General features: G+C 53.2%; 3 protein-coding genes across 7 annotated transcripts in view; 1 reads left to right on the top strand and 2 right to left on the bottom strand.

Annotated features, from left to right (window-relative positions):
- Positions 1 to 2,835: 2,835 nt before the first annotated feature.
- Positions 2,836 to 11,592, top strand: NEFH (neurofilament heavy chain). Its single transcript, XM_077835333.1, has 4 exons — positions 2,836 to 3,640; positions 7,524 to 7,723; positions 9,075 to 9,199; positions 9,930 to 11,592. Exons 1-4 carry the CDS (start codon positions 2,836 to 2,838, stop codon positions 11,590 to 11,592), a joined length of 2,793 nt encoding a protein of 930 aa, XP_077691459.1.
- Positions 11,593 to 24,769: 13,177 nt separating this feature from the next.
- THOC5 (THO complex subunit 5) lies at positions 24,770 to 49,944 on the bottom strand. Of its 4 annotated transcripts, none has more exons than XM_077835434.1 (20): positions 49,850 to 49,944; positions 48,148 to 48,258; positions 47,231 to 47,374; positions 45,907 to 46,020; positions 44,062 to 44,159; positions 43,231 to 43,377; positions 40,596 to 40,710; positions 39,811 to 39,943; positions 37,243 to 37,320; positions 36,732 to 36,772; positions 34,286 to 34,385; positions 32,681 to 32,789; positions 30,725 to 30,826; positions 30,121 to 30,217; positions 29,463 to 29,577; positions 28,498 to 28,601; positions 28,238 to 28,325; positions 27,404 to 27,519; positions 26,788 to 26,978; positions 24,770 to 25,030 (listed from the first exon to the last, which is right to left on the bottom strand). In XM_077835434.1, the coding sequence occupies exons 2-20, from the start codon at positions 48,241 to 48,243 to the stop codon at positions 24,967 to 24,969; spliced, it is 2,052 nt and encodes a 683-aa protein (XP_077691560.1). In that variant the 5' UTR covers positions 48,244 to 48,258; positions 49,850 to 49,944; the 3' UTR covers positions 24,770 to 24,966. The 4 variants fall into 4 exon arrangements, with proteins under 4 accessions (XP_077691560.1, XP_077691562.1, XP_077691563.1 ...); XM_077835436.1 differs by lacking the exon at positions 49,850 to 49,944 and adding an exon at positions 49,159 to 49,549; XM_077835437.1 differs by lacking the exons at positions 45,907 to 46,020; positions 49,850 to 49,944 and having other exon boundaries at positions 48,148 to 49,549.
- A 10,350-nt stretch (positions 49,945 to 60,294) lies between these two features.
- The window catches only part of NIPSNAP1 (nipsnap homolog 1), an 18,097-nt gene continuing 17,443 nt past the window's right edge, over positions 60,295 to 60,948 (bottom strand). For both annotated transcript variants that reach the window (XM_077834898.1, XM_077834897.1), the window contains exon 10: positions 60,295 to 60,948. This exon is cut by the window's right edge and continues 358 nt beyond it. The gene's annotated coding sequence lies outside the window, so the exon portion shown is untranslated.

Here is a 60,948-nt window from a genome sequence, read left to right as displayed (position 1 = left end):
CTTCTAGCCTGTCACTTGGAAGCAGTCCTTTTGATGATGGCATGTCTACCTGGACTGCTGCAGCAGTTCAGCATCAAATGGTGATGTGAGCGGGGGTCACTCCTGCTCTGAGCTGCTGGTTGCTGGGGGAAAAGATGCTTGACTCTTGGGGAGAAGAGGAAGAAAACCAGGTTGCCCACGAGAGCAGCAAGATCCCTTCATGCTGTGATTTCCTCAGCTCTCACCAATGAAGCAGGTTCTAGCCAGGTGAGTAGTTTGAGAGGAGACCTCTTGGAATCCTGGCTGTGAGGGAAGTTGTACTTTGGGATTTGGTGCTCTTCTTTCTGTATCAGTAATAAATCAGTGTCCCAGGCAGGTGAGAGAGAAAACCAAGCGCCTGCCCATTTGTGATCTGCAAATAGTCCAGGGCCCTTTTTTGCAAGAGTCTGGGTGCTAACTCCAGCATCTTGGCCAAGTAATTTAATTCTGCCTCCCCCTTGTGGCTTCGCTCGGGCATTACATACGTTTGCGGTATATGTTGAATGGGTTATTAAATTGCTGTCTCACTTGCCAAGGAGCTGCAGGTCAGTGGCGGAGAAGGCAGAGTGCCTTTAAAAGTGGTGGGCAAACTCCTTTTGACTAGGAAATGTCAAATTGGCAACACCATACCAACAATGGAGTTGCTAGGTAAATGTAAAATTCCTAGGGCAAATTCTCCTGCAGCACCATTGAAATCAAATGTGTTTGCTCCTTGCCTCTGACAATCAGGCCACTTATTTAGCCACCTACATTAGATTGTAGCACCTGACTTTAGCAATCCAGGTTTGAAAATGTTGGCTTCAACCTTTCTGTGCCTCAGTTCCTTCATCTGTGAAATGAGGCTAATACGGAAGAGTAAAGCAAGTTCAGCTCAGCTCCATCTGGATAGTGGAAGGGTGAATTAGTGTTTGTTAGGTCATTGAAAAACAAACAGCTCAGCAACGTAGGGGTCTGAAGGGCTCAGAGAGGTGGTAAAGGAAGATTGGCACTTGTAGGCCCCTAGTCCAAGTGGGTAGAGATTGAAAGACGCCACCATCCAATGGAAATGAGCTGTAGACAATGTCCCCTGTTGCTGGCTATCTCGGCAGCAAGGCCTGGTTCTGGCAGCTAAGATCCACTCTTTTCCCCCCTGGGCCAGGGTTGAGGCACATTTGTGACTAGCAGGGGTATACGTGTTCCATAGACAGAGGTCTCCCCACCCCATGTCAAACCAGCTCAGCAGGGACATTCTTAGAAGTAAAATCCCACTCCCAGCTCCCCTCTTATTTAAAGAAAGTCCCTCTGCATGCAGCACAAGGGAAAGGAACCAACCCCCCCCAGCTCACCCTCAGTTGCTTTCCTCAGGGCTCCTCCTCTCCCAGTGTGCCAATGATGTTGCCCTGGGGACTCGCCTGTGGTCACAGCCTGGCTGTGAGAGCTCACAAGCATCATGCAAGAGTCCCCCCACCCAAGCAGTGAGCTCTCCCTCCTAGCATGGGAACAAGACTGGAGGGACCCAGCCGCAGCCCTTCAACCCCCCCCAGTTTCAGCACAGGCTGAAAGAGGGATGTTGTCTGTATGTGTAGCCTGGTGCTGCGGGCGGGCTGGGTGGATGGGTTAGAAATGCAGACAGAGATGGGGTGTAAGGCGATAGATGGCTCTGGGTGCCCACCCAGGGGCTTCGCCCTCCCAAACTCTCCTGAGGAGGCTGCCCTTCCCCCAGAAGAGGGCATGCCGGCAGGCACACACCTGCACAGATAGGCCCGGCAGCACCGGTGAAACGGGAGAGAAATAACCCGTTTCAGGCCTTGCCTGTGTCATTCTCGAGACCTGGCGCGTCCTCTGAGCGTCTTTCTGCTGTTTCTGCAGCAGCCGCTCCTTCCCCCGGCGGGGCCGGGCTGCGGCAGCTCCAGGTGGCTCATGGGTGATTCGAGTTTGCAAGTCATCAGCCTGCGCGGTTCCCTTGCCTAGAGGGAAACGGGCCCCGCGCAGCAGGGATGGCCCCTGCTCGCCTTCAGGAAAGTGACTCGCCTGTCCCCACTCTCTCCCCGCAAGGCTCTAGCTCGGTGGGGCTCCCGGGTTTCTTTCCAAGCGTTTGCCGGTGAGGTGGAGGCCGGAGCTTAGCTGGCTAGCGAGCCAGCCACAGAGAAGAGCGCGGGCCTGGGAAGAGCTCCCAGCAGAGCTTCAGCTCCCTGCCCCTGCTGGGGATGGGAAATTGACCAGCCTCTCCTCTAGCCAACCGCAGCAAAACCCAGCGGGGTGACTCCCCGCAGCGCGCCGGGGCGGGAGCGGAGAGCGGCCGAGCCGGGGGACCTGCCGCCCTCCCATCACCTGGTCCCTTCGAGCTGTCGCCTCTCCAAGTCCCCGCCCTGCCCCGCTCACCCCAGCGCACAGGGAGTCTCGCTGGCGGCGGGGTCAGGAGCGGGGCCGTGTTCTTGGGGGGTTGCCCGCCTCATCACGCCAGCGAGGAAAGGGAGGTGTGCGGGGGGTCTTTCTAACTCCTGATCTTCTCTTCTCCTGGGGTTCGCCTGCTCCTTTGGGGCCACGGGGCGGAATCCCCCTGGTGGGAAGGGGTCAGGGGATCTTCTAATTCCTGATCCTTTCGGGGCTCTCGCCTTCCCCCCCCCGCCCCGCCCATACACCTGGCCCTTGGCTCCTGCCTTTGCGCCCCCCCCCGCACTGAACGGGCGGCGCAGCCGGCGAGGGGGGGCGAGGGAGGAGGAGAGGCCCCCTCCCTCCCCGGCTCGGTGTCTGTGAGGAGGCTCCGGGCGCCGGGAGCCCTATATAAGCGGCAGCTCCCCTCGCCTGCCGCAGTGCCCGGCCCGCCTCGCCCGCACCATGCTGAGCTACAGCCTGGACGCGCTCTTCGGGGCCAGCTCGCCCCGCAAGGAGAGCGCCCGCGGCGGCGCCCGCTCGCTGGCCTCCAGCGGCTTCCACTCGCAGCCGTGGTCCCGCGGCTCCACCGCCGCCTCCCCGCTCCGGCGCGGCGCGGGCGGCTACAGCCAGCTGGGCTCGTCGGCCGAGAGCCTGGAGTCGCTGAACGGCGAGCTGCGCGCCCGCTCGGAGAAGGAGCTGCTGCAGGCGCTCAACGAGCGCTTCGCCGGCTACATCGACAAGGTGCGGCAGCTGGAGGGGCGCAACCGGCAGCTGCAGGGCGAGGCGGCGGCGCTGCGGCAGCAGCAGGCCGGGCGCTCGGCGCTGGCCGAGCTGGGCGAGCGGGAGATCGGCGAGATGCGGGGCGCCGTGGCGCGGCTGGGCAGCGAGAAGGGGCAGCTGCAGCTGGAGCTGGAGCGGCTGGAGGAGGACATCCAGCACCTCCGGCAGCGGCTGGACGAGGAGGCCCGGCAGCGGGAGGAGGCCGAGGCGGCCGCCCGCGCCCTGGGCCGCTACGCGGAGGAGTCGAGCCTGGCTAGGGGCGAGCTGGAGAAGAAGGCGCAGGCGCTGCAGGACGAGGCGCTCTTCCTCCGCCGCGCCCACGAGGAGGAGGTGAGCGACCTGCTGCTGCAGATCCAGGGCAGCCAGGCCTCGCTCGAGCTCCGCGACGCCGCCAAGCCCGACGTCACCTCGGCCCTCAAGGAGATCCGGGCCCAGCTGGAGGGGCACGCGGTGCAGAACGCGCTGCAGTCCGAGGAGTGGTTCCGCGGTGAGCGCCGGGAGGGGCTCGCCCCCGTGCAGGGGGCTGGGGAGACCCGGGGCGGGGCGGGGCGGGGCGGGGCGGGGGTCACGGCATCGGAGGAGGAGGCTGGGGAGACCCCTTGGCGCCGCGGGGCGGGGCGGGGGTCTCGGTACCTCCAGCCCCCATAGCTCTCCAAGAAGGAGGAATGTGGGGCCCAGGCACCCCCTTTGCACGGCCTGGGGGGAGAGGGAGGGGGGTTTGGGGCCAGGCAGCTAGTGGGGAGCGGCATCCCCATTGCTCTGGAGGGGAGGGGCGTTGGGGAACTCGCCCCGATAGTTCGCAGGAGGCTGGGGCGCCCCACTCCCTGCAGCAGGGCGGGGGTGGGGGGTGTCGGCCCCGGAGGGATGTGCACGAGGTGGGAGCAGCGGGCGCCGCAGTCTGGGCTGAGTCAGGACTGTTCCGCCGCAAGCTCAGCGCAAGGCCAGAGCCGCCCGGAACTCCCTGGCCTGCCAGGCACTCCCGGGGGGTGCTGCAGGGGGCGGAGGCTCCTGGGGGTCAGGCCAGGACAACCCGAACTCCTACAAGGTGAGTCAAGCTCCGTAAGGCATAACCCAGCACGGCACCCACCGCCTCGGGAAGGGCTGGGCTGGAGCTGCGCAATCGGCCTCCTCGCACTGGCCATGCGGACCCGGGACGCCGCCGCTGCTCTCCTGCCCCCGGATTAACCGCCACAGAGCAGCCCGGGGCGCCCGCCTAGTTCCCAGCGCTCCCAACGCCCAGGCTGGCTCTGCGCTGGGGAGAGGGGTCAGCGCGCCCGTGTCGCTCCCCGGGCGGAGCGCTTCTCCGGGGGGCAAGGCAGGAACCGGCCCTGGAGACCAGCGGCGGCGGGCGGGGTTCCAAGGCTCCTGTACGCCCTGTGTCGGGGCGCGCTGCCGGGGGCCGGGGGGGCATCAAGGTGGCGTTGTGCCCTTGGGGGCTCCCAAAGCCAGGCCCTGGTTTGCGAGGTTGCTAGCTCCCTGCCCCCGGGGCTGCCTGCGTGGGGACGCGCCCCGCTGGTTGGATCGCCCCCCCACCCCCACCCCAGGGTCTGGGGTCGCCGGAGCTCTGCCGGCTGCGGAGCCGAGCTGCGCCTCTGGCCTTCCTGGAGGGAGCTGTCCCGTCCCCCTTGCAAAGCGCCCCTGGGCGGGCACGGCGCGGGATCAGCACCCGGGACAGCGCCTTCGCGCTGCGGTGCGCCTGCCGGCGACCCCGGTGCCCCGGCCCGGGTGTGCGCCCCAGTCCCTGTCTGGGCTGCGGGGCCGCGCTGCGGGAGACCAGGCATCTTGGGGAGCCTCTGCCCCGGGGCTTCCCCGCCGCCATCCTCACAGCTCCGGCCGGGGCTGGGCGGGGCAGCCCGGACGCTGCCCACGGGCCGAGGAACGCAGCGCTGCCCGCCCGGGGAGAGGAGCAGCGGCAGGGCACCGGCGAGCAGCCGCTTCCCCCCTTGCAGTCCGGCTCCGCCCCCTGCCCGGGAACGCCCGCAGCCTGCTTGGGCTCAGGAGCTAGCGGCAGACTGGCCCGACTCTCGGTGCCAACGCCCAGACTCTCCTGGCCCTTCTGCAGGCCTGGCACCACCTCGCCCTCTGGAGGGGATGCGAGCCGAGGCAGAAGGCGCTGCAGCCCCGGACCCGGGCTCCCGAGACGGGCCCTCCAGGCTCCGCCGCAGTCAGTAAAAATCACAGCCCTTAGCAGCTGCCTCGCACTGTGCAAACCCCGGCGAGGCCCAGGCGGGGCTTGGTTACCTACAGCCTGGTCCGGAGGGTGCGCAGGGCGTTACAGCCCCGGGGCCTGCCGTCTGAGCCGCCAAAGCCAGGCGAGGGGCGGTGGGCCCGAGCAGCCCAGCGCCGCTGTCTGGCTGCCGGGATCCGCCGGCCGCAGCAACCCCGCCCATGGAAGGGGTTGCCCCAGGCCCCTTCACATCGGCCTGCCTGCTTCTGCAGTGCTCTCCCGATGGCAGAGCCCTGTTACCCTGGCTCCAGCCGGCTGCCAGGGCAGGACAGGAGCCTCGCTGTGCCCTCCCAGCTCTGGGCATGGCCGTGTACCTGGGGAGAGGGGGTGTTCATGGGGGTGTGGGATTCTGTATTTTCCCCGCTACCCCTCTCTGGAGCCCCTGTATCACGATCATCATCCCACCAGATGTGGGCTGGGTGCAGCTTCCTTCAGACCCCTGCCACTTCTGGATGCCAGGAGATTGCAACAGACTAACCTGACCTCCCCCAACCCTCTTACCCAGAGTAGGAGGAGCCTTCTGCAGCCCTCCTAGCCTTTGCCAGGCAGGAGTGCCGCGGAGCAAGGGTCTCAGACTCAGGTGCCCTGTCCTGGCTGCCCATCGCCCCACTATTCAGCCTGCTAGCTCACACTGGTGGGGGTTGAACCTGCCAGTCGGAGTGCAAATCCTTTATTTTCTGATGCTATTAGGGGGGGATTGAATCTGGGCAATCTGCTAGTACAGTGACTGCCCCACTCCATTAACAAGCTTCTTGGAGGGGCCTTGTAATGAAGACGACCCGCCAGCTGCCTGGAACCGCAGCAAACTGCCCCCGAAAGCATGCTGTGTCATTGCAGCACGTCTTCTGGCCAGCCTGGCATTGCGTGTCAGCTGAGGGTGACGCGTGCTGGCTTTCCTCACCTGCTTTGCAAAATTGTGATGCTGGGTAAGATGGAAAAGTTTCCAAGAAGAATGTTAATCAGGCTACTCCAGTTCTGAGCTCTTCAGCCCTTTGATTCCTCTCAGGAAGGTTCTCCATGGCCTTTTGGTTAATTTCAAGTACAATAGCCATTTAATGTGTGAAGGAGAAGGACTGTAACTTGTGCTTTCAGGGAGATGGATTTTCTGATCAAACTGGTCTCTTCCATCTTCTGTGGCAGCTTTCTAAAGCAGTCAGCTTTGTGACAATGTTGCAAGAGAAAGGAGTGGATTGAATGTAAGGCTTACATTGGTAGGGTGACACCCCTGGGCTGGCCTGAGGGCTCCCCCATACCCTGCTGTGTGCAGGGCTGGCCCAAGCCCTCCCTGCCTCCCACTGGCATGGGGCCAGGCTGAGGTCCCCCTCCCCCTGGGGGCCCCCCCACCGCACCCCTGCATGTGGGGCTGCACAAGCCCTTCCTGCCTCCAGCCCACGGGGGACCAGCCTGAGGTCTCCCTCCTCACTGGTGCCTGGGGCTGACCTGAGCCCCCCTGCTGCCTACCTGAGACCCCCCCTTCCCTCTGCATGGGGGCTGGTCCTCTGAACCTGCCCCCTATGTGGGGGGCTGGTGGTCCAAGCCGCCCCCTCCCACCACCTGCCTCTGCATGGGGCCACCCGAGGCCTCTCTCATCCCCCTGCATGTGGGGTGGGCTGGCTGGCATGAGCTGCTCCTCCTAGCCCTCCCTCCAGCACAGAGCTGGCATTGCCACTTGTCCCCCTGCATGATGATCAGTTGGGAAAAGCAAACCAGACAAATGCCCAGTTTTGTCAAAATGTTAGGACGGGTGGAACAGGGCATAAAAAGAGACTGTCCTGGCCAAAATGGGGTGTATGGCCACCCGATGCACTGGAGAATTTCCTTCCATCATAGGTAAATGATTGCAGCAGATTGTCGTCTTCTGACAACCTTAGCTTCTCCTAGCCTTTCAGGGACGAGGATACAGCTCTTTGCAATTAAAAGAAGCAGTGCTGGGTATGTGAACAAATGCAGAGCTGCAGGAGGTTTTTGCAGGATACCTCCTCCCTCTGAGAACCTCCGCTGGGAGGGAGGTGGGACTGAATGGCTGGCACTCTGACACTACAGTGAAGGGTGCCGTAGAACAACATAGGATTTATCTAATGAAGGAAGAGAGTCTCTCTCTTCTTTCCTCTCTCCAGTTCTCTCTTTCCATCCACCACTGCAGTGAGGCTGGACAAGTTGTCAGAAGCTGCCAAGGTGAACACAGATGCAATCCGCTCTGCTCAGGAGGAGATTTCAGAATACCGCCGGCAGCTCCAGTCCAAGGTCACCGAATTTGAAGCCCTCAAGGGGAGCAAGGAATCCTTAGAGAGGCAGAGAGCGGACATAGAAGACCGTCATCATGCTAATGTCTTGTCCTGTCAGGTAACATACAGCGGAGGACATCACCCAGCCGCCAGTGTCCCATGCCAGACAAGGCCTGTATAACCCTCTTCCCAGAAATGCAGGGGGCGGGAAGTGGCATGGCAGCCTAGCTGTAGGAAGGTGGAATTACTTCCAGGCTTTGAGCAGAGTACACACGCACTGGGTAGAATCCAAGCCCACCCCGTTCCTGGGACTCGGCTTTGTTGGTACTTCAGACACCACTAAACTGTAAACTTCAGCCTAAGCTTTCTCCCCAGGCTTGGCTGTTTCTAGGGTTGTCCCTGCAGAACATCATCTGTTCCAGTCTCTGCCTCAGAGAGACACTCCAGACCCTCTTAGGTTTTGACCAGTCTGAACTATCCCCACAGTGACTCATCAAACTATCCCTCTGCATCCCTATACAGGGTTTAAGCACCTGGTGGTGGAATGGCTCAAGGGAGGAGCCCTGAATCACCAGCTGTGTCCTAGAATATGCCCTGCCAGTTCCCTCACTAAGAATGAGAACAGGCTTGCTTTTGTGGCTTGGGGAATTTAGCACCATGCTGTGATCTGCTAGGGACAGTTGCACCGCAAGTTATCACCAAAGGGGAACTGCTGCTCTTTGAGAGGTGGGGAGACTCAGTGGGATGGGATATGACTCCTGATGTTTTCCTTAGACTATCACAAGCCAAATCCAATACAGCAGCTCCTCACCACATGGGGGAGACGGGGTGGATAGTTCTTTCTAAGTTGTGGGGCCACACAGCAGCCGCAGAGGCCGAGAGAGGAGAGAGGTAGGGGGTGGGAGGGGAGCAATTTGGGGCATGTAGGGCTGCCACAGGGAGAGGCACCTCTCCCCCAGAGCTGCTGCCTGTGGGGCGAGAGGGCTGAGGGGAGTCCTTTTTTCCTGCCGCAAACCCCAAGCCCCTCATCCCTGGCCCCGCCCCAGAGCCTGCACCCCCAGCCAGAGCTCTCACCCCCACACAACCCTCTGCCCTACCCTGAGCCCCCTCCCACACTTTGAACCCTTTGACCCCACTCCTGCCACACATCACCTCCTTATTGGTGCACATAAGACAATTCATTCTGCATATAGATGTAAAAAATTAGAGGGAACAGTCCCTGGCGAATCTGGAGATAACTTGGCCCTAGCAAAGAGGTGATGATCTGAGTGCAGAATGAGCCCAGTGAATTGCGCATCCACTTGAAGCTAGCATTGCAGGATCTAACGGCAGTGATAGATGAGCACTGGACGCCATGGTGTCCCAAGGTACACAGTGGCAGCTCAGTCTCTGCTTTGCTTGTGGAAAGTGGAAATCTGGAACAGGGGCAGTGCAGCCTGGAAACAGCCCTAATTGTGTTTCTGCCCCAGGAAACCATCCAGCAGCTGGACAACGAGCTGAGGAACACCAAGTGGGAGATGGCAGCCCAGCTCCGCGAGTACCAGGACCTGCTGAATGTCAAGATGGCCCTGGATATAGAAATTGCTGCTTACAGGTACAGAGCCACAAGCAGGGGTAGAGGTGAGCTCATGGAGGCAGCTCTCAGCAAGTTCTTTAGAACTATCCAATGCTAAGCGTACAAAATAGACACCAGCACAGGGGACTTTTCACTAAACAATATCATCACCCCCACTGCCTTCCTTTCAGAGTCCCTAAATCATTTAACAGCCTCTCCTGGACAGTTCTGCCAAGTCACCACCCTCATCTCGCTGAGCAGAGCTAGTATATATGATGTTTATCCGAGCTGGGAATTACACCTCCCAGCCGCAGTGCAGACAGAGACTTGGGTATGCAGATGGCCCTACCCAAGGACAGGAGGGAACCAATATCTTAAGCATCAAGCTGCTCCGGCCCCCAGGTTTTGCATGGCTCCTTGGCTTATCCCCAGCTAAAGCATGCACGTGGAGGCAAGGGGATGAAATCTTACAGCAGGCTTGTATGGACAGCAAGCTGATCTCCCCAGCCCCATTGGGGAAAATACTGTGAACAGCAAAATACACCCCCCTCCAAGGAGCCTGAAGGGTGAATGTCAAAGAGAAACCAGGACCCCAAGGGAGTCCTTAGGGCCTGATATAAAGCCCATTGTGCTTAACTGAAAGACTCCCATTGAGTTCAGTGGGCTTGGGTCAGACTCAAGTGTTCACAAAAGCAAAGTTAAGATTTACTAGTAACATTTTCAGAACTGCAAAGTGGACTCTGACTTCCTTTCTCTGTCTCTCTCACAGAAAGCTGTTGGAAGGAGAGGAATGCCGCATCGGGTTTGGACTCGGACCTTTCCCCTTCCCTGAGACACCCCCTAAACCCCCCAGCATTTCCACCCACATAAAGGTGAAACGTGAGGAGAAAGTCAAAGTGATGGAGAAGTCTGATAAGGAAACCGTGATTGTGGAGAAGCAGACAGAGGAAATCCAGGTGACTGAAGAGGTAACGGAGGAAGAGGAGGCCGAGAAGAAAGAGGAAGCTGGAGAGGAGGGTGAGGAAGAAGCTGAGGCAAAGGAGGAAGAGAAGGAAGAACCTGAGGAAGTAGCGGAAGGTGAAGAAGAAAAGGCCAAGTCCCCAGAAAAGGAGGAGGCAAAGTCTCCAAAGAAGGCCAGGTCCCCAATGAAGGAGGAAGCTAAATCCCCAGAAGCCAAGTCTCCAGAGAAGCCGGCATCCCCCACCAAGGAGGAAGCCAAGTCTCCAGAGAAGCCGGCATCCCCCACCAAGGAGGAAGCCAAGTCTCCAGAGAAGCCGGCATCCCCCACCAAGGAGGAAGCCAAGTCTCCAGAGAAGCCGGCATCCCCCACCAAGGAGGAAGCCAAGTCTCCGGAGAAGCCGGCATCCCCCACCAAGGAGGAAGCCAAGTCTCCGGAGAAGCCGGCATCCCCCACCAAGGAGGAAGCCAAATCTCCGGAGAAGCCGGCATCTCCTACCAAGGAGGAAGCCAAGTCTCCGGAGAAGCCGGCATCTCCTACCAAGGAGGAAGCCAAGTCTCCGGAGAAGCCGGCATCTCCTACCAAGGAGGAAGCCAAGTCTCCGGAGAAGCCTGCATCTCCCACCAAAGGGGAAGCCAAGTCCCCAGAAGCCAAGTCTCCAGAGAAGGCCAAGCCTCCTGTGAAGGGTGAGGCCAAGCCTCCAGAGAAAGAAATAACCCCCCAAAAGGAATTGATCAGATCACCCCAGAAAGAACCCAAGGTGCCCATAAAAGAGGAGATGCCAAAAAAGAGAGAGGAGAAAGCCCCAGCCAAACCGGAAGTGGAGGAGAAGGAAGACAGCAAGAAAGAGGAGGGGCCAAAAAAGGAAATCCCAGCCAAGGAGACTCACAAACCTGAGCCTAAGGTAGAAGAGAAGAAAGAAGAGGAGAAGCCCAAAGAAGATGACAAGGAAAAAGCTGCCAAGCCAAAGCTCCCTGCCCCCGAGGAGAAGAAAAAGGAAGTTGTAAAGCCTGAAGAGAAAGAGGTGAAGGAGAAGGAGCCGGCCAAACCAGCACCAAAACCCAAAGAAGAGAAGATGGAGGAGAAAGCTGCTAAGCAGAAGCCTGAACCTAAACCTCAGGAAAAGGAAGCCAAGGCCAAGGAGCCCAGCAAACCAGCAGAGAAGGAGCCTGAGAAACAGAAGTCTGAAGAAAAGAAGGAAGAACCTAAAAAGGAGAAGGCTGAGCCCAAAATGGACCAAGAGGAGAAACCCAAAGCTGAAGCTAAACCCAAAGAAGAGTCAATGGCTGCCAAGACAGAACCCAGCAAAGACACCAAGGAGACCCCCAAGGTGGAGACACCCAAAGATGCGCCAAAAGCTAGCAAGCCCAAGGCAGAGAAAGTGGAGAAGTCCTCCAGCACAGACCCAAAAGAGGGCAAACCCACAGAGAAAGCTACTGCTGCTGACAACAAAGCCGAGAAGAGCGAGAAGTGAAGAGCAGAGGCTGGGACGTGCGAGGAGATGGACCACCAAAGAGAACTCGGAGGCTCTCCCTGCCAGGTGGTCAGTTATATTTTTGTTTTCACAAGAGGAGCCTTTACTTAGATGGTGGGTGCCCTCCCACCTCTGAGCTGGAGCTCACGTTAGCAATATGTTTATGTGAAAGAAATCAAAACCCAGTACCTGAGCCTCCACCAATGATGTTATGTTATGATAGCTTCAATAGCAGAATGTGATACATGCAGAATGCCACATTTAAACACTTGAATTATAAAAGAAACCTGCCCCTTTTCCAAATAAGTGCATTTATTTAAGATATGTGCAATAGATGGACAAATGCAATAAAGAATGTACACAGTTAGAGCTCTGTTATACCGCGGAGAAGTACAGTAAGGTAGGAAACTCAGAGTTGTAAATGCCTTTTCATTTTACAAAAGGAAATTATTGAAATCCTCCTTTGTACACTACACCGTCTGTGGTTGACTTAAAGGGAAGCAGGTTAGACACTAGTTGCAGAAACACACAAAGAAATAAGAAGTGCACTATACAAGTCCACTTTCAATTGCTTCTGTGCAATAAGAAATAAAATGCTTACAGACTAACTACTCTCTGTCTCCTATCTGCCAGTTCCTTCCAGAGGAGAACAGGACCACAGTTCATCACTGTTGAAAGGCCACTGAGCAATGGAGGGCAGGGCTCTATGCGAATGTGTGGATTGGGAGGATTTGATACAAACAGCTGGAGTTCCCATTCAATCACCCTTAGACATTGGTCCTTGTGACAGGACTTGGGCCCAGGTGCTCAAAGGAATGTAGGCTCCTAACTTCCATTGGAATCAATGGGAATTGGGCACCCAACTACCTGGGAGAATCTAGGCCTTGGTCTCTAAAGAAGGAAGTTCAGCTGTTGAATTAACAGATGGGCTAGATCTAGGCCCTTCCACAGTGCAGTCCAGCGCTCTTAAGCATTCACCAGTCGTATTAGCAATGGTTTCATTGCTCTGCAATGCTCCGGCAAGCCCTCCTTTAGAATTTGGGAAGCCCAACTTGCAAAGAACGTGGAGCGGGGCGAGGTAGGGGATTCAGTCTGTGCCCCAGGCCACTGGCACTGAAGGAGGTACCCCAGCAAGGAAGCCAGCTGTGCGAAGGGAGTGCCTGCAGGAGCCAACATGGCTCCACAAACCATGGGTTCGAGGCTGCCACCCGGAGAGAGGAAACTAGCGGAAGAGGTTCAGATGAACAAACGGACAAGGCAGAACCACTGCTTGTGGGAAGGGGCAGCCCATGTGCAGGACTCGGAGCTATGGCATGTGTGTGCATAACCACAGCATGGGCAGGGGCTGCTGTGGCAGCAGGAATGTGTTCCAGCAGCAAGGAGAGAGAGGGATTTTTAATAGTGAGAGTCCTAGGGGTCTCTGGGGACTGGTTTATTACAACAGTATCAGCGCCGTCCCACACTGCAATGCAGACTGGCTGCTTGGCCTGTGTTCTTCCCTGCCCAGAGGAGACATGGGAGAGCAGAACCGAGAGAGGGACCAGCAAAGGCCAGGCACGAGAGGATGTAGGACAAGCTCCGGAAATGCCCTAGTTTCCAGGCTGTGTGTGCGGGTGGGGGGGGGGGGGAAGCCTGTGCCATCTGCCTCACGCTGCACAGGCCAGCATGGAGCTGATCATTAGAGAAGCTGGTGCTGCTGCTCTTGCAGAGGAGGCATCAGAGAACTGGGGGCCTGGAGCGCTATGCATTATGGGGTGAAATGGAGGAGCTAGGTCCCACAGAGACACTGGGAACTCGTTGACCATCTGCAGGTCACCAGCCTCTCAGCAAGAGGGGAGTGAGTCCCCGAGGGATTAATAAGACCCTCCTTACAGGCAACCCACAGGGAGGGCCATTATCTTCTCCCCCCCCCAGGCCTGGTGGGGCCCCCTGCACAGAGCAACACTGCACATTAGCATGATCTCAAAGCACTTTCCAAAGGTTGGTCAGCACCATTAAACCCTCTTCCTCCGCGTGTTTTACACATGGGGAAACCAAGGCACAGAACCATAAAATCGCTTGCCCAAGTTCCCACGTGGCAGTGTGAGGAACAGAACCCAGGACTCCTGACTCCCAGTACTGCCACCGTCTGTGCATCTCACAGCAGGAGTCCTTGCATGTCTCACAAACCAGCAATGAACCCCCCCCCCCCCTTGCGTACAATGGCAGCAGCACAAGTGCTTTGTCATTAAATGAACGGGAGCAGGGCAGCACGGAGAGTGAGCTGGGATAACTAGAGAGGGCGGAATCCCGGAGCCATGACCTCAGCTTTCAAGGTGGCCGGCCAGCCTGGAGCGACAGCTCCACCCACCCAGACTTGGTGATGAAAACCAATTTTCATTGGAGGTGCTGGTGCTAGATGGCAGGGATCGGTGCCCGAGGTAGTCTGGTCCCTGTAGCCTCGCTTCTCTTCCCAGGGCAGCACCGTGGCCAGGGGGTGAGTGTTTCCGCACCTGCTTTTAGCAGTGGACTGAGGTGGTGCCAAGCCTTGGCAGCTCTTGATGGGTTCAGGCCACTGATCTGGAAAATTGGCGGCTTTCCTGAACCCATTCCCAAGGTTTCTAAGAGACTGTGCAAGGCTGGGGCTGGGCTTGCAGAGGAATCTCTCCCCCCCAGGCTTAATTTGTAACGAGAGAGGTGCCAGGGCTCACGCAATTTTTCACATTCATAACTGATGCACCAAGCCCAGGGGTGCTGGGGCTCCGCCCTGGCAAGCCCCACACAAATTAAGCACTGCCAAAGGGGTGACATCGCCTGCTGAGCTCCCGGGGAGCAGTCAGTCATCCAGGCTCTGAGCTGCAACCATGCTGCGCTGTAGCTCAGAAGCCCAGGAGACAGCCCCGTAGCAGACAGCTACCCCATCCCTGCCCACCAGGCTCCTCCTGCCCCCATTCTCTCGGAGGGACCCCTCTTTTCATTGTATAACCTCACTGTCTCCCAGGCCTTGCTCCTGTTCCCATGGGTACCTCCTTCAGCTCCAGGACAGGCCACCTCTCTCATCCTCACGTAGGGCTGGAGTGCCCCCTCCTGCAGGGACACCCAGGGGAGAGCACTTGCAGGGAGGAAATCTTCATGGGGTCCTCTCAGCGGGGAGGGCTGTGGCTGGGAAGGCTGTGATCATCAGGCCAGCTCCCCCAAGCCCATGGATCCCATAGACTCAGACCCTCCACACAGAGCATCCCCAGTGCTGCAGTGTCTAGCCACCGTGGGCTGGAGGGAAGAGCAATGTGTGGCTGAAGGGGCAGCGAACAGCAGGGTGTGGAGAGGTCAGGTACCACACCTAGGCTCATAGAAATGGGCTGACTCCAAGCCGGGGCCTCTTGTTTCCTCCTCCCTGGTGTAGTCTGCTCATTTCCAGCCCCTGTGCCCTAAGGGGTGAAGGAATGTTCTGACAGACACAGTAAATTTTCTTCTGCCCAGTCCCCCTGGCCATTCACCCACCTTTAGCTCGTGGACAGTGGCAGGACAGGCCAAAGAAGCTTTTGTTTTGCCCCCTGGCACTCACTGTTAAGAACAGCCCTCGTGCTGGGTGATGTCTGGGACTGGCATTGTCACATCACCATGCCAACAAGATGACGTCCTCCTGTGACCACAGCATCACAACCAGAGGGGCTGTTAGCGCCCAGCATCCCAGGTAGCCCCGCCCTCAGCAGATCAGCTCCTGGCTGTCCTACATTTGCCCAAGGGCGACACTTCCCTGCCGGATCAGCCCAACCTCCTGGCCAGGGCCCCGGGCTGAGAACCAGGGCTCTGGAAGCGCTGAGCACTGGCAAGTCCCATTGACTTTCCCTGCAGTCCTGGCTAATCAACAGCTCTGAGAATCAGGCTCAGGGCTCTTTCCTCCCCGACACTGCAAGGCCAGTTCAGATCTGCCTGTGCAAGAACATCAGTTGGCATCAGCTCAGGACACGTGGCCCTGGGCAGGGCTGTACCACCAAGGAGAGAAGCACAAGACCTCCCTTTTCTCCTTCCCTCCAGCATCTAGTATTAGACACTTCCTGAGATCCCTGAGAGTCGGCACCTGGGGGACAGACAAGACAGCTCCACCATGGCAACCAGAAAAGCTTCTAACAGTATGTTGGTTTTCCCCTACACCATCTAATCACTATAGTACGGGAGTGCCTCCCACACATGAATGCATTTATCCTCACTGCCCACCTCTGAGGTAGGTCAGGACTGTTATCCTCACGGATGGGAAACTGAGGCACGGAGGGGTCAAGGTCACACAGTCTGTAGCACAGCAGGGAACTGAAGCTAGATCTTCTGTGGCCCAGTCCCTTCCTACTGTTGTTTATATTTGTATTCCAGTAGCAGCTAGAGGCTCCATTGTGCTGGGCACTGCACAGAGACATGCTAAGAGCTGACAGGCTAAAGAGACCAGACAGACAAAAATAAATATTTTCCACCCCCCATTTTACAGAGGGGGAACTGAGCCACAGAGAGATGAAGAGTACACTGCAATCGGAGGTGTAACTGCAGCTTATGTGGACATAATCTAGCTAGGTAGGTCCCGGCCCTTCAAAGCTGGAGGATTCCTCAGGCCCACGCTGTGGCGTTGCTGATCTGGCACTCATGCTCGCTAGACTAGTCTGCTTGAGCCCTGCCCCCATGATCCCTCTATAGGTAGCCTTGGGCCAAGGCCACATGGGGCGTCTGTGGCAACATTTGGAACTGAATCCAAATTTTGGCAGTTTTTAACGATGTGCGTAATTAACAACTGGAACAACTTATCAAGGGTCGTGGTGGATTCTCCATCACTGACAATTTGTAAATGAAGACTGGGTGTTTTTCTAAAAGCCGTGCTCTAGGAGTTATTGTGGGGCTGGTCTCTGGGCTGGGTGATGCAGGTCAGACTAGATGATCACAGTGGTCCCCTCTGACCTTGGAATCTGTGAGTCCAGATCTCCTGAGTCCCAGGCCAGTGCATTCACCCCACAGCCCTCCTTCCTCTTCCACCCCATGAGCAACCAGGCACTTTGGGGCTGCGCTGACTTTTCATACTAAGTACAAAGAGCAAGAAAGAGCAAAAGTCTTTGCCGGAGAGCAAAGGGTGTGTGATGCTACTGACCCAGACTCAGAGCTCGAGGCAGCTGCCTCTGCAGACAGGCAGGGCGCTCAGCAAGTTAAACAGCAATGCACAGAAAAGCAAAGCATTTCTGTGTCTACAGCTACCCATGCCACACTCCGAGGCTGGTGTTCTCCCATGCTGAGGAGAAGGGCCGTGGGATCTCACGGCCACACAGAGCAAAAAAGGAACCGGATTTTGAATATTCATCCCTTGTAATGCAATTCATCTGCTGTGAAGGGCTGACTCAGTGCTGCTGGGGTCAGGAATGGGCAGTTCCAGGAAGTCTAGACACTTCAGACCTGATGGTTATGGGATTAAATCATCCCCTTGGGCCATTTGGAATTGAAGTTGAGGCCCATTTCCCATTACTGAGCTGGGATCTTACTGAGGTTTTTAATTAATCATTTTATAATAAAGTCACTTTCCTAGTCTCTCAAATGAAGTGGGAAGAATTCCAGGAAGCAAAGCTTTGATTGTCAGAATGGAGGGAAGATGTACTAATTATTTTTAATATTTCTTCACAACCTTCCGCCACCTAATAGAGCTTTAGCACATCCCAGCCATCTGCTGCAGGCTGGCCTGGCCTGTCACTGAGCTGTCCCCATGGATCTCACAGTCACACTTGCTGAGCTCCTAAATTTGCTTCAAAAACACATCAGTTGCTTTAGAGCAGGGAAATGTGCCGGTTCTACCTAACGCAGGCTCTGCGGTTCCCTGGGAAGAGGGTCATTCAGGAGAATCACCACCATCACATCAAAGATGAAACAAAGCAGCAATTTCATGATGGAGATCCAGGACTAATTAAAGGTACATGATTGTTTAACTATTAATTGGTGAGCTGGCTAATTCTCTCCACACTGGTAGACAAATTAAGTTGCAGGCAGCTGAACCGTGTAGGATTGGCTCAGACAAGGAATGAAGTGAGGAAGGCTGGGAGTGCGGACGGGGATTCAGGAGTAGTGGGCTCAATTCCTGACTCTGCCCTAGACTTCCTGTGTGATCTTGACCAAGTCACTTAAACTCTGCGCCTCAGTTTCCCCATATGTAAAAATAGGGATAATGGTATTTCCCTTGTCTGTCTTGCCTATTTATATTGCAAGCTCTTTGGGGCAGAGATTGTCTTTTACTACATGAAAGTACAGCAATGAGCAAAATGGGGCACAGATCTCAGCTGGCTCCTAATCCCTAGCCTAATAAAGGTGGTGTTCAAACAGAGCTTTGACACTACAGCTGCCATGCTGCTTTCTTCCCTAAGGCTCAGAGATTGCCCAGTTTCCTTCCCAAATATTTTACTGCCCCCATCCTTACCCAGTCATGCAACATCCTACTCATGGGGTAGGCCTAGGAGCGGCTGAATCACTGTGGGGTTGGGCCCTAGCCACAGTGGAATAGATCTTTCTTGGCTCCCCACTTCAGCAGTCCCATTGCCTGTGGTGGGGGTTACATGCAAGAGGCAGACTAAGAGGGCAGCATGGCTCAGTTTGTAAAGCCCGTTGGGACCGTGGGAGAGTCACGGCTCTCTGGGAATACAAGCTAAGAGGGCAGGTGAGGATATGAGCGCTCACTGCAGCAGCGCCCCTCGGTGGCTGCAGGGCACGGTACCATTCAGCACACGGTACTTGCAGTAGCTGATCTCTCTCTGACGGTACTTACAGATCTTAGTGGGGCTCCTCGAGGCGGTCCATGGAACACTTGCTTGTGATCCAGAGGGAACCGGCTCCCCTCCTCCTTTCAAGCTGCAGGCTCCTGGTTGCAAAGCAGAACCTGATCCCAGGTGGATCGACCCCACCTCCACTGCGAAGGCCACTGTGGATACTTTGGTGGCTCGCCGGCCAGTCGAGAGTGGACAGAGCCAGGCGGAGGAAATCTTGGACGAGGATGTGCAGGGGGAGGGGGACCCAGAGCCAGAAGACAACTCGGAGGTCAGAGATGCATGCAGCCAGGAGCTCTTCTCTATCCCAGAGGAGCTGTAGCTAGTCACAGCTGTCGGATCTTGGCGAAGTGCAAACAGGAGAAGAGGCCCCTGGTAAGTGGCTTTGATTTTTGGAATTACTGAAGTGAGTTGTTGGGGGCAGGAGGATTGGAGAAAGCAGGCTTGTGTCTGTATGATGTGGGTACCACCACATGCCTAGTCTGAGCGGCAGAGCAAGGTATTGATTGACTCCCTCACTTTACGGGAATCTGCCTCAAAGATCTCCAGGAAACTCTCATGGAGATGCTGGGCAATCTGCTGCCGCAGGTTCTTTGGCAGAGCTGCTTTGTTTCTTGCCCCATTAAGGGTAACTTTCCTGCGCCATTCTGCCGTCATGGGGGGTGGGGACCATGGCTGCGCACAGGTGAGCCGCATAAGGGCCTGGGTGGAATCCACAGTCTTGGTTCTGTGCTCACCCTCAGCAACGAGATCTTCCATAATGAACACAGCCTGTGGAAAATGTGGGGACCATAATGATTAGAAGGCCCCCCTACAATGCCAGCTTTCCCCAAGAGCCACATGCCCAGTGTACAGCAGGGTCCAGGAACAGTGATTTCCCCTGCCCCTGTGGCTACTCACCATTTTGGGGGTCTTGTGACTCATGTGTGCTTGCCTGGGGTCAGCCACTTAGTGACAGGTATGTGAATAGTGGCTATTTTAAATCACTGAATCAGCGGTCTGTGTGTTGCAAACAATGCGGCTTCTGTAAAATGTTGCACTTTGGCTTAACAGATATGACCTTGGGAGCCCAGCCTCCCTCTTCGTTATCACCAGCTGAAAAGCTGCACAGAATTAGAAAGCGGCCACGAAGAACTAAAGAGGACTTTCTGCGTGATGTCATGATGCACTCTGCGGCCGAAAAACAAGAACTGAAGTAGTGGCGGGACAGCGAGAAGAGGGACCGAAAGGAGAACACGGCGCACCAGAACGAAGCCATGGAGCAGCTATTGAATGTTATGGCGTGCCAAGCAGACACACTCCAGGTGCTACTAGCACTGCAAACCAATCAGCTGCACGCCCGCCTTCCCCTGCAGCCGCTGTCGCAAAACTCTTTCCCATGCACCCCCCAGACACCACCAACACACTCTTATCAACCTCCTGGCTCCAGTCTGTACCTGCAGCATTCCACTCCTGCCCCATCACAGTCCAGCCCTGCAGACACCCACTACCCACTGCACTCAACACCCGTCCCGCTGCAGTTTTGCCCTGCTGAAGTACAGTACTCGCTGCACTGTACTCCAAAGGAGAAGGATGGATATGAGCCCTGGACATACACAAATTTTTAACCATCCCGGAACCCCTCCTCCTCTTGAGGCCTTCCCTTCTACCATCCCCCTCAGTGCTGAGGTGTTCTTTTGTTTCTCTCCCCTCCGGTTGTTGTTTTTTAATAAAAGAATTGTGTTGCTTTGAAAGCAATCTTAATTCTATTAATTGAAAGCAAACAGAGCCCTGCAAAGCAACAGATAATTTTCTTAAACCTTCATAGTGCATCATCTGCACCAATCACAATCACCTCCTAGCATTACAAGCACTGCATTCCCGAGCACAGCAACAAATATTAGTGGCTTTCAGCTTCAAATTGCTGTCTCAAGGGACCCCTGATCCTTATGGCCCTGCACTGTGCCCCTCTAATAGCCCTGGTCTCCGGCTGTTCAAATTCAGCCTCCAGGCGCTGAGCCTCAGCGGTCCAGCCTTGAGTGAAGCTTTCACCGTTCCTTTCACAAATATTATGGAGAGTACAGCATGCGGCTATAAGCATAGGAATATTGTCATTGGCCAGGTCCATCTTCCCATATAGGCAGCGCCAGCAGGCCTTTAAATGGTCAAAAGCACACTCCACAGTCATTCTGCCCTTGCTCAGCCTGTTGTTGAACCGCTCCTTGCTGCTGTCAACGTGCCTCGTATATGGCTTCATAAGCCACGGCATTAAGGGGTAGGCAGGGTCTTCCAGGATCACAATTGGCATTTCAACTTCCCCTACGGTGATCTCTTGGTCCTGGAAGAAAGTCCCAGCTTGCAGCTTCCTGAACAGGCCAGTGTTCCAAAAGATGCGTGCGTCATGCACCTTTCTGGACCAGCCTGCGTTAATGTCCGTGAAATGCCCATGGTGATCCACAAGTGCCTGGAGAACCACAGAGAAATACCCCTTGTGATTAATGTACTCGGTGGCTAGGTGGTCTGGTGCCAGAATTGGAATATACGTCCCATCTATCGCCCCTCCACAGTTAGGGAAACCCATTTGTGCAAAGCTATCCACAATGTCATGCACATTGCCCAGAGTCATAGTCTTTCGGAGCAGGATGTGATTAATGGCCCTGCACACTTCCATCAACATGAGTCCAATGGTCGACTTTCCCACTCCGAACTGGTTCGCGACCGATCGGTAGCAGTCTGGAGTAGCCAGCTTCCACAGTGCAATCGCCACGTTCTTCTCCAATGGCCGGGCAGCTCTCATTTGTGTGTCCTTGCACCGCAGGGCTCGGGCGAGCTCATCACACAGTCCCATGACAATGGCTTTCCTCATACGAAAGTTCTGCAGCCACTGCTCGTCATCCCAGACGTGCATCACGATGTGATCCCACCACTCAGTGCTCGTTTCCGGAGCCCGAAGTGGCGTTCCACTGTGGTCAGCACCTCTGTGAATGCCACAAACAATCTCCTGTCGTAGCTACTACGTGTGGCAAGATCAATGTCACACTCCTCTTGCCTTTGTAGTTTCAGGAGTAACTCCACTGCCACTCGTGACGTGTTAGTCAGAGCGAGCGGCATATTGGTCAACAGTGCGGGATCCATTCCTGCAGAGGCAGAGCGCGCAGTACACAAACCACTGAAAGATGGCTCCGAATGCAGATGGAAGCACAGGGATTGCTGGGATGCGAAGCCATGCATCACGGGGCTTTGGGACAGGGCCCAGGATGCCCCGCGACCCCTCCGTCTTCCCAGAAGTCTTAGCGGCAGAAGAGGAAGAGATGCTCTGTGGGACAGCTGCCCAGAGTGCACCGCTCCGAATACCGCTGCATTATTGCACAGGCAGCTGTCAGTGTGAACACACAACAGCGGTTGCCCTTCAGCGCTCTCTGAGCAGTGCTGTAACTCTGCCAGTGTAGACATGCCCTAAGGCAGGCAGCCTCTCCATTGGCCGCTGGCTGAATCGTGAGCTGAATGACAAATTACCCCAATTTTTTAATTTTGAGATTTCTGGAGGCTCAAACCACCTCTGGGATTCTCTCTCTGGGGCTGCAACACCACCAGATGCACCAGCTACACACGCAAGGACTTTAACTATGCTGGGAAAAAGCAGTACAAGGGCCCTAGACCGAGCACAGTTCTCCAGGGGACCACAGCTATTCCCAGACAGGAAGGGGACTGTGCCATACTGGGTTAAGAGGCCTGTCACGATTCCACCTCACCCCAAATCCCCTCTTGCAGCTGGGGGCAATAATGCCAGGGTTACCTCTCCCATTTCCCCTCTCAGATTCCCTAAAAATGCCACATCACCACTACCCTTACCTGGGGTGGCTTATTGTCCAGCCCAGTGCAAACTGGTCCTTGGATGCCCCAACGACAGCCCTTTGAGAGCTTCCCCCTCCCCGAATGCAGCTACAACTCAAAACACAATCCAGCCACTCAGCCCTTTGCAGCCTCCTGGCACTGGCTTTCTGGCTCAGAAAGGTCCAGCCTGGCCCCTCTTCCCTAACGAGGTTTAATCACCCTGTGCCCTGGAACAACTGCAGCCAAACTAGGGGCTGTACTGGTAATACCAGTATCCAACTCAGCCCCAAACTCATGTGGGCAGAGCAGGCCCAAGATCCAGGCAGGGGCTGGGGGTTTGCAGCTACATTCCCTGACTGCAGCAGAAACAATAACCTCCGTGCTGGCATCCAGGGGGAAATTCTGTCGAGTGGCCAGAACAATCTGTTAAGGTAGCAAAAGCCCCAACTGAGCCAAGTGCCTCAGATTTGCGTGGATGAAGTGTGTAAACCTGGCCTGTCTCAGCACATTTTGTCCCCTGGCAGACAGCTGGCAAGAGCAGCCCCGTCGCCTGCACTAGAGCTGAAGGCAAGTTGCGGTTGCCATCGCCTCGCTGCTCCAGAAGTTTCGATCCAGGCTTCCCCGCTTCAGATGCTGTCCTCAACCGCCCCTCCAGGGACAACGGCAGCCTCCATTCTGGGGCGGAGGCTCAGCAACCTCCCCTTGTTCCTGCACGGGGCTGAGATGGGTGTGCTGGGCCCCAGCCTCGGGGGCACGTACCTGCTTGCTCTGATTGGCACTCAGAAAACGCACCAGGCAGAGGAAGTAGCAGTGAGAATGAGGGGAGTGGCTGGAGGAACAGGGCCAGCTGCTGGGTGATCAGGACCCCCCCGAGTGCCACTTGGGAAAAGGGGGCAGAGGAGAGCTAAGGGGTGATTAACACTAATCACCTCTATGGCACTTTCCCTCCACAGCTCTCAAAGTGTGTAAAGTAGCATCATCTCCATTTGACAGATCGGGAAAACTGAGGTTAAGCAAGTCAGAGGCCGTCAGCAATAGAATGCAGGTCTCCTGCCTCCCAGTCCAGTGCTTTGTCCACTCTACCCTATTGCCTCCCTGGGACAGAGGAAGGCTGGGAGAGGTGCAGGAGGGCAGAGCTCTGCACATATGAAGTGGGAAGGCAGCCAGGACAGAGGGAAAGTCCCCTAAAGACTCCAGAGATGGAGTTAATGAGACACACACCCCCCCGCCCCTGCTCTGGCTACCAGGCCAAGTCAGCTGAACAGCTCCACATGGAATCCTAAAGCCTGAGACCAGGTTACCTGAGCTCCCAACCCCCCGTCACAAACTGTAAACTCACAGGAATTGCTTTGGCCCTGGACTGCTGCCTCCTGTGGGATGGACGGGCTCAGCCCCAAGACACAGAGCCAGAAGGGTGGGGAGAGGATGTACATCTGGCCAAGGACATAAGGGAAAGCCCTCCTGTAATAGGCAGCACCATGGGATTTCGAACATCTATGCAGTGCAGACGGGACCCGAGTGAGAACGTGGCAGAGGCCCTCAGCACAGCAAGCAGCATGGGACTCCATGGGCTGCTTTGGAGGAGAGCAGAGCTGAGCCTAGAGTGGGATTAGCCCAGCTGTGCAGAGTCCCGGTGCCTAGCTTTGCAGGTGATTAAATGGCAATGCCACCAGTGGCAGGCAAGAGCAAGTTCACCCTCCCTTCCCCAAATCCATTTCCTGCTCTGGGAGAAGTGCTTTTTCTGTCTAGTCAGCTGGCACGCTGCCAGCAAAGGAGGGTGAGAGTCCAGGCTGCAGTGCAGGTTCCATTAAGGGGCTATTTTTATCCTCTCTCTCCATCTTATTCAGCACAGTGGGGAGGGCAGCTGGGAAGAACAGAGCGAAACAAACAGAGCGGCAGGCGAGACAGGCTGGGGGGAATCAGTGGCATTTCAAGAGGGGGAGAACCGACAGAGCCAGGCAAGGGGCAGCGCATACCAGGAGCCCCCCTTCTGAGACAGCAGATTTGTTGCTAGGTTTCAGAGCAAACCCCGAGCTAGCTTATATATGCCACCTCCTCTGAGCCCAGCCACACTCCTGCAGCTGAGGGCTCACACATACACCCATTCCACTTGCCATTGCCAGGGGCTCACGGCAAAGGAGGGAAGTGGCTCTGGAGTCAAAGGAGCCGAAGGTCCTCCCACAGGAGCTGGGATAGGATTTTCCATCCCTGATTAAAAGAGCTTCCTCAAGGCCTGGAAGTGCTGGTGCAGGGGTGATCAAAGTCCTCTCTTGGGCCCAGCAGAAGGGCAGGACAGAGGGGCAAATGGGGGCGGGTGGCTGAAAAGGCCCGCATGGGCACAGAGAATGAGAAGGGAGTGACAGTCCAATGACAGCTCCTCCATCATCTCTGTGTCCCTAGCGCAGAAGCCTGGGAGCTGCCACTTTTCATGGGCTATTTGCTAAGCCACGCCCTTGGGACATCCACCTGGGACCCTTTAGAGAAGCTGTGAGCATAGCTCCCTAATAGGCATCGCTAGCAATGATCCAGCCACTCCCCTCAGCTGGGCTGCCACCAGACCCACCTACCAAGGTGCAGCTGGCATTCACACACATGGATCAGAGACGGACTTTTCTTCATCTACAATTTAATACTTTACAACACCCCTGGGAAGCAACGCTGGAATGAGAGCGCTGCATGGAGGGGCAGGGGAGGTTCCTGGAGGACGTGGTTGACCCCCAACCAGCTGAGAACAACGGTCACACAGAGATTCAAGTGCTGCGGGAGTTCAGTGGCTGGAGGCAGGACAATCCGGGTGATGGGGTCAGCGGTGACTGAAGAACCCCTGAGGATGGTTGTACTTGAACGGCTTCATGCGGTTGGGCCCCCTGCAAGAGGGGATGAGAGAGCGGGGAGGTTAGGCTGCAGCATGCACTAGACCAGGGGTTCCAACGTTTTCTGAGGCCCCCCAACATGCTATAAAAACTCCACAGCCCACCTGTACCACAACCACTGGTTATCTGCATATAAAAGCCAGGGCTGGCGTTAGGGGTTAGCAAGCAGGTCAATTGCCTGGGGCCCCATGCCACACGTTTTCCCCGTGAAGCTAAGTTACTCGGCTTTGGCTTCAGCCCCAGGTGGCAGGGCTCAGGGCTTCAGCCCCACACAGTGAGACTTCGGCTTTCTGCCCTGGGCCCAAGTCTAATGCTGGCCATGCTTAGAGGACCCTCTGAAACCTGCTTGCGGCCCCCCAGGGGGCCCTGGACTCATGGTTGAGAACCACTGCACTAGAAGGGGATTTTTATCCTATGTCTCAATCTTATTCAGCACAGTGGGGAGGGGAACTGGGAAGAACAGAGTGAAACAAACAGAGCGGCAGGCGAGACAGGCTGGGGGGAATCAGTGGCATTTCAAGAGAGGGAGAATCGACAGGGGATGAGGGGGCTCTCTCAAGTGTGGGTGCAGAGGAAACAAACCAGGAGCCTATGGGCTGAGCCTCATTCGGAGTCACTACTGCAGGGAGCTTCACAGTCTCATTCCAAGAGCCATTTGCCCCAGTGTAAAACTGCCAGGACAATTAGGCTCAGAGGCAGCAGCTGCTCAAGCTGGCCAGAGAGCTGCAGGGCAGGATCACGGCGCAGTGGGAGAGGGATTGGGAGGATGCTCAGACTGGAACAGCAATACTATCTGGGGGAAGCCTGCCCAGTGACTGTTCTTTGGCTGAGTGTGGACTGGGGCAACTGGTGAGCGTTAGTCCAGTGCTCGGAGAAAGGGATAAAAAGGCAAGAGGCACCTGCCAGAGCAGGAGAACCTGCTTGCTGGAATGAGGTGTGTGTGGTGGGTTCAGCAGGAGACACAGGGGGATGCTCCTGAGAAACCATTTCTTGGGGGTGGGGAAGAAGCTTCTACCTAGTGGCAGGACAGACCATGGGAATTCACAGTTTTAAGGTCCGTCACTCATGGTTAAGGGCCAGACCAGCAGGTGTGGATGAGCCCAGGACAGACTTCTTGGCAAGGAGCAGCTGCCATCTACGCTACACCATGGCAGAGAGCAAGGGGCAGCTACTAGAGAAACAAGCGGCTCAGCTCACAGGGCACCATCCTGAATGGCTCCACCCAGGATCTCCACTGCTCAGGTGCAGGATTCAATCAAGGGCCTGTGTGGGGCAGATCAGTCAAGGAGGTGGCAGGGAGGAGAGGTATCAGCCACAAAGACCAAGGCCTGGAAAACAGGGAGTAAATGGCATTGGCTGATCCTGGGTGGAACTGTTCTACATGCCAAGAGCAACAGGAAGAAGCTGGGGGCAGGAGGAACCGCATCTCATGGAGGTGGGGGAGAGATCTCTCTGCAGGCAGCGACCGAGATGCGCCGAGTGATGCTCAGCTGGTATCAAGTGTAAGGTGGGAGGAAGCGGTTTGCAGAGCTGCACACTCCAGGAAACAGTGCAGACAGTGAAGCTCTAGAAACTACCTCATTAGACGGCCTCTGATTCACTTCATATTAATCGTTTACCTCCCTGGCGTGTCCCCGACATGGAGTCTTGCTGGCCAGAGAGCTATGTACGGTCCCTGTGTGTCTGCCTTGGCTCCAGGGCAGCCCTCTGCCCGTTCCCCAGGGCCTCCTGGCAGTGGGCTGGGCCCTCACCTGACAAGACGCAGGCACATCTTCTCCTGGGGGAACTCCTTGGGCCCTTCCACGCTGGTGTCATGGGACTCTGTTTCCAGGTAGACGTCCAGCACGACGCACAAGCGCTGCAGCTGATTGGTCAGCAGCTGGTAGCCAGGCCTTGGCCCACACAGCTCCTTGTAGCACACGTTGACCTCGCTCTCCATTGCCTGCAAGAGCCAGGGGATGGAATCAGTCTCACAGGGAACTCTAGCTAGCTGATCACTAATTACTTTCCCTTCCTACGCTATGGACAGTGTCTCCTCCAGGGACCCCCGGTCTGCTGCAGGAACCTCGCTTTCTGGTGAAGGGGCTGGCTCGACACCCCCAGAAACCCAAGATCTCTCCGTCTTCCCCCATTCCCCTCCAGCAGGCCTGGCACAGTTGCTACCAAGATGCTTCAGCCAGGCTACCTCCAGAAGGCGAGAGGGGAGTTCAAACTCCACAGCCCATTCACCCCCTGGCCTCTGCCGTGCTTGCTGATCTACTCTTTCCAACAGGCCAGCAACTGGCATCACCCAACAGTGGCTCTGGCGCTTCCAAACCACATTAGATCTGACCCAGTGAGAGAAGACTCTTCTCCCCTCCAGTTTACCCGAATGTTGTCATCGTTGCTATTGGTTTTCTCCCCTTTCCAGTTCAGACACAGGTTAAAGATGGGTGGCATGGAGGAGTAGCCCGGATTCAGCACGACAGCTGCCTGGAGTTTGGCTGAGACGTGCAAGGGAAGAGATCTAGGATTACACACTACCCCTGAACCTCCTCCCCGCACCAGCTCCCTAACCCTCTCACCCAGTTTGGCTTGTTTCCAGCGCACTGGATCTGCTTTTCGGAATCTAGGTTGATGGCCTGGGAGGACTCTGTCTCCCCCAACCAGCCACTCACAGTGATGGAGCCAGAGCATTCTGGAGAGCGACACTGGTGCCCGTCAGGGAGGCAATGATGGAAAGAAAGCCAGCATAGCTTCCAGGCATGGTTATGCCTCCCAGGATTCCAGGGAGAACCCAGGGTGCGGGCTAAGTGAGGGAGGAGGGAAGACAGCTTTGCCTGGCCCCCCAGATGGCAGACTGGAGCTGTGCACTGGCCCAAGTCAAAGTCTAGAAGAGCCCACGCCAGTCACTTATTGGGGGAGGAACAGTGGCAGATTGCCACGGGGCCACTGTCTAGTGAAAGGGCCCAGTTGTCCACAAAGGTTGAGACCCACTGATCTAACTGTCCCAACAGCTTCTGCTGCTAACACCTGCTAGTGACGTCTCAGCCTTTCAAGGACAATCACCACGTGCCAGCCTCTCCTCAGGGCTTGAGGGCTGGTGAACAGATGGCATGAGGACACCACTGGCTGCTTCTGAGTGTAATGTCAGAGGGAACAAAGGAAGCCATACGCAGCACTCCCTGGAGCCTGAGACCAAAGGAGGGGAAACACACCCACCTGTCCCTCTCTCTACCAGAGCCATATAATAGAGGTGAGTGTCTTCAGCCAAGCCAGCCTCCACAACGTCTTTGGTGTAGGACAGCTCCTGCAGGGGGAGACGCCGGGGAATGGGGATAAACAAAGCTGTGTGCTCAGATCTGCAGCGTGGGCACCGAAGACGGGAAAGTGCAGGGTTATTGATCTGCTTCTGCCAGGGGAGTGGGAAGCTGAAGCTGGTCCCTTGCTCTGGCATTGCACCTAAGGCTATCTGCACCTACCAGGTAATCCTCGTAGGGGAGCGCAGCCCACTTCACCAAGCGTGACACGACCTTGGAAGGGAAGAGATGCTGGCACTCGCTGGAGACTGGCACGATGCCATGCTCTGAAAGCAATGACAGACCCAGTTGAGCTGAACTGAAAACCCACAGGCAGGATCAAGCCCCACTACCACTGTCTGGGACAACCAAGACAGAACGGGGGAGGGGGGAAGAAGCTCAGGTACAGTCAAATCTGGAGTCCATGGGCCTCTTTAGTTGCAGCTGATGTCTACAGACACTGAACAGAGGGGCATGCGAGAGCATCCGGCAGCTCACCAACCTGAGCCGTGATCCCTCCAGAGCCCACAGGCTGGGCAGGGTGGGGCAGGTCTGCACATGGATGGGAGAAACTTTGGCAAAGTGCAGGCTGTGAGGTGAGCAACTCATCTCTCTCCACATGCCGAACTGATTCCCAGTGTGGTGTTTGCAACCCAGTCCAGCTGCTGGGAGCGAGCGAGCTGAAGCAAAGCCTGCCTCACACTTTAACAGTAAAACCGCTAGCTACATGCTATCTGCAGAGCCTTCACAGCTGGTGACAGCACCAAAGGCAGAAAGAACAGCTGGACTTTCTGAAGCCAGGTGGAACTTGCAGCACTGGCCAGTTCGACCAACCTTCCACTGAGTATACGGGGAGTTCGATCTGGCCAGAGACACCCACGGGGACATTTGTACAGAGCCACTGTAAGCAGAGCTCCAACGAGGGGGGTCAGAGACCATCACTACAGGGACCAGAATCTCGCTTTTCTGCTCTGAAAGCAGGAGCTGCGTACCATGTCTGTCGGAAGGACGAGGGCCCTGGAATCCCTTCAAGGAAACACTATTGTCACCTCTTCTAAACAGGATTCAAATGGACAACCCTGCTCTGATGGCCAATGTCCTACGCTCAGGGGAGGAGGGAGACCACTGGGAGGGTGCAGTGTCCTTACCAAGTGAAGCAAACTGCTTGTGGAGAGCCAGGCGGGACTGCAGCCTCGTCCTGAGCAACTTCATAGTCATCTCCATGTGGCTGGCACTCAGCGAGTTATCTGCGGTCACTGTGTGCTGCGGACAGGAAGGACTGTGACCTAGAGCCTGGATTTCTTTCCTTACCCACTAGCAGGGGCCGACAGCTGGTTGTACTGGAATCCCTTAAGCACAGTATTCCACAGTGCACAGCACACTGGGAAAATACATTTTCCTCTGGTTACTCTCTGGAACATGCTCATCTTCCTCCATCTAATTAGCCTGAAGGAGACTAATGCCCACTTGGGAAGAGGAGCTAGATTTGGCTCCCAGCAAACTAACAAGGCTGGGCCATTGCCAAGCCAGACTGTGGCAACACCAGCCTGTCCTCGCCCCAGTTCAGCCCCTAAAGCTGCAGTTAGATTCCTGAGCTCAGGAGTGACTGCCTTTTGATACTGCAGGAGCCACCAAAGCTGGCTGCACCTGGCTTTGGAGCTTAAAAGAATGGCAACCGTGGGCTTGAGATCCCAAGTGTGAGAGTAGCCACTGGGTAGAGCAGAGGGGATGACAGCCTGGCAGGGCCTCAGGAAACACCTTCCGTCACTAGGGTTTTGCTTTCCGGAGGCTGTGCCTCAGACATACCTGAGGCTGATCTTTGGGGAAATGCAGGCCACCCAGCTTCTGCACCCACATGTAGGGGTGCCCCAGATCTGTCACATAATCACTCAGGGTCAGGATGCTTAGGAGACAAAAGGAAAATATCACAGTGCCACCTAAGACAGAGGGGGCGGTCTCCCCAGTGTGAGAGAGCCAGACCTGGAGTGCCGGAAGCAGCAGACAGACCCACCTCCCCGACACTTGCCAAGAGTATGACTCCAGCTCCTGATGCAGCCATGCACACACCAAACGGGCAGGCATGTGTGTCCCGAACTCCAGGTATCAGAGTTCTTTTCCCAGCTAAACAAGGCTTCCATTATAGACGAGCCACCATCTCACCCAGCTGTTCCAGAAGCAGCAGTCCAGCCCTGAGTGTAGGGTATTGCCATTTGGCCTGGCTGCCCCAGCTGTCCTGGGCTAGAAAGCTTCCCCACAGCACACACTGGCAGAAGAAGCCCTTTAGGTCTCACATCGCGATGGGAACAATGCAAGCACCCTAGTCTCCTGCTCAAGGCTGCCCTGCCTGACTGGCCTCCATGGATGATGCTGGACATGACTAAGGGCAGGGGCAGGTGTGCAGCTGACTCACCCGACTTTATCGAACTGGAACTGGTTGGCTGGATTTGGAGTTCTCCTCCCATGATCCCCAGGATACAGGCAGTTCAGCAGGGAGCCTGGAGACAGCAGATCTCTGGCGGAGAAGGAAGGCTAAAGTCAGCCACAGATTTTCCAGAATGACAGTGCTCTTTGGGATCATTAAGAGCAGAGTGCACTGGCAACGGACGAGGCGCATTTCAGGGCCCCACAGCCACGGATTTCACCCCTGGCCGTAGAACTGGAATCAGAGTATCCTTTTCCTGGAAGTTGTTTCCCCTGTCCAGCTGTAGCGATAACTGAAAACACGACCCGCGTGTAATCTGATGCACTGATGTGCCGAGTTTGTGGGAACCTGGAGGAGCAACTGAGGGGTGAGCTTCGCCAAGCCATCTAAATGGGTTGACGCTGAAACCTAAAGATGGCCAATCTGTGGCTGCTGAAAACAAACTGCAGAGCTGGTGTAAAAGAAATGGCTGCTAATCTCCCCGCAGACAAGAGGGGCAGCTGGCTGATCACACCATGCAACAGAAACCTTTGTTTGAAAGGTGTTCTGCACTTGCCACAGCATCAACACCACACCCCAAACCACGACAGAACACAGGGCCGGCTCGCTGCAAAGCACATGGGGCCCTGAGGAGGAGAGGCAAGTTGGTGAAGGGCAGCTGCAGGCGACAAAGGACCCAGCTGGGAGAGTCTGTAGGCAGCCTGCTGCCAACTACGACTCCAGCAGATGAAGGATTTGCTGCACAGGAACATCCCTCCTCCCTGCCCCTGACCAGCAAGGGGGCACTGCCATGGAGAAAGTGCTCCAAGCCGGGAGATCTGTCCACTGCCACGTGAAAGCTCATGCTACGAGATGCACAGACAAACAGCCCCCACTTCCCATCTCATCCCTGGAGCTCCTTCAGAACTGGGCATTTTCTACTGAATTAACGTCCAGGGCAGGTTTCTGCAGCTGCAGTTTCAGCCCAGTTCTCACACTAATCAAACTTGGATGGGTTCTCCAGCAGAAGGCATTATCCACGGCTCTTGAGACAAGGTGACCTGGAGAACAAGGAGGTGGAGGGAGAGTGCCAGACAGGCTTGGGGCAGGGAAGGAAACCATTCATCTGCAAGATGGTAATTAAATGTGACAAGCAGATGAGATGCCCCAGCTCCTCCTCTGCCTGTGCGCTAACCTATTAATCTGGGCCCGCTGGCCGTGGCAGCAGACACGCGGTACTCCAAGGGAAGCAGATTTATTTTCCCAATGATCAAAGCCACGTGACCGTCTCGTTTTACCCTGATCCCTCAGTCTCACTGCAAAGGATAAATCAGATTAGAGAAAGACTCTGTCTCTGTACCGACAACTCAGTCCCTCGCCTTCCGAACTGTAGCTGCGTGAGCAGCTGCATCACCCTGGCGGCTGGCCGACAAAGGGCTGCAGGACGGGTCCCCCTTGCTGAAGGGAAGGACGCTGCATGAGCAATGTGGCCCACTGCCTCGTTCGGGAGGGTTTTCAAGTCTCCAGCTCCCCTTGCTGGTGGGCGCTTCACGCTCTGCCTCATGCAGGGCAGGCTGTGATAAAGCCGCCAGGTCCCAGCTCCGCTGGGTTGCTCAAGCGGAGGCAGGAGAAATGCAGGCAGCATTTCAACAGAAAGTAGCTTGTAGCTTTTCAGCCAGGGAAGAGAGGAGCGAGGCACATCCTGACAACAGCTTTCACTTCGCAGCCCCGCGGCTGCTTCTTAGAGGCCAGGGTGAAGGAGTCCTGCTAAGCACTCTGCTGCGCTCAACCCCAGTCAAGCCTCTGTCACGCGGGGTGCTTGGTACGTCCCCCTAGGGTCACTTTGAACAGAGAATGCGGAGGACAGCAGCTCCTCTGCGGTGAGATCAAGGTCAGACAAATTCCATCCCCAGTGCAAGGACTGGGAACAGACTTGGCCTTGACACCTCCGTGGGCTTGGCTTACCCAGCACTGATGGGCGTGGTCATCTCCGTAGCCGTGGTCACCTTGGTTTTCACCGTCATGACATTGAGGTTTATCAGGTAGAAGAAGATCAGGTGGAGCACGCTGTCATCTGCGTGGTGACATTGGCGACGGCATGGGAAAGAAAAGCCATTTGTGGGGATGAAGGAGCAGGGCAGACAAGAAAGGAAGAAAACAGTCAAGAGGAGCAGAAACCCCATGCTGCTTTCACTGGTTCATGTGGCTGCTGACTCTGACTGGCCAGATGTGGACACGGACACCAAATCTGGGGAGGAAACTATGTACAATTCTAAGCTAGAAATCAGGGGAAGGAAACTTGAGATAAGGGAGTCAGTGATCCAGGTGAACTGAAAGTGCAGGGGCAGCATACAATATCCCAGCCTGGGATCTGGCCAGGCCACTGGAGTGAACACCCCTTCTCTAACGAGATGTGCTGAGGATCTTGAATGAGCATAGGTGGGAGGCCTGTGGTTCTAGGTCTCCTCTGAAAGGTAGTTTGATCCCCTAGCCGCAGGCCAGAGCCCTGGGGCAATGCTGACGCCAAGCAAAGCGTGCCCCTTGCTGAGCTGCCAGCACCGCTTTTCCTTGGAGCCTTCCCATCCAGGTACTGATCCGCCTGATCCTGCTTCGCTTGTGGAAGCCTGAGACTGGACAGCTGGAGACCCTACATACTGCTACCCTGGGAATCCCACGCATGTGAGACGAGTGCAACACATGGCCAAGGAACCCCTCTCTCCCTGGCCCCTCACGCCAACAGGACAAGCCCTGCCACATCTGGAAATGGCACAGAGGTGCCCTCTGAAATGCGTGCAGCAGCACGGCCCCTGTCCTGTGCTAGGCTGCACCAACGCCGGGCGAGGTTCCCCTCAGAGGTGGTCTCACAGGCTGTCAAGACTAACAGTGCTGCAGAAGCTCCTGAATCCTGGTGTCGCAGGGTGCCAAGCTCCATGCAGAGGAGTCTCTGCTGGAGGAGGCAGAGCCAAGCACTTCCCTGCAAACCCGGGAGAGCAGAGCTGCTGGTGCAGAGGCCAAAGGGCACGGCCAGAGGGCCCTCATTTTTGCACCAATGGCTTCATGGTCTCAGAACCAACAGATAAAACTCTGCTCCCTCTGTGCCTGAGAGCAGAGAGGCAAACAAAGAACAGCCTAGAGACTACTGAGGAACAAACACCCCGGCCCATCCAGAGGGCATGAGAATACCATACAGTAGAAAGCCAGACAAGTTTCTCTCCCCAGCACAGCTGCGCCAAGGCACTCTGGCAACTCCGCCATTACCACAGTTCGAGTTCACTTGCCCCTTTGTTAGAGAGGCCAGGGCAGTGGTCTCTCCCGTCTTTGTCCCCCCAGCCTACATGGAATGGTTTGGCTCACTCTGGGCCGACCTGCCGTGAAGATCATCGTTCATTCACGTAGGGGGGACTCTCGTGTGACTCACCCCCAGCTACCCAGAAAGGTGGATCTTTGAAACTCGACTCCTGGGGCCACACTCTGATCTCACAGGCACCGGTGTACATCCAATGGCTCGCTGAAGTCAATGGATTTACACTGAGATCAGAACCTGACTCTTGGAGTCTAACGCCCTTGTACCTTTGCACTTGAGGTCAATGGTAACAGACAGTGGGTGTCTCTTCAGCATCTCCTTGCGCTTGTCGTCCAGCTGCACGCCCAGCGTGGGGCGGCGACGCTTCTGCGGCAGGGGAGAGCAGAATCACAGCACCTGAAAACATGTCACATTCTTCCCACCCCACGGCTATGTGTTCACAGCAAATGGGGCAAGCTTCTCTGTCTTTTGCAGGCAAAACAATGCTTAGCACTTACACAGCAACCTAATTATAACTACTCCATGCAGCATCCTGGGTGCCAGGTAGAGAATTTACAGAGAGGGAAACTGAGGCACAGAGCTGTGACTTGTCAAGTCCACAAAGGGTAATCGGGGTCAGATCTCAGGAGTTGCTGAGTGCTCTCTCCAACAGCATCTGCACGTCTGACGGCCCATACTCGGAGTGGACCTTCTCTCAAAGCACTAAGAACCTGAACCCTGCCAGAGCCAGCTGTGAGCAATGCTTGGCATACACATACCCCAGTCATGCAAACCTCTGAGGAGGAGATTTCCAAAGGCACTTAGGGCAATTCAGTGCTCAACTCTCACTGCCTTTGAAAATGGATCCCCTGAAGGGCTCTGCAAACATTAATCCTCACATCCCCTTCTTGGGAAGTGTGACAAAGGGAGAATTTTGGTAATATTTTTATTAATCCTCTGTATGCCTCTGTTTCCCCCAAGCTTTGCATTGCTATGCACGGAGTATAAAGGGTTAAAAAGCTGTTCATGAGGCAGAGGAGTGGACAGGAGGCGTTGGGCCATGTAACTGCCTGGGATGGTATAAATGGGTGTGTCAGGACTGGCTGAAACTGACCCATATCAATGGGGGATCTGGAAAGGCAAAGGGAACCCCAATAGCCAGGACATTCACACCTAGAAACCCACAGCCAAGAGGAAGCAGATCCCCCCCTGCAGGGAGAAGCAAAGCAAAGGCCTGGAGCTGGAGAACAAAGGGGAAAGGAGCTATGAGCTAAGAGCTCGCCTTTGGAGGCAGACAGACACCAGGGACTCAGGAGAAAGGGACAGATGGCAGTGTTGGCCAGGTTGAATTCTACCCCAACCTTTGCCTCTCCACACCAGGGTTCAGAAAAATCAGTGAGGCATTTTTTGAAAAAAGAAAAAAAAAAATTAAATTAGATTTTATTTAAAATCAGATTCTTTTTGATGTTGTTATTCCAGTCATAGTAAGTTTTTCTTGTAAACCAGTTTAAAATGAATGAAAACGAGGAGGGAGGGAGGGTATGAAATCTACTAGTTTTGAAAGTCTGAAGGACAGCCCAAGTAACTTAGGAAATGGTATCCTTTTTATGAGACTTAGGTGAGTAGGAACTTAAGCTCCAGTCACTTTCCCATCGGCATATTTGAAAATTTTCCCAGGTTGACCTGAAATAATCAATTTAATTCACTGACTACAATTAATCCCTATTTAGTTGTAAATGGGAAACACGTTTTGGTAAGAGAAGTTTATGTATCCAAAACATTTAAAAGTTGGTTTGTATAATAAAAATAAATCTTATTATGCTGATTTGTGTGTTTAATTCAATTCCAGTTACCACCCTAACGCAGAATGACACAAATCAGGAGCAAAAAGTGAATTACCTAGTAAATAAGCAATATGTCATTCACCCTTTTCTAACTTACTGAACGTGTACAATTAATAAGAATTTGAAACTATTAAGCTATATAATTATTTAAATAAATTGATACAGTTACAGTTTATCCTCCAAGGTAACAAAAAAATGTATCAAATCTAGTGTACAGACTCTATTTACTTGTAAATCAACAAGTTTTCATGGTTAGATCAACCAATAAAGTTGCACTTTATGAAAAGGTGATTAAAATCAATGATATAAGTGAGGTTTTCCACTGGGTGATTTAAATCATGATTTACATTGCTGATTTAAATAAACCCTTCCTGCTAACCAAAGGACTTTCCGATTCTGGAGGCCAGGAGACTAAGAAATCGTTACCTTGGTTTGGAAAGGCTGCCTGGTGGTACTGCAGATACTTTAGGAGCACAATATAAGCCTCCTGCAGGAGTCTGGCTTGGCTGGATTTGCTGCAGGGAGTCAAGGAGAAACAGGAAATGCCCAGTTTTGGAGTCGTGGAGGCCACAGGCCTGCCCCTGTGGAATTGTGAGGGTCCTTGGGACCCAGTGCACTAAAGGGATCACTCCCAAGGGACTGGTTATAGGCTGGGCATGGACTAGACCCTGTGGATCTGTGACAGGAGGCATCATTGGTCCTATTTTACAGATGGGAACGTTGAGGCTCAAGGTCACACATCAGATCAGTGGCAGAGCAGGGAAGAGAAGCCCCAGCCCTGCCCCCCACTCTAAGCACTACCCAATGCTTCACTGGGAGAAACAGAAGTGGGTCCACCCATGCGAGGAGATCCCAGAATTTCAATATTGGGGCAGTGCTAGTCCCTTACCGTGGTCTGCTCCTCTTCAGCATCAGAATCACTCTCGTCATCTGCACATTCAAACGGAGGGATAAGCAAGAGCCAAGCGCAGGGATCCATTTGAGAGACTGTCCAAACAGTCATGCCCCAGGGACCCACTACCCCCGCACTGCAGTGTTATCCCTAGAAGACACTGGTGCCCACAAAGGGGCACTTAGCACAGCTGAGGCCCTCGATGTGTTACATGCCTTTTGGCCCCTTTACAGCCTCTACATGACCGAGATCCCCCATGTGCCACCGGGCAGTGCTGGAGGGACTCTTCCTAACACTCGGCCACCCGTCTCCCCAGGAGGGTGAGTCGGGTGTGAGGGAGGAGCCAAGGCTATTTAAGCAGCCACTGCACAGAGATAAGCTATAGAGCTATTGCAGCCCTGCCCAAGGAACAACATTGCTCCTCAGATCCTTCCCCCGCCACCCCCCGTATCAGCTTTCAGCCCCCAGGCTGGGCCAAGGCAGGCGGGGATGCCAAGTTATAACTTACCTTGGGAGTCCTCTGGTGGCTTGTAGAGGGCCTTGGCTTCTTCCACACTCCCTTCGATTGCCACAGCCAGCTTCTTATCTGTGGAGGGCAAAGCGTCATTCAGCATTTCTTGAGGGCCATGCAGTTAAAGGGAAGGTTGCTGCTGCCAGCCACCTAGAGAGGCATCAAGCTTGGAAGCAAAGATGCCAAAGAGTTTGTCAAGTTACTTTTGTAGCCTCTTCCCCACTAGCAACAGGCAGATTCAGGGCCTAGTGGGCAGCCAAGATGCAAGACATTTTGTTTGTAAGCATGCTCCAGAGCTGTGGTGAGATCACCTTCCCATCCAATGCTCTGTGCACCTCTCCAAAGGTGGAACAGCAGTAATGACACACAGACACACTAGTGACATTGTGGTGCGAGGGGGATCACAAATTTCCCACTCCGATTATTGTTTCATATTACCCTCCATCAATATGCCCCGTTCCCCAAATGCAAGGTATCCCCTACGTCAGGGGCAAAATGCCAGATGGGTTGTGATCCTGTCTTAAATGGCTTTTGTGCAATGCAGTACCCATCAAGGTATTTTTACCAGGCTCATCGCTGTAGCAGGTAACTGCATGTGGGCTGAGGAGCCTGAAATGAGACATCACAAGAAGAAAAAAGAACCAGAGATGAAAGCTGGTCAGCAGCATTTGGCATGCACATCTCTACATGTCAGCAACTGGAATGAGTGAGTAAAAAGAATAATTCAAAAACGATCAGAGGACATCCTTTTCCACACATTTAATTAAGACTATGGAACTCAGTTACACTGGAAGTTGCTGAGGCCAAGAATTTGGCAAGAGTCTAAAAAAGGATTGGTCATGCATATGGATAACAAGAATATCCAGTTATATTAATAATAGTTTTGGGTGCTCCAGGACATAACTATTAGAGATCAAGTTGAGACCTAATATGGGGGTCCATTATCCCACATTTGCTACTGCAGGTTTCTTACACCTTCCCCTGAAGCATCTGGTGCTGGCCACTCTTGGAGACAGGATGCTGGAGTAGACTGGCCCCTGGTCCAATCTAGGCTGGCAACCCCTAAGGAGTCTCAGCCTCAGGAGCTCACTGTGGGACCGGTTTCGGGTTTTCCAGGGTGCCCATCACCACAGTATCCAAGCACTGAACAGAGAATTAGAGAGGGCCACACACTGGGGCTCTACACTGTGCCCTGGCTGGTCCCTAGGAAGCTCTAAACCCAGGGGTGGGGATTTGGCTATTTTAAAAACAACCACCTTCTGCTACAAAGGGGGCTTCTGGCAGATTTCAGACGCGAGGAAAGAAAGGTACTCACCCTGCCTGAGGGGCTGGGAGAAGGGTTTCATGTTAGCTAATGGGGTGGGCTGGAAAAGGACAGGAAGGAAGGGAGGGAGGGAGAGAGGGGAAGAGTGAAGAAGAGAAGTGCTATCCCCTTGCTCTGTGTGTTGAGAAGCAGGTGACAGTTAAACAGGTCTCAGCGACAGGGAATTTGCCAGGCAAGGAAGGTGGCCCCTTGACTGGCAGATGAAGTTGCAGGAGTGCACTGAGCCACAGTAAGCACAGAGGGCATTAGTCTGGGCTCTCCTGGGAGCTGCCAACCCTTATGCTTTGACAGAGGACTTGAAGGGTTGGATCACCTCCTCACTGCACACGAGCCACATAAAGGATAGGAGCCATGTCAATTTCAAGGCTCTGCCCTGGACCACGTCTCCCTGACAAGTTATGGGCTTTGTCCCACTACAGGAAGCCATGCAGGAGCTGACACCCCCTCAGCACCGACCCAGCAAGCAGTAAGGCCTGGTCCAGGCTGTTACATCGTTCAGGGGTGTGAAAATCCCACCACTCCGAGTGCCGTAGCTATGATGACCTAAGCCATGGTGTAGACACAGCTAGATTGACAGAAGAACGCTTCCACTGCTTGGGGCACTGGAGTGCTGACACTGATGGAAAAACCCCTCCCATCATGGGGGTATGCCTGCATAGCTACGCCGCTGTTGTCCCAGCAGCACGGACATGGCCTTCGACAGCCCGTTCTGAATGGTCCCGGATCACGACAGCCCAACAGGCAGGAGCGCCGAATGCCAGCGCCATACCATGGGGGCTGTGGACGGAGCATACTTGAGCTAGGCTGCTGGCTTTAAAGCCATCACTGCTGCAGTGCACACAATCCCTTGAGTGGGGCACAGGTTTGAAAAGAGCTCTCAGAGCAACTCTTCCAGGAGAGGCGTGGGAGGGAGGGAGGGGCGAAGGGCTCAGCCGCAGCAGCCAAACGAACGAGGTTTTCATATGATGCTGCTTCATCAGGCCGGCTCCCAGGCTGTGGCTGCCCCCAAGCAGGCTCTGAGAGCAGCGGTGGAGGAGCTATGCAGAAGTGGCGGAGGCAGAGTGGATCGGATGCAGCAGAGTCATCTGCACGTCTCACAACAGCAGGATTTTCTGCAGGCAGCTGTGAAATTTGGCCCATGGGGGGACGGACTCCCTGCTCCACTCACATCACAGCTTTCAGTGACACAGATGAAGGCTGTCTCAACCACCTTACTCCCCTCCCCCGACATTGATACTCACCACAGGCCTGACCATAGGCGTTGGCTTGGACAAAGAGAACATAGAGAGGTGGTGGCAAGTGTCTAGCTGTCTCATACTGCTTGTGTGCCTGGTCGAAAGGCATGAAGAGATACTCCTGGACAGGAAGGGAGGCCTGGTGGGACACAAATCACACACACACGATTGGTACTGGAATTGTTTGCACACCAGCCCAGTCACCGAGCGGTTTGTGCTCGATGCGGCTGTGCAGGAGACCTGGAACCTGCGCCAGGAGCATACACAACCCTCTGGGCAGAGATGCCCCTTGGGATGTTCAGCAGCAGCCACCGGGAAGCTCAGCTCTCCTTAGGGGGAGGACTAATGGCTCTGCAGACGGGAGAGAACCTACTTCTTTCACCCGCTCTTCCCAGCCAAGTCTGACGCAAGGGGAGGAAGCTACAATTGCTCTCCATGGAAGGTCCCATCTAACGAGTCTTCTGCCAGCACCTCAGCAGGGGCCGCTGCACAATGAGATTGCACAGGAAATCCTCGCCCTGTGAGGATCTGGAAGCACAGGTAAAGGAGCAGTTCCAACACCTCCAAACAGCCTCGGTCCCCATGCTCCCAGTGCTCTGAACCTCCCTTACTGTGGATTTCGCCAGCCTGTCCCCACACCATCTACCTCCCAACAACTGAAGGTTAGAGGGCAGACAGGCAAGGGCCAGCACAAAGGGCTCTGATCCATCTAGCAGGAAACACAAAGACTCTCACTGCAAGCAGCCAGTCTCACAGGCAAAGAGGAGGGCTTTGTTAAGCTCAGGAAGTACCTGCATGATGCTGTTGAGCCGGGGCTGGAGGCTGCTCAGATATTCCTTCTTCACTTCTATCTCCTTCAGGATCTTCTCCTTGTTGGCCAGACACTCCTTATACTTCTCCGCCAGCCTGCACAAGAGAAGCTCATTTACAGCACCGCATTTACAAAGGAGACAGATGTCAGATCAGAATCTCTGCTCCCTATTGGTGCATTTCTAAACCTCAGGATCCAGGGCTCCTGATTCCACGGGCAGGGGCTCCCGAACTGAGATAGGTCACTCTATGCTTTGAAGTCAGCTTCAGAGCCTATTTTGATCAATATCTGACCTTGCTGTCACCTCTGAAGTGATGTGATAAATGAAGAGTTCATTAAAATCCAAGGGAAAGGGAAAACAAACCGCAAGAAACCTAGCAGAACTGGAAAACTGGGAAAATTGAAAAGAATTCTGAAGAGCGTTCAAGAGAGCGCGAAACTGTTAAGAGATAACTGTTGAGGTGGGATCTCCGCACGGATCTTCTCAGAGTTGGGTTGCCTGTGGAAGCATCCCAAAGCAGGTAGTAAACTCCATTCCAGACTAGCTGGTCCCTTCTGGCTTTGGAATCTATGAAAATAAAACTGAGGAGAAACTACTTGAGAAATCTGAAGAGTAAATGTGCCATTTAGTAAACACAGCAACATATTCCAAGCTCTCTTTTACTCTAAGAAATGAGGACATACGAACGGCCCCTCCTTACTCCCCTGATCTGCTCCCATATTCGCATCTCAACTGCTGACTTCAGCGACAAAGTACATTCTTCATGCTGCTTTATTGGGTCTGTTAGCCCTGCAGAGCTAAAATAGCTACAGGAGAGTCTTTTCCATCTTGTGCTGTCAACAGAAGCATTTTGGTTTTTTAATTTTTATTAACTGCCTATCAGTAATAGCTGTGCAAACCCCTGGAAGACAATGAGGTTTCACATAACACTGAAGGACTTATTTGATCTAAAGAATCTTTACTACTGGCTCTGATAAATGAGAGAGACCAGCTTAACTCTCAGAGCCCAAGAGGGGAAACCTCCCTCACTATTTTTAATTGTGAACTGAGGACAATTGCTGATCAGAAAATGGTTCTTTCTCCCTGTGATTTTTTTCATCAGAAAACAGAAAGCCTGAAAATCAAAATATTTTGATTTGGGAATGCCACCGCAGTGTCTGATGTTGTACTGTGGGTGCCTAATGCTTCCATTTTGCTCTATACAGGCTACTTAACTGGTCTACATCTCCCAGGATGTACCATGGTCTCCCCTCTTGAAGAGGGATGGCATGTATCATAGCAGTTTTGCATCATGGCAGATGAAGTCCAGCAGGGGAACCTGGCCCATAGAGAAGAATGGAAGCATGGGGCAGCCAAACCACAACTCCCATTACACGCTGCGGTGGCATTTCAAAATAAAAATATTTCAGCTTTTGAGCATTCAGTTTTTCACCCCAAACAAATGGAGTGGGTGAAACAGACAGGGAAAGCAGAGCCGTTTGTGAAAAATTCTGATTGTGGAAAACTCAATTTTCCATCAGAAAAACAGTTTAGACAGGAAAGCTAAGGCTGTCTGGAATGGACCTGCTGAGACAAACACAGAACCCAAAATGCCAGTTTTACACAGGCCCTCACTTAGAAGCACAGCTTTAGCTAAGAGGCATAGTCATAACTATCAGATGATGTTATGGGAGGGTGTGTGACTGGCTGGAGAAGGCAGAAATGGAAAAACCACAAAGCTTCCAGTCAGAAGAGTTCTCATAAATAAAACCTACTTTTAAGCTAGTACACCCCACAGATTAGAGCTGCCAAGTGAGGGGAAAGAGACCATGAACACTGTAGGCACTAGGGCTAGGATTTGCACAGATGACTAGTGATTTAACCACACACCTTCCACTCACTACTGTGGGGAAACCTCATCCTAGCTCTTCTTTGCTTTTTAAAGTCGGTTTCCAAGGTGCAGACATTTTTAGTGGGACATTAAAGCAATCCGTTGGCAGGACGCTCCTCCTGTGGTTACCGATGGATGATTTCGGATTGGTGATGGCCGAGCCCCTGTTAATGACGACTCTTTGGAATGGAGCAATGGACAAAGAATTGCATGCTCTCAGCTCCACTCTGTGGTGCGTATAATATGTGGGGGGAGGGATAGCTCAGTGGTTTGAGCATTGGCCTGCTAAACCCAGGGTTGTGAGTTCAATCCTTGAGGGGGCCATTTTAAATGCAGAATTACACCCTTCACAGCCCACTTCTGTCAAACAATGAGTGTTGTTCCTCTGGGAAGAGACCAGGGCATAGCTCTGGCTCCCTTTAATTAGCCACATAAGAGAAGACTCCCTGAACTGAAAAACAGGATCAAGACACTGTTCAGAATAAACAGTAAAAACAGATCTGAGAGACAGGCCCATCTGTGTGTTAAAAAGGGATCTGCCATTTGTCCTTTAGTAACTAGTTTAAACTGACTATGTAGCCTTTCTTTGCTGTTACTGTATTATTTGTTTCATTTAGTAATTGACAAGTGAAATACAAAAGGTTATTTTCAAAGTGCATGTCCCTGGGCTGTGAAATATACACCAACAAACGCTTGGTGCCAGGTGGAGACAGGACTGATCTGAATGGTGGCCTGTTGGCTTACCTTTTGCGCTGCTCCAGCTCCCAGTCGAGGCGGGCCAGGGTCTGTTGGTGCGGCTCATTGAGGGTAATGTCAGGTTTGCTTATTTCTGGAGGAGCCTCTTTGTAAAATTCATCCACACTCACTAGATCAATCTCCTCATGTTTTGACCTGCAGGGATGGAGAAGGGATGAGTCTGTGGGAGGCTGGGAATCCCAGTGCAGAGCTGCACCATTACCGGCAATCTCACAACCTCAGCATTCACTATTTGTTTCCCGATTATGAGACCCACCTTGAAACATGAATTACTACAGTTCCAGAAAGCAAAATTGCAACAGGCCCCGCTAAGCGCACAGTTCATATCTGAACAGGGCCATTCCTTTCCTGGGTGTTGCCAGTATGTGTTCCCTGTCTGGCTGTCTGTCCTCAGATTTATTCAGAAGTCAGCCAAGGGACAGTCGCACTTCGTAAGAGCTCAGAGATTTGACTGTGGAAGGTGCAGCCTTTGGAATAACTACACTGATGCAGTTCAGCTAAGCATTTTAAAAACTGATCCAAAGAAAACATTGTTGGACCAGCACAATTCCTATCAAAAACCTTCACAGTATTTATCCTGACTGTCCTGACTCTTCCCTATGCACCCGTCTCCTTCCACTTGCCCCAGGAACCTCCAGGATATTCAGACCACATGCCAGATTCTCAGCCCTGGTATGGCAGCATTCAGGATTCTTATGATCTTCCAGTGATGGGAGCTAGGCTCTCCTTGTGACTCTAGGCATTACACCCTCCCTAAGACCCTTTGTATCTGACACGTGCAACTCAAGTTACAGCCTCCTTCTCTCTTGCTGTACTCACTTAAACTCCAGGCATTTGGTGATCTCCTTCTGCAGATGCATCACCTCATACAATAGGTTCTGGAGTTGCAGGTGATAGGCGTCTACTTTCTGCTTTGCCTGAAAGAAGAATGTGATCAGGTAAGCGTAAAAATAACAGTGCAGATAAAACAGGAATTAATAGAGCAACATGCCCAACAGATGGCAAGGACCAAGGGCTGCCATTTGGAGATGGCAGATTTTATGGAATTGCCATGGTGAAACCCAGGAGGTATCATGGGCACTGGTTGGCACTCCACCACCAGCATGTACAAAATGGCCTTGAGTTCATTACTAGTGGGGAGATCAGGGCATGCAAGGTGAGAACCAAATCAAATTGGATGTTCTTCTAAAAGATCTGCTCTAGTTCAAAGAATAATTAATTCTCTGGCCTGTGTTAAATAGGAGGTCAGGGCAGATGATCACAGTGGTCCCTTCTGAATCTATAACCAAGGGAAACAAAAGCTGTCAGATCAGAAGAGAAGCTGGCTTTGTAACTCTATGTGCCTGCTATGAGGACACTGCTAAGGCTTTTCATTCCTGTGGGCACTACTCACTTCAAAAAAGTTTTGCAAAACTGAAAACCAGTGAGGTGGGTTAGAGCAAGCACGCAGGTATGTAGGGTTCCAGGAGCTAGTCAGTCTGGGAAGGTTCTAAGGCAGTGGTCCCCAAACTTTTTACCTCATGCCCTACTTTACCCCTGCCCGCATCTCCCCACACACACCGGGAGTGGGTCCGGAAGAGAAGCTGTGGCTCCAGGAGCGGGGAGGCCACAGACACGGGTAAGGGGGCAGAGGCTGGACTGGAAGCCAAGGCCAGCAGTGGAGCTGGGTGGCACTTCCTCCAAGGCCCCAGCCGCACCCCCCAGTTTGTGGACCCCTGTTCTAAGGAGTTCAGTAGTATCAACTCAGCTTACTTGGAGGTGTATGAGTAATTAATACAGGTTTATCCTAAACACAGTGTTTGGGATTTACCAGTTACTTCTACATTGATATACTATCAAGATGACAATTACTGGTGCTATGGTAATGGGTGAATTAGAAATACCTAGAGAGAGGATTTTGATCCCTGCAGAAATCTGGAATCTGAATAATCAACTTGATTCTCCACATTAAAAATAAAGACTGCATGGCTGAATCAAGGGACAGGCCATGCCACGTTCTGGGGAAGAGGCTGCAGCGATTAGCAACAACACAGCTTCTTAGCTCACTACGTGCATATTTACTTGATAAGAACATAAGTCAAGTTTTTTCAGGAACACCCATCACTGTGTCTTTACCTCCCTCACCGTGGACGGTCTGATTGTACCGACACGGATACTTCCAAACAGGATCTCCAGATAGAACAGGAGGGAGAAAATGCAGGGCAGCATGGACTGGTACTTGAGAGCCCTGGGGCCTATACCCAGCTCGGCTGGGTAACCTTGGGCCAGTCAATTCTCCTCCCCGTACAATGGCGAAAATGATACTCACACCTCCTTTGTAAAGTGCTTTGAGATCTAGGGATGCAAAGTTCTACACAAGAGCAAGGCACTATTTTCTTCTCAGCCCTGCTGTACATCAGATCAACAGCAGCTTCTTGACTGTTAAATCACGTCAGACATTAAGAGGGTGCTGCTGCTTCTTCATTCATTCTAGTCATTAGATTATCTGCTCCACTTCAGTGGAGTTTCCCTGTGAGCCTCCAACTCAGAGACCACTTGGACCTAATCCAGTGTGTACTAAGGTACCAGACAGTAACCCCCACTCCCACTCTGCCATTCTAGAAGATCCCTAATCCCTCTGCCATTCCAGGTAGCATCCCTTTCAATCTCTGGCCTCCGCTGTACCTCGTGGGTCTGATCTCTGCCCTTCTTTAGTCGAATATGAGCCAAACGGTTGAGTTTCTTCAGGGTCATGAAGTGCATGCAGCTCTGGATCCGACGCTCTTCCATGGCAGCAGCCTGGCAAGTAGGGAGGAGAGCTGGGGTAAGGCAGTTTACTCGCTAGTAACTGTCGCTTGTGCAGATTGCCACTGCAGAGACACTCTGTTACTGTGCCTGGGAGAAGTAACTAGAACAAGCAGGGATCTGCAGAGACTGGAAATAAGGCGTACATTTTTGGCAGTGAGGGTACCAAACCACGGGAACAATTTACCAAGGGTCAGGTGGATCACTGACCATTGGTAAATCAAGATTGGATGTTTTTCAAGAAGCTCTGCTCTAGGAATTATTTTGAGGCAGGTCTTCAGCCTGTGTTATACAGGAAGTCAGATGGGATGATCACAATGGTCCCTTCTGGCTTTGCAATCTATGAGACAATTCTCAAACGTGAAACACTGGTTAATATCTCTAGGACTTCCTAAGGTGCCACACATTTCCAGGTTCAGTGGAAATAGACATGCACAGACTCTTTCCTTAGTCCAGGAAGAGATCAGAATCACAAGATTCCCCATGGGCTCAGTACAGGGCTCTTTTTCGCTCAGGAGGCCAGTTTCATGACATCCTTCACTGGGATTTAAATCTTTCAGAGACCAAGTGTCTTTACCCTTTGGTAAAATCATCAAACAAGCCTGACTATTACCAGGTGGATCTACCCTATCCTGGAGGCACACAGACTTCAGTCAAAGACTCGCACCCCTGTTTCCATGGTCTTCGGTGTAGTGAGAGCTGCTAGCCTGACAGCCCTGGCTGAAGTTCTTCTCTCAGCCACAGAACAGGCAGCTGCAGTGCAAGCTTTCCTTAACAGTATGTCTCAACTCTGAGCTGATGTGGCCATCCCGTGCAGGCCAGAGGTGCATTCTATCTCCATGCTCTTCGTTCTTTAAACAACAGTCACTAGAGTCAGCTTGCTATGTGAACACCTCCCTAGCCGGAATTAGAACGAGACTCACCAACTTGCTTCACACAGGCCCCCAAACAGGCATCAGGCAGGGGTAATCAATAATTTGGGCGGGATTCTCTCGCTGGTAAAAGGCCTCCTGTCCCCACACCACTCTCCTGAGCTATTCAGTCCTCATATTTTATTTGGTTTTGCTGAGACTGTAATAAACGCCTTCCCCCTTTGTGCATCTTGCTAGGATGCCATGTGGACTTCAAACCCACGGCTTTCTTGGAGCAGCAGAAAGGTATTTAAAAATGCTCAGGGGAAAGAACTCTAGGGGCTTTTTCCTACACTGTCTTTGCTGCCTTTGCTCTTCAGATCCTGGATTTCTGCCATGAGCCTCTGAAGTTCCTGGCAGGTTTGCTTGTAGAGTTCATAGTCTTTGTTGGGATCTCGGAGTTCCACCTCTGCCTCTTCACTGTAATACTTCACATCCTGCAAAGAGCCAGAAATACAGAGTAGCACACAACACTACAACTCATCCCCCCGCCCTCCTCTGAAAAGGGCCCCGTGGGGTCTCTCAAATCAACTCCCTCCATTCCAAGTTTAAAGCAGCTTTACGCAACATCAGAAGATCTAACTAATTGCTGGTGCGGCAAACTACACTGGGGATCTCAAAGTCTAGTGAGCTCAGACTGTCTCTTACACTGTCACCAGACGCCAGTATCAGTTCCCACCCCATGTAATTTGACAATCAAGAGAAGAACAAGAGCAGTGAGTAAAGTTCTTTCAATTATCAGACAGGATGGAAGCCAGTTCGTTAGCACTAGGCTCCAGTTTAGTTGCCACCCTCACCCAATCCCCCCTCAATCTTTTCAGGGCTTCTTAAAACACCCCAAGATCTTTTCGGGGGCCAGTGCAAACTTGTGACACAGCAAGAAAATTGCTCAGAAAGCACAAGGCGCAAACTCTGGCTCCCAGAGTCATAAACCATCTTTTCTCAGGATGCTGGCGATTGCTACTTGCAATCGTTGCTAAAATTCCCATTTACTTCGGTTAAGAGTAGCGTAAGACCAACCCTGAGTGCTTTTGAAAAGCTCACCCTTATAACACAGTGTACATATGGGGGTGATATTTTTCTGATGTCAAGAGCTTTCAGAACAAACCACTGAGTTGAGCGACAGCCTCTTCTTCTGCATTCCAACCAGCCCTACAGGTGTCTAATCTGCATGCAGAATTGTCACAGGCTTACAATCACTCTACCCCACCTGGTCAGGGTCAACCCTGCTCCGCTTGCTCTCCTGTGGGGCCCCATCGGTGCGGATGACCTTGGGTTTCCTCTTCTTGCTTGAATCAGACGACATTTCTTATTTCACAGGCTGTGGAACAGGAGAGGAATACAAAAATCACTCATCTCCAAAGGGGAGTCCCTCAATTCCTTGGGAACAAACCGGAGCTACTGTCAGAGCACTAGCACTCCAGTGGGAGGGTAATCCAACCCCTCCCTTCCTATCCTAGTCACTATAACTCTTGTCCTAATCATCTCCCCTCTCAACTCCTCAAAGCAATGTCACCCGCCTCAGAGCATATCTGCTAAAATGAGACTCCTCATGTGATCTGCCCACATCACTGAATCCTTTCACTGCCTCCCCATTTCCGTGTCAAACCCCTCCTGCTCACCTTTGAGGCCCTCCAGCACTCTGCCTCATCTGCTTATCCCACCTAGCCTCATCACATCATATCCCCACCCCCAAGGATGTGTCAGTGCCTCATTTGTTTGTCTGCTTTACCCCACAGCCATCTCTATATTGTTTCCCACGCTATGTATGTCTTATGCATGATGGATCACTTGATGATGACCTGTTCTGTTCATTTCCTCTGGGGCACCTGGCATTGGCCACTGTCAGAAAACAGGATACTGGGCTAGATGGACCTTTGGTCTGATCCAGTAGGGCCATTCTTATGAACGCCCTCCCAGCTTTGCCTTGCCAAGCCATTCCCTGTCCTCATTCAAATCCCTCTGCCTCACTGCCCACAAGAAACAGCCCCAGATGTAACCAAACCCAAGCCAGCTGCTTGATCTAATTGCTGCAAGAACCTCATTCCCTCTCTGAGGTCTGTTCCCCCAGTGCTTGGGCACATCACAGCTAAAATCACACGGCTAGCTCTTGGGGGTAGGGTCCTTGTCTTTCTATCTGTCCCATGAAGAACTCAGCACACTTGCGGGCGCTGCAGATACAGTCACCATCAGTACAGGAAATGGGAATGAGAACCACAACCTCACTCCCATTCCTTGTCTCTGTTCCTGGGGATTCACTCAGCCAGCGCCCCCCCAGACCCAGACAGCCTCCTTCCACGGGCGGCGAGACCGAGCGCACAGGATCCCGGCGTCAGACCCACGGGTCCCACGGCGGGACCGCCTGGTGCCCAGCACCATGCACAGGCAGGGAGCGCGTCTCGCCCTGGGGAGCGCCGTGCCCGGGAACAGCTCTCCCCAGAGCAGGGCCCCAACAACGTCCTCGGGGGCCCGGGCCCCAACAACGTCCTCGGGGGCCCGGGCCCCAACAACGTCCTCGGGGGCCCGGGCCCCAACAACGTCCTCGGGGGCCCGGGCCCCAACAACGTCCTCGGGGGCCCGGGCCCAAGGCATCCAGCACCGCCGGCCACCTGGACAGAGAAGCCTCACCACACACAGCCCAGCCCCCGCCGGAGCGGCCTGGCCTCGCCCCCCCGCGCCCCCCGCCCCGGAGCGACCTCGCCCCCCACCCCGCACCCCCCCCCGGACCGAGCAGCCTCGCCCCTCCCCCACACCCGGACCGAGCGGCCTCGCCCCCCACCCCGCACCTCCCCCAGGACCGAGCAGCCCCCCCCCGCGGACCGGCCTCGCTCCGGACCGAGCAGCCCCGCCCCGCAGCCCCCCCCACCGGACCGCGGGGCCCCGCCGTGCTCCCCGCTGCCCCGGGCGCTCACCTGGCTCCCGCCCCGCCACCTCCGGTCTCCCAGCGGAAGTGCCGGGGCAGGAGGAGACGAGTCCGCGGTCAGCGAGGGCTAGAGCGTCCGCCGAGCTTCACCGCCCTCTGCTGGCCCTTGGAGGAGACAGATCCCTCCACCCGCAGGCCCCCCCCGCCCCATAGACTTGGGGGCGGGGCCCCATTCACCAGGGGCCCTGTCCCTTCGATCCCCTATTGGAGCCCAGAGATCCCTGAGTCGCTGCCCCTCATCCGCAGCACGTGGGGTGTCTCCCCTCGGCCGCTCCCGCCGATGGGGCACCTGGGGGCCAGGCAGGTAAATGCCCCCAGGGGGCTCTGCCCCACACAGAGGGGGTTCAGGGAGGAGACGGGGGTTAGCGGTGTGGGACATGGTACCGGGGCCCAGCTGGGCAGCACTTGGCAGGAGCAATCAGACTTGCTGAGGTCCCCGGGGCCGTGAGGGGGGGGTCTGGCTGGTTAGCCCCTGCCCCCCAGCACACACGGCCCACTCCCCATCAGGCTGGAGAGGGGTCTGCACCCGCACTGACAGCTGATGGGCTGCGAATAGCAGGGGTTAGAGCAGGGGTTCTCAACCTATGGATCATGGTGGGCTGCAAGCGTGGCCCACAACGTGTTACGTGGGGCACAAGTTGAAAACCTCAGCGCCACCTCCTGCTAAGCTCCCCACAGACCCCAGGCTATGCCCAGCGCCCCGCACCCAGAGGCCAGAGGTGCTGGAACTAGCCGGAAGGGGTTTCCATCATACACAGGGTTTACAGTTTGGTTCAATGGCTCTCGGCCCCCCCACTATAAAAATTGTTTCAGCCCCCCTCCACATCCCATGCCAGAGACCCCTCCACAGAGCGGGGCCAGGAGCGGAGCCCTGCGCCAGGCTGGGCAGCCAGGGCCCGAGCCACGCCACACTGGGCCAGGTAGCCAGGACCCGAGCCCTAGCCCTAGCAGAGCCCCGGGGCCAGGGTTGGCAACCAGGACCCCAGGCACAGGGCCAGGAGCGGAGTCTCATGTAAAACCTGGGGGTGCTGCACAGGGCTGGCCTTACCCTGAGGCGAACTGAGGCAGTTGCCTCAGGTGCCAGACTGGGGGGGCCACTAGGACCCAGAGTGTAGGGATCTGCTGGTGCATCTGGATTCTCTCTGCGCTAGATGCACAGAGATGGGGGAATGCTGTGCTGGATCCAATATAGGAGCAGGGCAGGCGTTGGGAGCAGAATCAGGGAGAGGGGCAGAGGCAGGATCCTGGGCCCCAGTAGCCAGGCTGCTGGAAAATGGCTCCTCTCAGGCAAGCTCAGGGATCTGGGGGGTGGGAAGGGGGCCCTCCGTGATGCCGGGCTCTGGCTCCATGGCCGGCATAGTAGCCACGGCATCGAAAGGTGGACAGTCTTCACTAGGGTCCCCGCCCAGGAAGGAGGTCGGTAGCCCCACGCTCACGAGGGACATCCCATGGGGAGGAGGGCACAAGAGACAGAACAGGCAGGCAGGAGAAAAGGGGAGAGGGAATCACAGAAAGCAGCAGGAGCTGCAAGGGGAGAGAGGAGGAGGAAACTCTTATGTACCTTTCTAGCCCCCCCAGGGCCTGGACTGATTAACTTCTCAGGGAGCTTCCTGTTTCCTGCTGCTTCCCTGAACCCACTTGAGGAGAACAGGCAGCCAACTGAAATAGTAGGAGCCAGTTAGGCCCTTAAGATGCTGACATCTTCCCTCACTCAGGCCCTGCTACCAGCCTGCTTATTTGTCCCCTTCAACTGAGTGCTGGGAGCCACTATAGCTGGCCCAGAACAGCAGTCATGAGTGAAAGAAGAAAACGCCCCTCCGGGGCAGCATTCAGTAAAAGGAAGCAAGCAAAGAAAGCTTTTCTATCTAAGCAGGAAGGAGCTCTCCTGAGATACATAGCCACAAATGTTCACAGTGAGCCTTCCGGCCCCAGTGAAGATGTGAGTGGTGAGGAGATGCCTGGGGGGGAGGGATAGCTCGGTGGTTTGAGCATTGGCCTGCTAAACCCAGGGTTGTGAGTTCAATCCTTGAGGGGGCCATTTAGGGATTTGGGGCAAAAATTGGGGATTGGTCCTGCTTTGAGCAGGGGTTGGACTAGATGACCTCCTGAGGTCCCTTCCAACCTTGATATTCTATGATTCTATGATCTTCCAGTCAGTCAGAGTGCAGGTGACCTGGCAGCTACTGTAGCATCCGTATCTCCATCTCAAATGGATGTAGCCATGCACATTCCTGAAGAAAAGTGTAGCTCAGAGAAGAGTGTGGTGGAGGCGCAAGAAACAGCTGCTGCTGAGTTTAGTTCCTTAAGTCTAGAGGATCCAGGACCGTGGATCCACTTGAGCAGTAGCCTGAGGGACTTGCTTGTACTGCATGGGCCACAGCAAGTGAAAAACTTCATGTTCCCCAAAGACAATGAAAATAAAAGTTTCCATCCAACACATTACTGGCGTGAAATCCCCAGTGGTGACAAAGTGGAGAGGCCATGGCTTATGTACTCAAAACCGCAGAATGCTGCATATTGGTTTTGTTGCCAACTCTTCCAGTCTAATGTTCCAGCCACATTGGGTTCTACAGGAACAAAGGACTGGAAAAATCTGGCTAGAAATCTGGCATGCCATGAGAAGGCAGCAAATCACCAGAGAGCATTCCATAGGTGTAAAGAGCTTGAGATGAGACTAAGGTTAAAAGCCACCATAGATGATCAGCATCAAGAGACGATTGCATCTGAGTCTCTTTACTGGCAAAAAGTTCTGAAAAGGCTCATTGTATTGTGAGAATGCTTGTGACCCAAAACTTAGCACTGCGTGGCACATCAGATAAGCTGTATGAGCCAAACAATGGAAACTTCCTTAAGATTGTGGAGCTGATGGCTGAGTTTGATGCTGTACTCCAGGAGCATCTAAGAAGAGTCACCACCCAAGAAATGTACACACACCACTGCCTTGGAAAAACCATTCAAAATGAGATCATACAGTTACTGGCAACAAAAGTCAAACAGAAGATTGTGGCAGATCTGAAGTCAGCAAGAGATTACGCTGTTATTCTGGACTGCACACTTGACATCAGCCATATGGAACAAATGACTTTAATGCTGCATTTTGTAACAACAACAACAGAACCTAGTGAAAATGTCCCTGCAATGGTGACTGTCAGAGAGCATTTTCTAGAATTTATTGACATTGATCGTACTACAGAAGCAGGTATGACAAATGTGCTTCTTAAAAAGCTGGAAGATACGGGAACTGCAACAGCTGACATGAGAGGTCAGGGCTACGATAATGGTGCCAACCTGAGAGGAAAGAACAGAGGAGTGCAGACATGGATTCGAGAGTTAAACCCTCGAGCTTTTTTTGTCCCATGCAGGTTCTCATTCATTGAACTTGGTGGTCAGTGATGCAGCATCAGCTTCTAGTGAGCGTCTGCTGAATTTTTTAATGTAATTCAAAGCATCTATGTATTTTTCTCTGCATCAACTCATTGATGGCAAATTTTGAAGCAACATCTGGGAACATCCTCTCTGACACTGAAACCACTGAGTCCCACATGATGGGAAAGTTGAGTGGAGGCGATAAAGCCTATCAAACACCAAATTGGGAAGCCAGATGATGCCATAGTTGCCATAATAGAGGTAATGCTATGACAGGAACTGTTCGTGGGAGAACAGTGGCAAAGGGAAATAGAATCACCAGAAACATACATAACTTCAAATTTCTGTGTGGCTTAGTGTTGTGGCATGACATACTGGTTGAAATAAATGTTGTAAGCAAGAGACTCCAAGGTGTTGACCTTGATATATCTGGAGCAATGGAATAACTGGACAAAGCAAAGTCATACCTACAATCTTACTGGTCAGATGAGGGATTTCAAAATGTTCTGAAGAGTGCATAGAAGTTGGCAGAGGAACTTCACACTGAAGCGATTTTTCCACCCATTCAAGAATACAAGAGTCACCGAAGAAGACATTTTGATTACGAGGCACGGGATAATCCCCTAAGAGACCCCAAACAACAATTCAAAGTTGAATTTTTTAACCAGGTGCTAGATTGTGCAATACAGTCAGTTGAAGAACGTTTCATGCAGCTCAAGGAACACAGCAGTATATTTGGGATGTTGCATGATATTCCAAAACTCCTCACTATACCTGAAGAAGACCTACACCAGCAATGCAGGGCACTAGAGACAGTGTTGACACATGATGACATGCGCGATATTGATGCGAGTGATTTAGGTGATGAACCGAGAGCCCTTTCAAGATACATTTCAGCAGGATCAACTCCAAAGGCTGTTCTGGAATATATGTGCACAAATAAGATGACCACCCTCTTTCCAAATGCTTTTGTTGCTCTGCGCATACATCTAACACTTCCTGTAACAGTTGCCAGTGGAGAACGCAGCTTCTCCAAGCTGAAGTTAATAAAAACACATTTACGCTCCACAATGACACAGGAGAGGCTGGTCGGCCTTGCAACCATCTCAACAGAGCATGAACTGGCCCAGCCTGTGGACCTTCTGAAGCAGTGCAAATCTTTGCAACCAAGAAGGCACGGAAAGCACCACTTTGATTATTCAAACAGATAAAAATGCCAGTGTTTACTAGGCAGACAAGAAAAGTTACATTTGCTGTTCAGGTGTTTGAAAGTTAAGTGTTACTTAAAATTTTTGAACAAGGCATTTTAAGTTGTTAATTCTCCTTTATCGGGGTAGGAATAGAGCAGCACCATGAGAGGAGTAGAACAGGAAGAAGGCAGAATTGAGACCTTTCAAAGTTTTTGCCCAAGAGAGGGGACATCATTTGAGCTCCGCACCTCACGTGCCAAAATGTTGTGGGCTGCAAACCCCATAGTTCCTTCACCTTTGCTGCCCAGCGCCCCCCAGCCCAGCCCAGCCCCTCACTGCACAGAGCCCACCCGCAAACCTCTCCAGAGATCCTGTCAGGGTTCCCTCCCCACTCTGAATTCTGGGGTACAGATGTGGGGACCTGCATGAAAGACCCCCTAAGCTTATTTCTACCAGCTTAGGTTAAAAACTTCCCCAAGGCACAAATTCTTCCTGGTCCTTGGATGGTATTTCTGCCACCACCAAGTGAGTTAGAAAAAGATTCAGGAAAAGGACACTTGAAGTTCCTGTTTCCCCAAAATATCCCCCCAAGCCCCTTCACCCCCTTTCCTGGGGGGGCTTGAGAATAATATACCAACCAAATAGGTAACAAGGTGAGCACAAACCAGACCCTTGGGTTTTTAGGGCACTAAAAACCAATTAGGGTCTTAAAAGCAGAACTTTATTATAAAGAAAAAAGTAAAAGAAGCACCTCTGTAAAATCAGGATGGAAGGTAATTTTACAGGGTAATAAGATTTAAAACACAGAGGATTCCCCTCTAGGCAAAACTTCAAAGTTACAGAAAACAGGAATAAACCTCCCTCTTTGCATAGGTAAAATTCACAAGCTAAAACAAAAGATAATCTAATGCATTTCCTTGCTTTACTTACAATTTTTGTAATTTTAGATGCTTATTTCAGGTAAGGTTTTAGGAGAGGTTTTTTTCCTGCCTGGTCCCTAGAGAGCACAAACAAAACCACCCCCCACAGATGTAAAAAGATCTTCCTTTATTGGTCCTTTTGGTCAGGTGCAACCAGGTTATTTGAGCTTTTAACCCCTTACAGGTAAAGGAGGGATTTAATGCTACCCTTAGCTGTATGTTTATGACAGATCCACTCACTGGACTGCTGCTGGCAGGAGCACTCACTGCCTGATGCTGTCTCCCCATCAGCCAGCCCCACCTCCTGCCAGACCTGAGTGGCAAATTTTGATATTTTTCTTAGCACACAGCTGGGCTGCCGCTGTGTGCTAATTGGGCCGCATGCGGCTGCGGGTTGAGAACCAGGCCACAATACAGTAACCGCTTCCTCCTCCCCAGAGGCAGAGATAGCCCCTATGCTCCTGCCCCACCAGCACCATGGGAACCTGCTTACAAGTGGATGAGATTACAGTGGATGAGAAGCTGGATATGAGTCAGCAGTGTGCCCTTGTTGCCAAGAAGGCAAACGGCATATTGGGCTGCATTAGTAGGAGCATTGCCAACGGATCGAGGGAAGGGATTATTCCCCTCTATCTGGCACTGGTGAGGCCACATCTGGTTTTGGGCCCCCCACTACAGAAGGGATGTGGACAATTTTTTTAGAGTCCAGTGGAGGGCAACAAAAATGATTAGGGGGCTGGGACACATGACTTCTGAGGAGAGGCTGAGGGAACTCGGGTTATTTAGTCTGCAGAAGAGAAGAGTGAGGGGGGATTTGATAGCTGCTTTCAGCTACCTGAAGGGGGGTTCCAAAGAGGATGGAGCTAGGTTGTTCTCTGTGGTGGCAGATGACAGAACAAGGAGCAATGGTCTCAAGTTGCAGTGGGGGAGGTCTAGGTTGGTTATTAGGAAAAACTGTTTCATGAGGAGGGTGGTGAAACACTGGAATGGCTTACCTAGGGAGGTGGTGGAATCTCCTTCCTTAGAGGTTTTTAAGGCCTGGCTTGACAAAGCCTTGGCTGGGATGATTTAGTTGGTGTTGGTCCTGCTTTGCGCAGGGGTTGGACTAGATGACCTCCTGAGGTCTCTTCCAACCCTAATCTTCTGTGATTCTTCTATGATCCCCAGGGCAGTTCTAACACAGCTCACTCTCACAGCATAGACAGGGCCAAAATGGGTTTTAACCACGGTCCCATTGCCACAGCTAAAGCATGCTGCTGTCCTGGCTGCTCTACAACACTAATCATGGTAAGGGGTTACTGGCTTGTAAAGAAGTCCCCTAGCAGAATAGTTTTGACAAGGCAAATGGGGCCTTAGGTTGGTTAGGGAGGGGAAAGATCACCAGGGCAGGAGGCCAGTGACCTGGCTAAAGCATAGGGCAGGGAAGCACATGATCCGGCTTCTATTTTTGACTCTGCTGCTGACACACTGCACACAACATTTCCCCTCTCTGTGCCTTGGTTTCCCCCTCAGTAAAATGGGGATAATGCCTTCCAGGCTTCATTCATTAACATAAGTAAGACTCCTTGAGAGCCTTGGATGGAAAAGGAGAGATGCATAAGGAACATGAAGAAGCATGTACTGGATATCATTATATAGTATTATCATTATTATAGTATTATCATTGATATGACATGTCCCATATATCTGTCACACTCATGCACATTTGGCTCTGTCTTTGAACCTCAATGGATTTCTCTACAGCCTCACATAAAGGGGTTGATTGACTCTCACCCTAAGAGAACATAATTCTCAAAGCGGAGCTGTGCTGAGATCCTTTCTCTACATAGTGCCATCCTCTGCTCAGCACCCAAAGGTCGTCAAGGCAGCACTAGCCATCTTATTAGGACAGGGGTACTTGGTGCTTTTTCCATCTTCTCTTGTCCCCTGTAACCTCATCGTTGATGGTACAACCCCCCCTTCATAGCCTCTGCCATCTAAAAACGTCTCCCTCTATCATTCTTCCTTCTCATGTCTACGGATCTTCTCTTCCCTGTTCCTCTCAATCCTTTGTTTAAATGGCCTTATGCTATAGAGTATCCATACAATGACTATACAACAGCACTGTCTGTAACTGACACCAGGTACTCATCACCATCATACATGTTTCTGAGCATGCTTTGGGATAGTTTGTACCTTGAACAAGCCAGCAGGTGCTCATTCTGCTGAGAAAAAATGAAGTGGTTTCTGTTGACTCTCCGAGGCAAGTGTCTCATTACCCCACTTGGACATGAGAGAGGTGGGAGTGGCTCTCTTGGGGACGAAGGACCTAGGGTGTGGGCTGGGCAGTCCTGAGAGAAGAACCCTAGGAGCAGACAAGCCTAGGAAGAAAGTCTGAGCAGATATTATGGCTGTGATAAACGAAGGTGGGGGCAGGGTAGCTCCCTTTGATGGACAGCCAGCCAGTTAGCTGTAAAATCCCTCTTGGTAGCTGTTCTCTACTTGCTTTACCTGTAAAGGGTTAAGAAGTCCTGCAGGTTAAAAAAAAAAAGTGGGCAGCTGACCAAAAGAGCCAATGGGAAGGTATAACTTTTTAAAATTGGGAAAGAAACTTTCTCTTTGTCTGTTGTTCTCACACAGAGCAGCAATGCTATTAGCAGGAATACCATGTAAGGCTTGAACCAGGTATAAAAATTCATCTTCCATATCTAGAACAAATCATTGGACAGGGCATGTTTAAATAGACGCGATCAGGTTTATTTCTGTTATTTTTTAAGGCTTGTGGACTCCTCTGTGCTAACCCCACATGCTTTTGTTTGCTTGTAACCTTTAAGCTGGACCCCCAAGAAAGCTAGTTGGGGTGCTTGATTTTTGGGATTGTTCTTTGAAAATCTAGCAAAAGTCTAGGTTTCAGATGTATTTTCTTCCTTTTTATTTTTAATAAAATTTACCTTTTTTAATAATGGGATTGGATTTTGGGTGTCCTAAAAGGTTTGTGCATGTTGTTGATTAGTTGGTAGCAACAACTAATTTCCTTTCTCAGCTCTCCCCCGGGGGGGCGGGGTGTGTGTGTGTGTGTGAGTGTGAAAGGGCTTGAGGGTGCCCCACAGAGAGGAATTCCCAAGAGCGCCTTCCTGGGTCCAAGGGGGTTTTTTTGTACTTGGGTGGTGGCAGCATTTACCAAGCTCGGGTCAGAGAGGAGCTCTAACCTTGGGAGTTTAATACAAGCCCGAAGTGGCCAATATTAATTTTTAATATCCTTGCGGGCCCCCATCTTCTGGGCTCGGAGCGACAGGGGGGGTTTAGCCTTGACAATGGCTTTACTAACAAAAATCAGCAACCCCCTGGAAGGGGGCTAAGTTGAACTTTACAGCCTGCTTTACATACGATGGCTGTAGAGCAAGTCGGAAAAGGCGCCCGCTCAAAGATCCCATCCCACATCAGGCTGCATTGTACTCCACACAAGGAGAGAGACCAGGGCTAGCATATGAAATATTTAGTTACATTTGCGATCAGACATACACAAGTTCCCGCAAGGAAAATGCTTCACACACAAAACAGATCTTTTTTGTTTTTTGCCACATAGCCATTAGTCATAAGTAAGATAAATAATGCACAGGAGGAATTGACCTCTGTCAGAAAGGCCCATGTAGAATGATGACCACCTCTCCACTCATTCAGGCTATCCTCTCTCTCTCTCTCTCTCTCCTCCACACTGGGGATAGGTACAAACACCCCTATGACTGAGGGCTGCACACACAAGGAAGAAAGTAAGTCTTCAAGAAAGAGACATGGCTCCTTTCTAAACGCTATGGGCCCAATCCTCCAATCAGATTGCATTTAGCAGGGAGGCCCACTGAAGTCAAGGGCATTCTGCATTGGTGCATGGATTGGATTGCGAGATCGGGCCTTAAGGCGTAAGAAAAGTGATTAAAACGGGCACCTCACCTCCTGAATCTGCTCCTTGGGCCTGTGCATGTGCGGAGACAAAGGGCCCCTCCCTTCACACCCACTGCAGCTCAGCAGAAGTCGTAGCATGGAAAGGGCTCGGGCTCTTAGTCTTGGCTCTGAACAGCACTAGCCCCCAGGGCAGCAGAAGTCCTGGCTACACGGCTACTGCTCCCGCTGCTGAAGTACTGCATGTACTATTTTTGCCAGAGCAGACAAGGTGCAGATCTGTTGACACAGCCCAGCGTGTACTTTTCACGCCAGCTGAGCCAACGCCGCACTGGAAGATGGCTTCTAGTGCTCGCTAAACTCCAGTTAGTCACAGGGATAACGGAACGGGGAGAAGGACTCTGCTTCATCTGCAGTTTCTGAACCAAGGACTTAATCCTGCCTGCTGTTACATGCCCTCTGCTCCCACCAAAGCCACCAGGATGCACCACCCTGTATATCGAACCTTCCCAGCACCCAGTACCATGGTGTCAGGCCAGGAGAGGGCAGCAGCTGCTAGCTAAGGAGGACTTGTGGCACCTTAGAGACTAACCAATGTATTTGAGCATAAGCTTTCGTGAGCTACAGCTCACTTCATCGGATGCATACTGTGGAAAGTGTAGAAGATCTTTTTATACACACAAAGCATGAAAAAATGGGTGTTTACCACTACAAAAGGTTTTCTCTCCCCCCACCCCACTCTCCTGCTGGTACTAGCTTATCTAAAGTGATCACTCTCTTTACAATGTGTATGATAATCAAGGTGAGCCATTGCCAGCACAAAGGTTTTCTCCCCCGCCCCCAGAAACCCACTCTCCTGTTGTGCTGGAAATGGCCCACCTTGATTATCATACACATTGTAAGGAGAGTGGTCACTTTAGATAAGCTATTACCAGCAGGAGAGTGGGGTGGGGGGAGAGAAAATCTTTTGTAGTGGTAAACACCCATTTTTTCATGCTTTGTGTGTATAAAAAGATCTTCTACACTTTCCACAGTATGCATCCAATGAACTGAGCTGTAGCTCACGAAAACTCATGCTCAAATACATTGGTTAGTCTCTAAGGTGCCACAAGTCCTCCTTTTCTTTTTGCGAATACAGACTAACATGGCTGTTACTCTGAAAGCTGCTAGATAAAAGCCTTTGGACTTGTAAGGTCAGTTAATTGGATCTGGGTGCCATTATGTGAAAGGATGAATGGAAAGGACATGCTGGGCTCCACAGCCACTTTCCAGCATACACCTCCCTCCAAAGGAGGGCCCTGGCTCAGCAGATGTGGGGCGGTTCACCCTGGTTCCATCAGCAGGCTGGAGGACTTCCTGTTCCCAAGGATAGCGCCAAGATTCGCTGGCAACAGGACACCACAGTCAGGAACTGGAATTCCAACCTGGGCGAGGAAGGAGGGGTGGAGTTCTCCCTACACCAGGCTAGCCATGTGCTGACAATCATGGTAACAGACACAACCAGGCATGATGAAGGGTCCCTCCCAGTGGCGTGCTGGGAAGGAGACCAGCAGCAGTCCCTCCCCGAGTGGCGGGAGGAATGGCTTGCAGGGGAGTGGGGCTTAAAACTTTAGATGTCTGAACATTGCCTCGGGACCCAGAGAGCAGCGCGCATTGGTTTAGCTAGCTCAGTGTCTGTACTCTGCTCACCACAGGGGCACGGCTCAGCTATGCTGCGCTCTATAGTCATGTCTCCC

This window comes from Eretmochelys imbricata, chromosome 15 (genome assembly GCF_965152235.1).
Source record: "Eretmochelys imbricata isolate rEreImb1 chromosome 15, rEreImb1.hap1, whole genome shotgun sequence".
NCBI classification, from domain to species: domain Eukaryota; kingdom Metazoa; phylum Chordata; order Testudines; family Cheloniidae; genus Eretmochelys; species Eretmochelys imbricata.
This window is presented reverse-complemented; position numbering and strand designations above follow the sequence as displayed.

Excerpts from the sequence above, each read along its gene's own strand:
- NEFH (XM_077835333.1), top strand. The coding sequence starts at position 2,836 with ATGCTGAGCTACAGCCTGGACGCGCTCTTCGGGGCCAGCTCGCCCCGC. Across the intron at positions 7,724-9,074 it reads CTAATGTCTTGTCCTGTCAG|GAAACCATCCAGCAGCTGGA; the intron begins GTAACATACAGC and ends TTTCTGCCCCAG. Across the intron at positions 9,200-9,929 it reads ATAGAAATTGCTGCTTACAG|AAAGCTGTTGGAAGGAGAGG; the intron begins GTACAGAGCCAC and ends TCTCTCTCACAG.
- THOC5 (XM_077835434.1), bottom strand. The coding sequence starts at position 48,243 with ATGTCGTCTGATTCAAGCAAGAAGAGGAAACCCAAGGTCATCCGCACC. Across the intron at positions 29,578-30,120 it reads TCCCCAAAGATCAGCCTCAG|CACACAGTGACCGCAGATAA; the intron begins GTATGTCTGAGG and ends TCCTGTCCGCAG. Across the intron at positions 27,520-28,237 it reads TCTGGTAGAGAGAGGGACAG|CCAAACTCCAGGCAGCTGTC; the intron begins GTGGGTGTGTTT and ends TGCACGTCTCAG.